This window comes from Toxorhynchites rutilus, chromosome 3, assembly GCF_029784135.1.
Source record: "Toxorhynchites rutilus septentrionalis strain SRP chromosome 3, ASM2978413v1, whole genome shotgun sequence".
Lineage (NCBI taxonomy): Eukaryota > Metazoa > Arthropoda > Insecta > Diptera > Culicidae > Toxorhynchites > Toxorhynchites rutilus.
Window position 1 is genome coordinate 73,712,923 of NC_073746.1, and position 72,089 is coordinate 73,785,011.

General features: G+C 39.0%; 1 protein-coding gene across 1 annotated transcript; it reads right to left on the minus strand.

The window, feature by feature from the left end:
- Positions 1 to 11,328: 11,328 nt before the first annotated feature.
- LOC129773231 (uncharacterized) lies at positions 11,329 to 41,015 on the minus strand. Its single transcript, XM_055776826.1, has 2 exons — positions 38,439 to 41,015; positions 11,329 to 11,448 (listed from the first exon to the last, which is right to left on the minus strand). The coding sequence occupies exons 1-2, from the start codon at positions 41,013 to 41,015 to the stop codon at positions 11,329 to 11,331; spliced, it is 2,697 nt and encodes an 898-aa protein (XP_055632801.1).
- Between the last annotated feature and the right edge of the window lie 31,074 nt (positions 41,016 to 72,089).

Here is a 72,089-nt window from a genome sequence, read left to right on the forward strand (position 1 = left end):
GAAGGTTGAGAACTTTTGCACAGGATATTTTTTCGGGGGAATCAACATTTTGCAGGAACTCTTTTTGAAAATTTGAGACGACCATTTTCATTGGCACCCTCACCTACACATCTTGCATCTTGATTTTCAGGATAGAACAAACTGACAAGATTCGCCAATTTTGGGGGACAACATTCACGACCATTCCCTTTCTTTCCTTATCAAATAATCCGTAAAGATTTTAATAACACGAGACATCGCAATTTTTGCGACTCTATTAATGGTAGCCTCAGTATTGATTGGGTTTTGATTGTAAATGTACAAAAATATTAACAAATAACCTTTACTAAACTTGTAACTTTGACTGATAACAATTTGAGAGAGCGTGAAACAAATGTTCTATCACTAATCAACCCATCTATCAATCCCCCTTTGTCAATTAAAAAAATGTTCATATTCAAACAAAGTTTCCCACAATCATTGCTAGATAGAGAACCGGGAATCATCCCGCATCATAAGGCGAAATAAATGCATTAGAGCCCACCCAACTGTCGGAAATCAATTCATTTTCAGCTCCCACGCGATCCGTGTTTTCTCGTCACAAGTGAAAAGTGCAGCGCAATATATGGTGAAATACAGTTACCAGCGTGGTAACGTTCGCCTGTGCGGAGGTTCGATGGCTTTCATTCATTCATTCATTTAGCTTTAGCTGCAAAATGTCTAACATACAGGATAGGGAAAACGGTAAAGTTCAACATTGTCTGCGCTAGCTCGTCTTGCACTTTCCATTACACCCTCAAACCGCCGCATTAATGGCCGATTATCGCTCTGGTTGTGAAGATGATGATTAAAAATCTCCTATAAAATTTAACTATTATAATAGATTTTAATCGATCGTGTATTTTGTTTTTGTTTTCGTCCACCTATGCTTGCGCGAGGATTCGCGGTCGATCTAGCGCTGCAAAGTAGTGTCTATTTTTCACCTCCAGAGTACTCTCTTTAAACACCATTACCTGAAAATCTGTTCGACAGCCTTTCGTCGCTTCCACTGACTCGAGGGGTGCATGAATCGATTTGGGCATGCAAGTTGCGCTTACGGCTGAGGCGCACGCTGAGTGATCTGACCAATTTATACCCACAATAAAGGGCCCATTCACGATCCATGAAACACGGAGCTCCCTCAGGTTCACCTCGATGAGTTTTTAACGGTTTTGAGAAGGTGGCAAATAGTAGTTGTAGTAGCAGCAGCAGTCGAGATGAGTGGGTCGGTTTGGTTGGTGCCCGCGGCTAGAAGATGAAGGTTTATCGTCCCGGCAAGATCTCTCCGCTGAATGAGGAGGAAGAGTAGCTGCCGGGTAGAAAAGTTAGCAGGCTCGTTGTGGTGGCTCTAGCAACTTGGGTGGCAGCCAAAGTTGGTGCGACTCTTGCGCCTCCGGACTGCACCGTGCAGTTCGGGCACGAAACGGTTCCCATTAGACGCGCCAAAGTTGTCGTCTTTTTGGCGGACGTTGCGGCGGGTCAGGGTCAAATCAATCTATTGGAAATAAATGCTTCGGTTTATCGAAGTTGGATTGAAACATGATTAGATTGATTGGGATCTACAACTGAACTATGAGAAAGACATACATCATCGTGTGGGGTAGCCAGTGCTTCATCTTCATCTTGTGCGAGATACCGTGTTCAGAAAATTAGTTTGAGATAGTAGAACGAGGGTTAGATTTAAACCTATGGGGTGTGGATTTTCTGAGTTTATCACACATTATAGTTTTATGTAAACGGCAAACATAATTTATTTGAAACATACACCATTGCTCCATTTTGTTCTGTTAGCCCTTTGCCGTATTATTAAATTTCAAATAGCATGTACCAAACACGAACACAACGAATCTTTCCCCTACTGCGTGATCTGCGTGTGTGCCTATGTTGTGCCGGTGAATGAGACAAGTTTTGAGCATCGCCTTGTTTTCCCACGAAAACCATGCGCCTGACGCTATGCAATCATTTCACATCGATACACCACGAGAGAGGTTCGATGTTGTACGTTCTGGCACAGTCTAATCGCCACGAGTGTCGTTCAACGTTGTACGTGAAAAGGTTAATATACAGGTTCTTCAATTTTTTCTATCAAATTTTATTTGATCACTAGCTGACCCGGCAAACTTCGACCCGCCCAAAATTTGTTTTGGCGTGGGACTACGTCTAACCGGAGTATATGGGGGGTAAAATGAAAACATAAACACAGAACATGCAAGAAAAAATGAAAGATTCATTTCTTACTATATTACTACATTTCTTACTATATCGGAAAGATGTTTGCATCAATTGATAGGGAATATTTCTATGCATCTATCGCACTTAATAAAATGTTGTTTTTCATTAGATAAACAATTGAATAACAGTAAAATGTTAAGCGTTATCTAAACGCCCTTACTACCTCGTTTTGATTGGCCCAATTTACGGTTACCCCAACACAGCCAGCACAACCAAGTAGCCTTGGGGAAATCGGCATTCCAAATACATGAAAGTATGGGGATTTTTGTTCTCACAGAAATGTGTTCCCTAACACAGACTTTAAAACCAAGAAATCGGCATTGCAAACACGGGGGTATTTTTATTCCGATTCAGTCGGAAAGTCGGGGGTATTTTTCCGACTGAAATGTGTTTCCCTAACACAGACTTTTAATCCTAGGAGCGTGGGGAAATCGGTTTTGCAAATAAATGCAAACTGCGTTGTACTCGCTCGCCTTTGTGCAGACTAGAATATGTTTCCTTAACACGGTCTTCTAAACTTAGGAACCTGGGAAAATCTAGCAGACATTAGAGGCGAATGAACTGAAAAGTTTAAAACCTTTCTAATTCATCATCAGTCAGTCTGCAGACATTAGAGGCGAATGAACGTTCAAGTTTAAAGGTTCTATAATATAAACAGTATAAGTTGAAGTTGTTGATTCATGCAAGCAGGGGCTACTTTCCTCACCCGCATGTTTTCATTGCACTCCAAAATGTGTTTTCCTAACACGAATTACAAAAACGGGTATGAATGCAACGCTTTGGCTCGGTTATTCAAGATTGCATTGAAGGATATGTCTTTATATCTTCGGTTTACTGAATTTCTGGCCTGTAGTTCATTCGCGGTTCGAGAAGTACGTGCACTTGAGAGATGCAAACTTCAGAGCGAAATGTAAAATAAAATAATCGTTTGATAATTCTTCCGTTCACATATTTTGTCCGAGGCATCATACCAAACTTGAAAAGACTGTCATTAACTTCACTTGTAACGAAGAACATAATCTATCACAATGCATTAATTGACCTTACATAGCATTTATTCAATCTCTTTACTCGCAAAGCAAATAAATTAAATTCGATTGAATTCGGAAATAGTGTAAACAAGTCACTGCATCAGTCTTTCGGATGGAGATAATTAACTGCTACGTTTGGTGTAGCTTTCTCGACTGTGCGGCCCAAGTGCCGCACGTTTGGTTTTATTCAATTGTCTTATTTCCTATGTACCTAGCTATTTTACATATAATAATTTCTAGGCGTGGTCAGACGAACTCTAAAGAAAACCATGTGCGGAACATCTCTTCCGTATGCCAGAAATAATAACAAGGAAGACCGGCACCCAGCGGGGTTCTTGCACATGTGTTTACTATTCGTGGCCTTGCCGAGGCTAGCGGCAAAGCGGAAAGAAAGCAAATGTACAATCACGCTTGGTTCGCATCGAGTTACGCAACCATAAATAATAAACAGACCCTTGGCCCAGTAAAGAGGCTTGTAGTCGAATAATACTTATGCTTGCGTTGCTCGGCGTCTTCGTGGGGGATTTATTGCCTTAGGGGCATTGAACAATTTAGAATTTTGTTTATTATCGCGCGGGTGGTCTAGTAGTCATATTACAATAGTTTAATTCAATCAAAAATTTAATCAATACAAACCAATGATTGCTAAGCTAAGCTAGTCCCACGTCAACTTTGCGGTTATATCATAGCTATAACCCACCCATTTTTTTTGTTATCAATACCTTCACACATTCACGTTTTCTCACTAAGTTCATGAGTCCAATCGCAGAATTGTTCATTGATTGATCTTCTAATCGTCCCCGTTGAATTGACCTTTTACTATAAAATTCCTAGTACTTCTACCAAAACTCATTATAATATCAGATTATTTTCGTTTCATTAGTTTGTATTAGTTCTCGAGTAATACAAACATTTGTGTTCCTATTTATCAGAATCTTTATCATTTTTGACGTAGGACTACGTCTTTCATTTCTATACTGGGGTGTAAAATCAAAGTTTCGAAAACGAAAGCGTTACGCCGCAGACCGAGATTTTGAGTGTTAATAGCTCCTAAACAACTGAACGAAATGGTATGATAAACACTTCATTCGAAAGATAAAATGTCTACGCGTTCTATACTTGTTACTTTCTGATCCAAAAACTTGTTTCTATAGTCTTAAATTTGCTTTCAAAATAGGCTATTGAAATCACCAATCGGTATATAAGCGAGCGCCGCTCGGAAATCCACTCAGTTCTAATTGAACAGCGATTGGAGCATGTTGTCGCTGTTGTGGTGAAGCTCTTCATTTATCATGAAAGCGCGGATGAACGGTGTCACCAAGAGCCTGTTTGTGCACCTTAGGCCAGAAGGGAATCCATCAGGAGGAGAGTGATGCTACAAACGGTTCCCCGGGAAGATCTCGAAGCAGCCGCTACACACACACATACACGCACGGAATTCTTTCCGTTTGGATCGAGAAAGATCCGGAAAATAATCTGCCAGTTCCTCTAGGAATTTAAAAATACATTCATGTGAAAGAGTTTATTTGAATGTTTTCTATCCATGTAACACTGTGACCAAATACATTAGGTTTTGTGATTTTTCAATCAATCGCAATCAACAGGATAGCTTCTGAAGATTATTCTTCCCCATCAGTAGGATATTTCCGTATCCAATATTGGATGCATAAAACCTTGTGCCTCCAACGTAACGCTCTCGTTTTTGAAGTTTTCCAAATATTCATTCATTCAGAATGAATTTAGATTCAACTTCATACAAATGATCTCTAAATCAACGATAGTCCTACGTCACCCTTGCGGTTATACCATAAATTTAACCCACTTCCTGTTTTTGACGTAGAACTACGTCTTTCATTAAGGGTGCCAATCAGAAAACAGGTCACGGTTTTATGAAATAAAGTTAACGTTAATAACTATTTTTGCCGCGAACGGATTTTGGCGATTTACATACAAAATGAATCGGAAGTTCCCTAAGATTTGATTGATATTCCATACATCACAATTCCCTGGTGTGTAAAGGGTTAAAATTCATGAAAACTATAAGCGTTCCCATTTTCTCATACATTTGTTCTGTCCATTTGTGTGCTTTCCCGAACAGAACTGTCAATAACGAGTAACTTATCGACGACCAACGGAGCGGAAATCGTAGGATTTAAAGTCTCCGTGAACAAAAGAATAGTCTAGAGGCGAATGAACTGCAAAGTTTAAAGCCTCTTAAAACAAAGAAGAAGAAGAAGAAAGAAAAGTAGAAGAATGAAGGGGAATACTTGCCTAGAGTATAAACAATGGATCTCGCTGAGGCAAACTTTCATTCGGCATCGGACTGTTGAGCAATCCAGTTCACTTTGCTTTCGCTGCGCTTCGACCTAAGATTGGACCCCACCAGTGGTAATCCAACTTGGATATCGTCGTTTGGTTTTTCTGTTCGTTTTTCGCGTTGTTCGTATCGTGCGTTTTTCTTTCCGCGTCATAAATTGGACGCTTCGCGTAGTGTGTGATGAGCAAGAAGAAGAGAAAGGCAAGCTCGAGCCCTGCAAAAAACGAACGCATTGTCAGGGGCAATAAAATTTCGAGCGTCATCTAATGATGCACGCGATGTTGGTGCAGTGAAAAACGCTCGCACTGAACCGAGCCTTCGCGAGTGTGACACCGCATCGAACAACAGCGAAGTAGGCGATTTCGGCGCCTCGGTCGAAAATCGCCGTTACCCAGGCAACAACCAAAATCAAGCTCCCCCCGCTGGTGGTGAAGGCGGTCGCTCTTGACAAACTCATCAGCGAATTCGCATCGATGGGTGTTACAGCAGAGTACAAGTTGTGTGGCATAATTCAGTCTTTTTCCAAGCAGTTAACATTGTTTGTTTTCCGTCATCCGTCGGACGCTTTGTTCTATTATCTTGAAATGCTTAATGCACTGATGATATAACTATCAAATTAATATCACAATTGCTTCTTCAGAGTAATCCCTTGGTTTCACTATCATTTCATATGAGAACTACATTTGAATTACAACATAATCGGAAAAAATCTATCAACACTACTCACTATCGTTTGTGTTTGACGTTTGCTTAGCGTGAGTACGTAGAATTTACCCGTTCATAAATATTTAAATTTCTCCCGTGTTTCATCAGTTCTCATCATCATTAACAGTTTACTGTGATTGCTTGGTAAGTGTTTCGCATAAAATATAATCAAGTGTAATGTAATTTTCGTTCAAAAAAATACAAAATAAAGTGTCCGAAATTTGAATTCAATCTGTCCGAAATTTGATTTAGTGTCCGAAGTTTGATTTTTATTCGCTTCATTTGCATTTTATTCGATGATGTTTTTATGTTTTCAATTACATAGGTACCGAAGTAGAAAGACCTGTTTTCTGCATCATATGCCTTATGCGTCCGAAATATGATTCAGAACGGTATGTATTTTGAGGCCGCGTATCAAATATGGAAGAAAATTGTGTTTACATTGACTTTTAATCAAAATCAGAGATTGAAATTCTCGCTCGGCTGCGCGATAAATATTTTGTCTAGTTTTTGATAAATCGTGTATACTTTCGTCTCTTCTTTTTCACCGAAAATTCTTTTTCAGAGAGAAAGAGATGTGGAAAATCTCTATCTCGGAAGTTCAACGAGAATGCTTTTTCGTGCCTCATTTAGTACTGAAAATATGGAGCGAAAAAGCAAAGCTAACTTTACCAACGTTAGTCTGTTAGGACAGCGTCCAAACGATCTGCATTTGGATAGCGTCTGAATTGTACAAATAATTAATCCATCTCATGTTCACTTCACGATGAAACCCAATATTGCCGCATGTTTTCATGCAATGTTTTCAGGTGTACTGACGAGGTGAAAAACCATTATCGGCATCAATGAATCACTGAAAACGACACCATTTTTCGGCAATCATAACTTGACGAAAAATAAAAATCGGCATTGAATTTCTCGCGAGAATCAAAGAGAGCGTATAACATTCTCTCGCCTCTTATATTCCCAGATATTTTTCGCTGTGGGTGAAAACGGATGTTTTTCATCTCAAATCGGAGAGCATTTTGGTCTCTGATCAAAACAAAAATGCACGGTGAATTGATGCTTCATAAAACAGCATTCTCCACTCACCGTGCATTGAAATTTCGAAATACATAACGACAATCTGTCTAATTTTTTATGGAATGAGCCAGAAGAAACTCCAGAAGAAGCACTATTCCGCCGATTTTATGGAAATTTTTTCAATACATTTCAGTAACTCAAATAAAGAGCGTAAAATTTTCTTTCTCCAAGAAAATTGCTCTTTGGCTCCCTAGAATAAGTAGGCGTGTTTGGTTTTGCTAGTTTGAATTTAGTCAAAGCAAAGATGGCGTCGAAACAGCACGTGCTCCGCGAACGCATTGTACGGTTCTACGAAACGCATTTCCAGCAAGGAAAAAAGTTCACGGTGGCACATTTTAAGGGAGAAAATGTACCTGTCGGTACGGTATATCGTACCCTGGGTTCCCTAAACGTAGAGCGGAAGGTCGGAAGTGGTCGTCCGGTGACGATAATGACGATGCAGAGGAAGACATCGTTAAAGAAGCTTTTTGACAACAAGGACGCAACCATCGGACCCTCAAGATGGAAGGAATTGTCTGCAGGAAGAAGACGAGGTCGCCGGAGTACACGGAGGAGCAAATTGAGACGGTTAAATCACAGTGTCGGTGGATGACCAAAAAATACCGCGGGACGTCTTTCGTTCTGGACGACGAAAGCTATTTTCCGTTGTCCAAAACGCATATTCCAGGAAATGATAATTACTACTCCAGCGACAAGTCATCCACACCGCCTGAAGTGAAATACAAGTTCAGGCACAAGTTTGAAAAAAAGGTTATGTTGTACATCGCCATTTTCGACCGGGGCATTTCAAAGCCTTGGTTTAAGCCGAGCGGTCTGACAATCAACCAACAAATCTATCGAGAAGAGTGCCTCGATAAAATCCTGCTGCCGTTCCTGAACGAGCATCACGCGGATGGGAAGTACGTCTTCTGGCCGGTCTTGCCCCAGTGCCGCCCAATAGAGGATTTCTTTGGCTCACTCTGTGCCCTAGTGTATAAAAACAATTGGAGGGCCAAGGACACGAAGCAACTGACTACAAGAATCCGGAATTATATCCGGAAAATGGACGTAAGTGCCGTACAACGTTCTTGTGAGAGCATCGCGACAAAGTTGCGTCGAACAGCAGACCACGGCCCTTACTCAAACATTTACTGACATTTTTTTGAAGAAAATACATTATGTTATTAATAAAAAATACTGAAATCGATGAAAAAAAATTTTGATTTATATATGATTGAAAAAATTCTCATTTTTTATTTAACACCCGTTAGAAGCGTTGAGTTTATTTCGCAAATATTCTCTTTTTGCTATCCACCTTCGTTGTTTCTATACTAGAGGCTGCATAAGTTGCTTGTTATTGACAACTCTGTTTGGGAAAGTACACAAATGGACAGAACAAATGTATGGGGAAATGGGAATGCTTCCAACTTTCGTCAATTGAGATTGGGATTGTAATGTTTAGCAAATTAAAAAAATTCCGATTCGATTGGTATGCAAATCGTTAAAATCCGTTCGCAGCAAAAATAGTTATTTACGTTAATTTTATTTTATAAAAACGTGACCTGTTTCCAGATTGGCACCCTTAATGTAAGACGTAGTCCTACGTCAACATTTCCCCTACTTTCTATTTGGCTCTCGAGTACATGAAATTGCATAAAACGAGATTCAGGGGAGGTGGGGGTTATATCGTTGGAAACTCATGTTTCCCAAAACTTTGATGCAGATTTCTACAATTCAATATACTGTTTTCTATCTAATTGGCCAATTATTTTACAAAAGTGTTTTTCAATTTCTTTTAAAATTTTTATCCCATCTGTTTATTAGGCTCATTTAGCAATTCAACTGAACACAGCCGAAATTATTCGTATACATTTTTATCTTAAGCTAACTATTGTTGTATAATACACTGCAGCAATTTTTAGACGTAAGATTCCTATCCATCGACAAACATTTGTTTTTTTTATCTATTACACAGTAGCTGTTTAGGCCTAAAAGTATTCAAATTCTATCGATACACAACACATGCCGTCTTATTTGGCGTTAGAATATTGCTATTGTTCGAATGTTCACAGTTGGACTGTTCACAGCGGGACTGTTGATAAGAGGCTTCCATTGTGGTGTTAGAATTAGCACCAATTACCGATGCAGCAGATCGTAATGTGAGCGGTAAGGGACTGGGATTACCGACACATGATTATTGTTGCGTGGACGTAGTAGCTAGAATAACACACAAAGATGGTTAGTTGAGAGTCCTGAGTTATGAGCTCATGATCGTTCGCTTAGTAACGGACACGCAACCAATTAGGCTACGAAGACGAAGAAGTGTTTTTCAATGTTTTTTACTAAAATTAAAACAGACCGAAAAGTACAACATTTTTTTCGAATGGACATGTAGTGGGGGTAATATGGACAGGTTTTTAATATATGAAGCGTAGAGATTTATCGATCGCGAGAGGAATAATTTTATTCAACCAAGGTCTGAACTCATCACGAATGTCCGTTGAATGATGAAAAAATCGAATGAATCCACCTAGAAGTCATATTGTGCTTTTCAGCAGTATAAACGGACAGACCCTCAACTATTTTGCTTTTGGTTCCAGTCAGCTTCTAAACAGTCCACATTTGTCGATTTGATTTCAATTTATAGACGCTCGGCATTGTTTAGGAATCGATTAAACAGACTTTTCACAGTTCATCTCACTTCCACTGGCAACTGTCCGTTTTACCCCACCAATAATTTAAATTTTCCACTCAAAAATGAATTTACTTTTCCGTACATACCTAATATCGCTCCTCGGTTAACTCACAAACCGAAATATAACCTTCAGCGAATTGAATTTAAATATATTAACCCACTCAAAATGTTTAATACCCATGCAGCTAAAATAACATCCTCACGCGGAATCATGTATGATTTCCGGTTTTTGTTTCTCTTTTCCACTTTTGATCAGTATTCATTGCCAGTGGTTGGATTAAATATGATAGAATAACATGTACAAGGTGTTCTCATTAACAGAAATCGGGAATTCAAAATGTAACTATACAAATGAACCACCTGTCCATATTACCCCCACTGTTCGTATTACCCGCGGTTCCCCTACTGTTATGTTGAAAATTTTTTTTTTCGAAAATCGAAAAAAAATAGTATCAAAATTTTTTTTTAAAACCTCTTAGAAGATTTTCTGGTTTTCAAAAAAAAAAACTCAAGCTTCATGACACTAGTAAACAAAGTCCGATTGAGCTGAAATTTTGCATAGGATATTTTTCAACATATTGCAGGAACTCCCGTTCGAGATTGCGACGGTCATTTTTTTCCCATACATCCATTGGCGCTCTAGTCCATAGTAACTAGCCACTACTTTTTGTTTTTTTTTTGGCAGTATTCCCATGTTGGAAAAACGACATGTCATTAAAGACTATCCAAAATAATAAAGGCCATATTCAGTCAGGGTCAATATCTGGTAAATATGGCGATTGGAATTGGGGGTTTCGTGTTGTAGAATAGTACATTCTTGAATGCTCGACTTAAACGCAATTATTGAAACCGATAGCGTTCTCTTTGATTTCAGCAGTATTTCTTCTGAACCTTTTAATTTTTAAATTTACGTATAACCATCATATTTTCGAAAAATGTGGTTTATTTTCAATTTAAGATCTTATCGGAAAATCAACCTTTATCTCAAGCATGGTTCGCATAACATACTACTAGAAAAATACCCCATCTGCTAGGAGAAGGAAACCAAAATGGTTTCAAATGAATATAATCAATCTTCAAGAGGTCTGTAGCCAGGTTGAATTCCGTTGGTGTCATCTGGCATCCTTTTTTCGCTGTGGCATCCAGCCATTATGGTCATAATTTTGTTTACGATTATGATGGCACAAAAGAGCACGCAGCCTCCAGGGCTGGCGGCGCTATGCAATCTACTGTGTTCCACTAAGTTCCATTAAGAGGGCGCGCGCGCCTTAATCCGATGTGATGATTGCGATCGACCGGGGCGTTGTAAATCGTACGGCCCACTCACCCACGGCGGCGGCCACTCTCGGTGGCAGCTCGTTTGAGGTGCTAATTGTTTTTCGCCTTATCTGAGCAATTTGGAAGAAATCGGAATTTGGAATCTACAAATTTATGAACCGTCCGGCCGGATTTGGGCATTGTGGCCAATCGGTCGAAAATTGCCACAGATAATGGTGCTATCTTTATCGGATCGGGTGGTTCGCTAAAATACTGTTGGGGAGTTAATTATACTAAATATCTCTACTCAGACGCGCAGCAGTGGTAAATAATCGAATTCAAATGCCAATTCGGGGGCATAACTACGTATCGAAAATTGGGATGTGGATTACGGTGACCGCAAATTAATTACGGCATTCGTAAATATCGGGCGTTTGTGCGTTGTTCGTTTTGCTTTCCCCTCACATTTTCGACTGGAAAACACGAAACCACGCACCCCTTACGAAAACAGCTCCCCGAAAAAAGGGTATTGCTGCCATTTGACCACGAGTGGGCCGTGAAAAAGCACACTCTTTCAGCTGAATAAACTGGCAAACCAATTTTCAAATTATGATAAATTGGACTCCTCGAGCACCTTTTTCTCCGTTTTTCTGCGCTGCAATTTCAGACACGGCCAGCCACACCAAACAATACCGTCGACCCGAAAAAATGAAGATAAATATTTTCTTAAATGATCACCACAACATATTCCTCTTCTTATGTGTAATTCATTCAGTGCATTTTTTTTTCGTTTCCCTCTCTCGATAAGTTCTTTTTCCGTTTTCACTGGTACAGGTGAGCGTTTTTTTCTCTGCTCACATGCGAAAAAGCAACAGCCAAAATCTTTAATTTCAGTTGAAATCATTCCATTTTGCATCACTCGATTGTGGGGTCCTCAGCTCGTGTCTTTTTGCCAGCAAACCGTTTCGAATGACCGAGAACGCAGTAGGGATAAAGGGAAGGGAATGTTGAAATTGGAAATTGCCCCTCGTAATGAGAAGTTTTACGGTGTTCAATCACACGTTGGCCCATCACGGGGGTCGGAAATTGGTGTAATTTGCGAAGTGGTTAAGATTAATATTCGTTACTGTTATTAGTTGTGAGCGTTTTAAATTGTTTGTTTGGTTAAAAGGTGATCAGCACGCTTCGTTCCATTCTTCTTCGATATATATATATATATATATATTGCGCCGCCTTTGCATGTTCATTAGATTTTTTATCCAAGAATATTATAAAATATTTAAACAACTGGTTTTTATAATAACTCGTAATTCGCATTCGCATATTCATTGTTCAAACACCAATCATCGACCATAAATTCCTACCATAGAGTCCCTCGCACAGATGTCCCAGCGACAGCGGCAGCAAAAGTCGTTGGGCTCATAAAAGCATCCAACTTCTGTATTTATGGACCCTGGATTAGGCGGGGGCAATAAATGTTTACGGCCGCGGCCAAATTAACACAACCTTCTTCGAGCCGTTCAAATGAGATGCGCAGTTCGTGTTTCGCCATGTCAGCTTTTACACTTGCAGCAAATCAATCATAACCTGACGCGAATTCGTCAAAGTTTAAAATATTTGAATATTAATTGGAAATGTGTAAAATTTGTGCAATAAAATCTGTGTTTCGCGATTTTATTTGTCAGAATGCGTCGGTGATGAGGAAGCGCGCTTTTTGTTATGCAAATTTTTCCACGTTTCTGGAATGTTGTCAGGCTGACGGAAAAATGAAGATGTGAAACGACGGCGAAAGTCCGGAGGCTGTTCTGTGCGTCAGAAAAGTAATTCTTTTGTCCATTTTCGTCAATCAAATAGAGACTACATATTTATATACATACAGATGTAACAACTCAATTATTTGGAGTAAACTATTTTTGTACAAGTAGTCTCTCAAATAGTCTTATACACTTCCTCCAACGCTGCTCTAGTTTGTTGATCCCTACCGAATAATACGATTTGCCCATTTATTTATCTATCTATCTTTCTATATAAGAATGGATTTCTGTCTGTCTGTCTGATTCTTATGGACTCGGAAACTACTGAACCGATTAACAAGAAAATTGGTATGTAGGGGTTTTTGGGGCCGGGGAAGGTTTTCGTGATAGTTTGAGACCCCTCCCCTATCTCTAAGGGAGACTGCCATACAAATGAAACACAAATTTCTGCATTACTCGAAAATTAATCAAGCAAATGATCCAAATTGGACATATTAAAGTTTTAGGATGCAATAAATGTTTCTATGGTAGTTAGACACTCCACCCCTCTCTCTAAAGGGGGGCTGCCATACAAATGAAACACAAATTTCTTCATTACTCGAGAATTAATCAAGCAAATGGAGCCTAATTTTGCATGTGAAGATTTTAGGGGACAAGAAAAGTTTCTATGATGACACCCATTCTAAGGGAAGAAGAGGTCTTCATTCTATCATATTTTCTGTATCAAACATTTATTCCATGTAACGGAGAAACACGTTATTTGCAAGTGGTTGAAAAATCTTGAACGAGAATTGTGTCTGACAATAATCTGATATTATAATGATGAGTTTTGGTAGGAGTAGGAATTTTACAGTAAAAGGTAAATTCTAGGGGGTCGAATAGAAGATCAATCAACGAAGAGTTCTGCGATTGGACTGATGAACTTGCGCTTAGTAAGAAAACGTGAATGTTTGAAGGTATTGATAACAAAAATCAAATTTTGGGCAGGACGAAGTTTGCCGGATCAGCTAGTACGTTATAATATTACACTTTTTGACATTATTATCAAGAAGACTTTTTACGCACCATTCATAGAAAGTATCAATTTTCTGTCGGAAGAGTTCGAGATCACAGCGCTTAGTTACTATCATGTACAATTTCATATCATCAGCATAAATTAGAACGTTGAGGTTGGTTAGTACTATCCACACATTATTCACGAACAATATGAATAGTAGGGGGCCTAAATGAGAACCCTGTGGAACTCCGGATGTGACATTCACTGGACAAGATGTTTTTCCTCAACAACGTTACCTCTATCCATTACCGCTAACGAATAGGATACAAACTCTAACAGATTAGTAGTCGTAAATCTTCCTTTAGAATCGAATTTTTAGAATCCATGTTGATTCAATGAAATATGATGCTTTAGCTGATTGAACATTTTCTTATTGACAATGGATTCAACTAATTTAGGGATACAATATAAAATGGCGATAGTTTGTTATGTCAGAACGGTTTCCCGATTTGAATATGGGAAGAAGAAATTAATTTTTCCAAACAGATGGAAATACTGCTGATTTTAGCGATAAGTTGAAAAGCCAGAATAAAGGCTGAACAAAAGCAGCTGCCAAATTTTTCAACAATATAGAAGGACTACCATCTGGCCCTGGACCTTTTGATGGATCTAGATCCTCCAGCGCATCAGAAAATTCGTTTTTCAGTGATTTTATCAATCGAAACCGTGTTCGCACATTCTGGTAAGAACAAAAAGTAATGGAAATCTCTAGTCACATCAGTTTTTTTTATCCCATTTATTTATTTAAGGCTCATTAGCATTTCAGCTGTAACAGAGCCGAATTTGAATCGTGTACATGTCACATGGTTATCATATCTATAATTAGCACATTACACTGTTGCCATTCGCCAGTATTTCTTCTATACCATTACATATGGTACATTCACACAGTAGCCATTTAGGCGTAATAGTATTCTTTCTGTTCTTCCATTATCCAGTTGGACCACCGGACAGCGGAGACAGTTGATTGATCATTGTTGAGTTATTTATAGAACAGCAGCCCGATGTGTCTTGCAGAGCAGAGCAGTTGTATGGATGAATCGATCTTATTTCGACCGTGGATCGATCTCCATCGTTGATGATTGTTGCGTGGACGTAGCTATTCTGTAACAACACAAAGATGGTCAATGAGGGCCCTGAGTTTTGAACTCACGATCGATCGCTTACTAAGCGAACGCGCAACCAATATGGCTACGGAGACTCTCACACATCAGTTGTTGTATTTTTTTTTTTGAAAACCCGGGCGAATAGATTACTAATATCCTTATCATTTGATCCAGCATATTCTTCAAACTGCATACTTGATGGAACCTTATTAGATTTAATTTTATCGCTAGTGAAATTGAAGAACATCTTAGGATCGGATTTGATTTTATTTTCTACACTTGTAATATAGTGATATCTCCGCATCAAGTTCTCTACAAATATCTCTGTACTTGGTGAAATTCTCTAACGTTCTGTTTGTTTTGCATCTCTTATGTGCCTTCAGTTTCTTGTTTTTTAAATTCTTAATATCACGATTGTACCATACGGGTGTTATTGACCTATTTTGAAGTTTTCTGTCTTTTCGGGACATGCTCATTTATGATTTTATAAAGATTGCTATTGAAAAAGTCAACAGCTTTGTTTATGTTATTTTCCTATTTAAGTAGATATTCCCAATTTATGTTGGTCAACTTTCAATTAATTTGTTCATAATCTGATTTTTTGTAGTCGTACACAACTTCAAAATCACTTTCATCGGGGCGTGAACTTGTGTAATCAATGAATAATGAGTATTCAATAGCGATGTGGAACTTTTCGTTTTTCCATACAAGAGATACACTGCGTTTCACATCTATAGAACCTCATTTTTTCTGAGTTTCCAGAGATATGTAAGAAGTCGGTTGAATTGAAGTATATAGTGTAGGATATAATAAGTATTTTTACTTAAAAGACTGGCCATTTGGAATTCATTGTTGTGTTCAGGCGCGAAATATTAAAAAAAAAACTAATATTCCAATGTTTCATAACTATAGAACCAGATGGAAAAACCCTTACTCTTTTACAAAACTAACGTAAATTTCACATGAATAACAATAAGTTTCTAATTCGTATGTCATCTTTAGTTCTCAATCAGTTCAAATAACCCATTCGGGGTGATTTGGACCAAGTTGCGCCATGTTGTAGTGTGTGTCTCGTTCTACGTAGAGGATGCTCCTCGTTTAAGCTCTTCAAATCACTCATACTGCTTGTAAGCTGCATCTACTATTCGCACGATCACTCCTCATAAGTTCTTGATAGGGTTTTGATCTGGTAAACAAGCTGACCAGTCCAGATTCGGATGCCCCTAGTCAAGAAACCATGCTTTGACTTTCCGAATGTTATGAATTGATGTTAAATTTTCCATTTATCACGGTGTTTTTGATGCAAAAACAGAAGTGAATGATTCTGAAGTACTTCATTGCAGTACGGACTGTGTATTCGTGTTGATGCAAATCTATCTGAACCAGGCCTTTTCGAAAATATTTTCCACAAACCATCAAACTGCCTGCAAACTTACGAGTTGAAAAATCACATGACACATTCCGTAAGTCCTTCCAGTATGAAGAAATTTTATTCAAATTGGATTTCTTTTCATCAGAGAAGTTTTCAACAAATATTGAAACCTATGGAATGAGCTTCCACAATAATTTTTCGACTCGCAGCTTTGGAGATGAGATTTTTAGGGTTTGGGGAGAATTTTCTCAAAACGGCCTGGTTTAGGTAGCTTACCTTCAACACACATGAACAGCCGGAAGTAAAACGAAGTACTTCAAAATCATTTACTGCTGTTTTTATACCAAAACCAATGTGATGATTGGATAATTTAGCATCAATTCATAAAAACCGGAAAGTCATGACATAGTATAATAAATAGGGCTTCAGATTCTGGACCGGCCAGCTTGCCACATCGAAACCCTTTCAAGAACTTATGAGGAGTGATCGTACGAACAGCCATTTTAATTAAGCTTACAATTAGTATGAGTGATTTGAAGAGCTTAAAAGAAGAGTCCAACAAACTCCGACTCCGTATGAAGTGTACCATGTACAAATCCCTAATTCGACCGGTTATTCTCTATGGGCACGAATTATGGACGATGCTCGAAATGGACTCACAAGCGCTTGGTGTTTTCGAACGCCGAGTGCTCAGTATAATGTGGTGGTGTACAGGAAAACGGAGTATGGAGAAGGAGAATGAACCACAAACTGGCGCAACTCTACGACGAGCCCAGCATCCAGAAAGTCACCAAGGCTGGACGAATGCGATGGGCAGGGCATGTTGCAAAATTGCCGGACAGCAGCCCTGCAAAGATGGTGTTCACATCGAATCCGTTAGGAACAAGAAGGAGAGGAGAGGAGATCGGGTTTATTGGAGAAGAGTAGTGAATCAGATCTAATCTCAATGGGATGTAGAGTCATAGTAAATAAATAAACGAAGAGTATCCTCTGCGTAGAACGAGATACACACCCCGGGCCTGATCACGAACGTCACTTTACGGTGGAAACGAAGTGAATTGTATACAACCTTATTACGGCTGTCACCGTGTGTGTAGAATCCAGAAGAGTTTATCCGCCGTGACAACTTTGATCAACTAGGTGTTATTATGGATACCACGATACTGTCATGTCACGGAGAAAAACAGGTATATTTGTCACTTGTGTTTTAGATGGTGAAAGCTAGTCACGCGGAATGGAGTAAGTTTAATTTCGTATTTATTTAGCTTGTTTGCTAACATTTTAGGTCTTGTCTTGTCTTGTTTAAGAAACAAAAGATAAACAAACAGCAATTTACCCGCCTGGTGGCACTTTTAGAACGAAATTCTGACGTATCCGTAACGTAATTTTGTTTATTTGGATTCGGTGAATGCGCTATGGGATGTAATTAAGGATCAACAATGTAGTTCCCGTAGGCCCATTGAAACATGGTGGAGGTCTACTTCCGATTGTCTTGAATGAACAGAATTTTTGACGTGGGACTACGTCTAACCGGAATATATGGAGGGTAAAATGAAAACCTAAACACAGAACATGCAGGAAAAAATGAAAGATTTCGAATGCTTATAGCTCGAACATTTCGTACTGGATAGGAGAGATGTTTGCATCACTTGATAGAGAATATTTCTACGCATCTATCGCAACTAACAAAATGTTGTTTTTCATTAGATAAACAATTGAATAACTGTAAAATATTAGGCGTTATCTAAACGCCCTAACTGCATCGTTTTGATTGGCCCGATTTACGGTTTCCCTAACACAGCCATCAAAACCAAGCAGCCTTGGGGAAATCGGCATTGCAAATACATGAAAGTAGGGGGACTTTTGTTCTCATCGAAAAATGTTCCCTAACACAGACTTTAAAACCAAGCAGCGAAATCGGCATTGCAAACACACGAAAGAGCCTAGAGGCGAGTAAACTGAAAAGTTTAAACCCTCTTAAAGCCAAAAAGAAGAAAAAGAACACACGAAAGTAGGGGGAGCTTTTGTTCCCACCGAAATGTGTTCCCTAATAGAGATTTCTAAACCAAGGTGCCTGGAGAAATCGGTATTTCAAATTCATGCAAGTCGGGGGTATTTTTGTTCCGACTGGAATGTGTTTCCCTAACACAGACTTCAAATCCATGAAGCGTGGGGAAATCGGCATTGCGAATTCATACAAATCGGGGGTATTTTTGTTCCGATTGAAATGTGTTTCCCTAACACAGACTTCAAAACCGAGGTTTCTGGGGAAATCGGCTCTGCAAATAAATGCAAACTGCGAGTACTTTTGTCCTCGCTTGCCTTTGTGCAGAGTGGAATATGTCTGTCCTAACATGATCTTCTAAACTTAGGAACCTGGGAAAATCGTGCAGCCACTAGAAGCGAATGACATATATTTTACACATATATTTTGTTCTAGTCATCATACCAAACGTAAAAGGTCCGTCATTAAATTTACTTGTAACGAAGAACAATCAATCACAATAAATGAATTGACTTTACACGGCATTTGTTCATTTTTTTCACTCACAGAGCAAATATATTGAACTCAATTGAATTTGGAAACTGTTTCATTCAATCAAGAATTTAATCAATACAAAAGAATGATTGCTAAGCTAAGGTAGTTCCACGTGAACCTTGCGGTTATATCATAGATATAACCCACTAATTTTTTTTGTTTCTATTTTTAGGATTAGACTAAGAGAGAGTTGCAACACCATAAAATGGCAATGGAGGCCACAGGTCCAAATACGATCATGATTGATTATGTATAATGTTGATTTGTTGATATTTTGAATATAAAATAATAACTGTAAAGTTTTTCCAGTAATTCAAACATTCACAATTGGCGGCCCAGATAGTTATAACTTTTTACGTTATAGATATTTTCAACGGTATTGTTTTGAAGACATACTTTGAATGATATTAAAAAAGTGATAATAAGTTTCAAACAAGGAAAAAATGAGTCATAGCATTCACAAGATACTGTTTTTATATTCAAAAAAAGCATTCACAAGATATTGTTTTTAAATTCTTCTCTAGTTCTTTTTCCATAATTTTGATAACCGTCTGAAGAAAATCTGAATCACTTTCCACTTTTTTCAAATTCCTTGAAACCCATCAGATGTTTTCCATAAGGATTATGCTTCTGACTGACGCTGCTGACCAGTTTCTGTTTAAATAATTGAATCAAACCTCATGTCCCGCATATCAAATTACACGAAAATGGGAAGGATAATATGAATAAACTTCAGAATCCCATATGGAAGTAGCTCAGAGTAGCTGTATCGTGAGGTGGATAAATTCGGGTTTGTTCTGAGATATAGAAGATATTATTATTCATCTTCTTCTTCTTTCTTTGTTTTTAAGAGGCTTTAAACTTTGCAGTTCATTCGCCTCTATCGTTAGAAACGGTTCATAAAAAATTATTCTAAATATTTCTCACTATTAAAACGAGTAAGACAGAGCTAAGTACAAGAGTATGCGAGATTTCGATTATTAAACATAATAGTCATGTTTTATCTCTAGCGTAGAATTACATTCCCATATGTTCAACAACTACATTATTCCCGAGCAACCAAGTATTCTTCCTCATCTTTGAGCCAGCATTTGATTCAGCAAACTAATCATCGAGGTATAATCGCAAAAAAAAATATACGATTAATTAAATGGAATATTGTCTCATACGCTGTATTAATTTTACCTGCATAACGTTCAAACGTCCGAAATTATGCAACCGACACAACGTTCAAACACCCGACATTGTGCAACCAACATGTCTCTTATAAACGGGAATGAACACTTTCACTTCACGGAGTTCATTTTCACACGCAACTGTCCGTGACAATGATGATAGACACAAAAAGATTAAGTGAAGTGTAAGTGACGTGAACGCGTACGTGGCAGTGATGTTCGTGATCAGGCCCCTCGAATGCGTTATTTGAACAGATTGAGAGCTAAAGACGACCTACGAATTAGAAACTTATTGTAATTCATGTAAATTGACGTTAATTTTGTGAAGGAGTAAAAGTTTTTACATCTGGTTCTATAGTTATGAAACACTGGGATTTTAGTTTTTGAATATTTCGCGCCTGAACACAACAATAATTTTCAAATGGCCAGTCTTTTAAGTAAAAATACTTATTATATCCTACACTATATACTTCAATTCAACCGACTTCTTACATATCTCTGGAAACTCAGAAAAAAATGAGTGGTTCTATAGATGTGAAACGCAGTGTATAGCTTTCAATACAAGAAAATCTTCCGTGCAATTTGTGAACACAAGTCTAGGTAACAATTTAGTTCATATGGAATTGAGTTGATTTGATATAGACTTAGTTGGCTTGTTTTATCGGAAATGAATTGTAATGTCTCATTTTCACCTACGATAGGAAGCAATAATAATTCATTTTCCTCGTCTGCAATGAAATCAGTTTTATTTCGGTTAAAATCACCGTAAATATGGAATTGAACACAACTAAAAAATACTTTGAAAGTCTTTTTAACACTGGAAAACAAAAGACGCACCGCAAAGTCGTATGAATTAATTTTTCAGACGACAGCACACTGATGAATCTAAATGAATTTTCCACCGCTGACATAATTATCACAACTCTAATAAAAAATTACAGGAGGTTGTATCCAAGACATGACCTCATTGTTGACGTAGAACTACGTTGTAGTTTAATTCAAGGCGCTTGTTTATAACAGCGAATATTATTTTATAATGCTACGAAATTTTAGAAATAACTATTCTACCAGTTTGGTCGCCCTGAAATATTTTGACGTAGGACTACGTCTAACCGGAAGATATAGGGGGTGAAATGGAAATCTAGGCACTGAACAAGTAGGAAAAAATGCAAGATTTGGAACGCTTATAACTCGAGCATTTCTCAATAGATCGCAAAGGTTTTTGCATCAATTGATAGGAAATATATCTACGCATCTATCATAATGAATAACATTTCATTTTTCCTGAGATAAATAATTGAATAATTGTGAAATATCAAGCATTGTCAAAATGCACTATGTGCCCATTCTTGATTGGTCCATTTTGTGCTCCTCAAATCTAACCGACCAAAACGGGCAACCAGAGCAGCAGCGAAATAGAATGAAGCACGATTGGAAAGGAAAAAGAAAAAAATGAACGAAACATTGGTCGCAGTCTCACACATGCGTAATTCTCGAGCCAGCCAGTCAGCTTAAAAATCCCCGCTCCGCTGCCGTAACGATCATTCTTTGTGTGGACACCGACTGGACAACATCGTTGCTGGACGAGCTGGACGGCGAGGGATCGAGTGCCTTTCTCAAGGCAAGAGGGCGGAGGTGGTAGCGCTGGAGTAGAATAGAGTAGAGTTTTCAAAGGGCCTTTCTCAAGGCTAGAGACGAATGAACTGCAAAAGTTTAAAGTCTCTATAATACAAGACCTTCCTTCCTTCCGTAACGATCATTCTCATTCAAACCGTACACCACATCGGTTCGCATCACAACACATCAACAAACCAACCCAAGCAGCCATGTCTGTACATGGTAAAGGAGGAAAAGTGAAGGGAAACGCAAAATTCCGCTCGAACCGTGTTGATCTGGAGTTACCCGCAAGGGTAGCTAGGCCGAGCGCGTTAGTACCAGTGCACCAGTCCACCTAGCCGGCGTTATATAGTTTCGGCCGCCGAAGTGATCGAGTTAGCTGGCAAAGCTGCTCGCGACGATAAGAAAACCCGCATTCGGAACAGAACACATTCGGTTCGGTGGACATCAAGACAACAGGCAGTTGCAGCGAGTGGCGAGTGGCAAACGCAATCGCAAAACGGCATCAGGTATCAGAAGAAAAAAGTTTGTTCTTTATACACACTGCTTTGGTGGCAAATCCAGAACAAGGCGGCATCGAGGGCGTTCGAAATGGTTTTTTTCAAAACCACGAGTACTAAGTTTTCTAAATTGGAACCATTCCATAAAACTAGGCGCTTTTCAGGGCCATTAAACCTTCCAAAAAAGAGTTTAGGAAATACAGTTCAATGCTTTCTAAAACAATATCCAAAATAATAATAAAACACAAATTGATTTTTTCATAATTTGTTTGCCAGGATATGATGAGTATGTGAATTTGGCAGTTGAAATTAGATTGCTAGCAGTTGCTAGATTGAAAGTACAGTAATTTACACTTATCTCGACATTTAGCTAATTGGACGGACCTACAGGTGCGACATATTTAGTTGGACATTTTTGTAAACATAGAGTTCGGGGTCCAAATTATGACCCCACATTGAAAGTCGACACTGTACCACTGTCATCGCAAATGTTCAATTACAGGTTAAAATTACCTCCAATCCGATACTGAGTGGTGGTAATGCGACGTGCCATTGAATGTAATTTACTGTAAAATATGTCACAAGCTGGATGGGAAGAAATTTTCCAACTGTGAAAGCTGTGGCGTGTGGCAAATGCAATCGCTAAACAGCAAGGTTTAGCCGAACAAGATGGGGATATCGAGTGATAACAAAACAATAAACTCTTTAGATTGAAGATAATTTTGTGATCCTGAAAAGGACCCTTTTTAGCCTGCATGTGAATCCAACGAGCGAACAAATCGTAATGAATGTATTTTTTTGTCATCGCTCCCTTAACGCTCATTCGTTCGTCTCGTTGGACTCGCCCCTCTGGCTGAGTCTGCCGATTTGTCTCTATCCTGTGAGTGTGTACCGCTAGAGTATAAAACACGCGGACCCCAAAAAAATATCTTATTTTCTTTCAAACCGTAAACCCGTGTGGTTGTACGGCATCGGCATCGTGGACGTAACAAAGGAGGACAAGTTAAGGGAAAGGCAAAGTCTCACTCGAACCGTACAGGTCTTCAGTTCCCTGTTGGTCGCATTCACTGATTGCTCCGCAAGGGTAACTAGGCCGAACGGATTGGTGCCGGAGCACCAGTATACCTAACAGCGATTATAGAGTTTCGGCCGTCGGAGTGCTCGAGTTGACTTGCAAAGCTGCTCACGACAATCAGAAAACCCGCATCAAGAACAGAGCAGCTTCGGTTCGGCGCTCATCAAGGCAACAATTAGTTTCAGTGAGTGGCAAAGTGTTTCTCCGGCACGTCGCATCAAATGTAATTTACTGAACAACATGTCACAAGCTGGATGGGAAGAAATTTTCCAACTGTGAAAGCTGTGGCGAGTGGCAAACGCAATAGCTAAACAGGAAGGTTTAACCGAACAAGATGGGAATATCGAGTGATAACAAAAACACAACACCAAAGGTTCTTTTCAGAACCATCAACATATTCATGAAGAGTAAACAGTAAACTAACCCTTTTTTAAGGTAGATAGTTAGGTATTCACGTAGGAGAAGAAAATAAAACAATATATTTAAAATATATATTTAACAAAAGCTGTCCCCTTTGTATAGTCCTACGTCACTCCGGTTATGTCCCCAACATTACCCACCCGTCTTTTTTTCTTGTAGAATCGTTTGAATCATTTGATGATTTATTCTTGTCCTCTCAGAACAATACATACTCGAGATAAGCGCAGTTATCATCCTTAGTGGAGAAAGATTTGCTGCTGGTAAGCGAAACCAAGTCACATACAAAATTCCAGAACGACATTTACTTTCCTGGTGACTAAATAAACGAAAACTTTTCCTGTTAATCTCAACCACCTCGAAAAGAGTAGCACTTTATCATGATCAAGATAAGCGCAAATGCAATCCTAGTTGAAGGGAGTTTTGCAACTGGCACGCGAACCCAAATAAATTTATAACTTATTATAACTTATTGTAAAACTTGGTATTCCCAAATAATTTTTTGGTGCACAACCTTAACACCTGCTTTACCATAGCGTAAGCTCAATGCATTGATACAATGTTAAAGGCATCAACGAAGCCTTTATGATGACGGAAAAAAAAGTCAACTGCTTGGAAAAAGGCTGAATATTTGCCTCAGCAGAGATTTACTAATACCCTAGCGCAAATATTTCCCTCCCGATATCTCCCCTCCAGTCTTCCATGTTTCACAAAAAACACTGCGTCCGGAATAAACATGTCCACGCTGCTGTTCACAGTTTTGTTCACATAATTTTTTCGTACCTATGTTAGAAAATGTGACATGTTTGTATTCGTGGTATGTTTGGACATACGATGTTTAATCCCAATGTTTCACATGATGTTCGAACATGGTGTACAGTTTCTCTTGCATTTTCACCCCAAGCACCGGCAGTGCGTAGAGTAGAAGAAGCGAATCGGACACCACACCACCACCACTCAACGCGTGGTGTGTTGGTATGTTGACATGGAAAAAATGCTTTCCTTTCATGACAATGGGTGCTTCATCAAAAATATTGGGCAAATCAAATAAACCTCTTTTTCTGTTCTGAACAAAATAAACATCGATGGATATGAGAGTTTTTCACATTTGATATCATTATTTAGTGCACGCATCAATTTATATATTGAATTCATGTAACATTCGCTATTATTAGTTATTTGAACAAGTACTACAATTGAATTATTCAGCAGTGACATGTTAGGCGTGACGCTAACCACTCGACCACGGGAGCAACAATTTTGGCTGAATCTTTGAATACAAATGGCCAATACTGCTTGTTCGCGACGATCGCGACCCGTGCTATAAAACGAGTGGAGGAGAGGAGAAGAAAGGATGATACAATCGCATGCACACATAGCATATGTAGTGCAGTGTAAGTGTAGCTTTTAGTTTTTTCCTTCATTCAGTTCGTGATAACATCGAGACATTAATGGTGTGTTTTAGCCGCTGAAATTTCTCTGCTGGTTCTGCTGTGTGCCGCTGAAGGTTGCATCTAAGACTAATTTTTGGGTATTTATTTTTTTGGTAAGCATTTGTACGACGTCGCCCGCTATGCAGTCGGCTCCCCAGACTTTAATTGCCAAAATGCACGCAAAAAAATAGAAAGCTTCTTTCTATTCAGAGAGTGTTTTCTTTGAACGAAACCAAGGATTATTTAATCAGACTTGCAAAATGTGCATGAACGATCTATAAACTCTTACTTAGTCACGGCAATGCATACACACACTCTTTACAGATACACGGGCCGAAGGTTGTGCAGTCCCCTGATGATTCAATAAGAGCCAAAGGTTGTACCGCTCATGACAACTCTACACGAGCTGATGATTGCGCCGGCTAGTGACCATTCTATCCTTGATTCCTCGAGTCGAGAAAGACGCACCACGCTAGATATGGGGTACAGACTAGGGGGGCGTTGCTGATTAACGGTCAGCTGCATCCCAATAGGAAGTATCCCATGTCGGGCACACGTACAGCGCACTGAAGACTGCAACATCCCAATTATGAGAACACTTGTAATACTCACCTCGAGCCAACCGCGAGTAATCGGTTACATATTACTAACATAGTTGTAAGCAAACATTGTCAAAATATTGAACTCCCGGCCCCGTTAGGCTGACGCCATTTGAGCCTTAATAAAAATATATATTTTGGTGCATGAACTCATAGCCTCTTAGTTCGTGCAATTTTTGAAATGCGAACTAAATTTCAAGTTCGTTTCTGTGAAAAAGTATTCTACGAAGAAATGTTTTGGGATGAATAATTTCTTTCCGTGTATGAAAAGAAACGGAACGAAAGCAATGAATACTGCGACATCGGGTGATATGTTTGTACATGATGTTCTTGAATTATAAACATCGTGTTTGTTTTCAAATGTTTATGTTTGTGTATCATTGTTCGTGTTTGGGATAGACATTCAACACTAGCGAAAATTATGTTCGAATTCAAACAAGAACATGGAATTTTCACATCGCGTGGACATGTGTAAGTGTGTTTCCCTCCTTGTCAACACGTTCGGATCGACATGTTCACCCGCAACAGCGCAATACGTTAAAACGCACCCACGTACACTCACAAAAACATATCCATATATCGATGGTTTGATGCAATTAAATATGCACACAGTTATCTCCATTTTGCGCTCTTCTCAACAGAAGCCCTTTTTGTTAATATTGCCGGTCTAGATCAGCTTAGCTGTCATCCTTTGTGGAGAGAGTTTTGCTACCGTCATGCGAAACCAAATCACAGACAAAATTCCAAAACATTTATTTTCTTGGTGAGCTGACGATAGCCTGGCTTGATGATTCCCCACACAATTGTGTAGCTCAGAACCTTAATGCAATGGCGTCAGTTTGATGCAATTATTGCAATGCTAGAGACATCAGCGAGTCAGTAATTCGGTCGCGTCCGAAACTAAGACATGTGAGACTTTGAACTTCTTTAGTTCATTCGTCTCTAACCTTCAAAAAGGCCCTTGGAAAACTTTACTTTTTCCTCGCATTACTCCTCCACTCCTCACCGTCCAGCTCGCCCAGCAACGATGTTGTTCAGTCGGTGTCTTCACGAAGAATGAAAGTTTGCTTCAGTGAGATCCACTGTTTATACTCAAGACAAGTAGTCCCCTTCGTTCTTCTTCTTTTCCTTTGTTCACGGAGACTTTAAGTCATACGCTTTCCCCTTCGTTGCTCGTCCATAAGTTGCTCGTTATTGACAGCTCTGTTCGGGAAAGCACACAAATGGACAGATCAAATGTATGGGAAAATGGAAACACTTAAAGTTTTCATGAATTTTAACCATTTATACACCATGGGATTGTGTGATTCCGATTCATTTGGTATGTAAATCGCCAAAATCCGTTCGCGGCAAAAATAGTTATTAACGTTAACTTTATTTCATAAAAACGTGACCTGTTTTATGATTTGGCACCCTTAATGAAAGACGTAGTTCTACGTCAAATCTAACGCATACTTACTGATTCGATCATGTAGTAAAAATGTATACAAACTCTGCTTGCACTGTCTATGCTATCGCATCTCGTAGCTATGGGGCGGCAAACTTGAACACTCTCAAATCACGAGTCACTTTCACCTGACGATGGTCCGTAAAAGATCAACTTGGCACCACACACACACACACACACACACACACACGCACGCACGCCACACCCGCACCGAACGGATGCATAGCACACGGCGGCAAACGATAATCCAAGATGCTAATTCAATAGAGAGCCTCTCGAAAGGCTATCGGGCGAGCGCACCTGATGCTATTCAATTATCCAAAACAATGGTTGATGACCGCGCCGAAGGTATCAATTTCAGCCCGCAGACGGGGCCGAAAGTTGAGCCAATCTCGCGTGGTAATGACTTGGCATTATTGATTAAGCGTAGGAAATAAACAGCAATTTTCCACCATTCACTTGCGAGAAATTCGGGAGTCTGCTGATGAGGCACTACCCAATCCCCCTCCCCGCCGTAGTCGCCGAAATGCGGCGAATAGATTGCCGCTTTTTGGGCCCGGGTAATTACGGGTCATAGGAAAATTTGTTTGAATCGAATCCGAGTTACGAGCGGATCGGTCATACGTAATGAGACGCAAGTGGAGCACTTTTTGTTTGCTGTTGTTGCTGATGCTGGCTTGGGTCGTCTCTGGGGCGGAATGGACCGGTGTACCAACCCACTTGATTCGGTGAAAGAAAACGGCTCTATCATTTGGGTTATTTTGTAAGAGCTAATTGGCGCTTTGGTTGTAACATTTTTGTGGACTGAACTTTTCAAGATGTGAGATCCGATTATGTAGTTCTATCCCGCGATTGACGACCTAGAATGTTAATTGCTTCGAAAAGTTCAAGCTTGCGGGTTGCGCTGGAATCGGATTCGAACACGATGCGATGCCACTTTGTATTCGTTGACGTTGACGGTTGTTTGTTGCAAGTATTTATTTGCTGTAGTTTGATTTATTCGATAATGTTGTTACGATATTGTTTCCACAATCTGATTGCGAGCGTAATAGTTTTTCTCGTCAATCATGAATTTGACCATGGTCTACAGTCCTTATTCCGAGATTGTATCGATAAGAATTTGATGTGTTGTTGAGACACAATTTTGCTGAAATTATAATTGGCATATCTTTTTTGTGTCGGATGTTGCCTGCAAGCAACAAACTTATCTTCGCCCGAAAAATCAAAAGGAAAGGTATCTGATAACATCTTTTTCAAGATACCAATAACGAACCTCGGGAGAAATCATAGGCTCAGTGGCCTTTTCGACCCCGATATCCGGCCGGGTCGTAAATCGTACTTATCATAAATTCAGCTAGTTTATGGGCGACGCAGCACGGGAGCTGTTTATTTTTTATGAATTTATAGTAATAATATGTAAAAAAAAAAAAAGAAAACCATCACCTTCACACATTGCCGAATGTTTTCCTGCGACTAACATTTGATCTTTTTTTTATGGATATTAGCATTATTCTGGCCGAAGGGGCCGAAATCAAAACACAATATATAACGTTATCAGCAGGAGGTGTCTGGGTAAGACATCAACCTTTCCGACAATTAAGACGTGTTATACAATCGTTTAAAAAGCGCCCCCAAAATGATGATTCACTATGCCTCGTGTTTTTGATTAATTTTGTAAACAACGGAGCGCGATAAATGTTCGTAGGTGTGAATATTTACATCCATTAACATCGCGTTTGAAATTGTTATCGATAACTTAATTGCTTTAATGGAGGGCAATATGTCAGATTTGCATAGTTTTATTTTCAGTAACTTTCGACTGTCAATTTGGATTAGTTCAGCCTGATTCTATTTTTATACCACTTTCCGAGACCCACAAAAGATGAGCCACACATACGCTGTCCACTTATCGGTCACCGAATATCTTCCTCACGCAGCTTCTGAGGAACCACCTTATTTTCCAGCCTACCGAGATGATGCCAATCGATGTTTCGGGAAGCCATAAACGGACACCGACCGAAGAACCTGTTGCTGTGTGCGGTGGTCTCCAGCAGTGCCCCGAGCTGCCCGAAAAGTGTGTCTAAGCAATGATCTTATCGAAGAAATGGTCGTTGCCAATGCCCGACGCAAAGGTTTCGGGGGCCATTTACGACGGGGCGAAAAAGGGTGAAAATTAATTTCCTCACATGCACGATCGTGTGGTGTTATTAATATTCATCAAAGCCTCGAAACTGATGACGATATCTTCGACGGCGTCGTCCGAATGGGGGAGAGAAACACTGGCCGTAATTTAGGTGAATGGTTTACGATATTCGTAGAACTGATAAGCGGTCACTTGACTCTTCTCCTCGGCTGTATCGGCAATTAATTCAAAAAGGCTCATCCCCGATTTCGGACGAACTGATTTCACGCAATCAAATCGCGTCTTCATTTCGGACCATTTGTATCAGTCCGCAAAGGGTGAAGCTGTGGGGTCGGTCGCGCAGCGATAAATGACCGTTGTGGAAAGAGTGAAAAAAAAAATCTTTAATGGCCAATCATTAGGCCATTCAGACGATCGAGTTGCACCGCGCGTTCAGAAGTGCGACACGTCGGTCGAGATCGAGGTTATTCCGGGTGAGGGGTGATGATCATTCATAACTGTTTGTTTGATTGCTATTAGGCGTGATGTTCGGAGTGTTTCGTCAGTGACGTGTGTAACACAAATTGTTTTGTAAAATTTTCTCCTTATCCGTTTGATGATATCTCAATTACTAAGATAAGCAGTGAAGCTTTTTTATAAATTTCACTACAATGATTCACAAATGAAAAATATCATTAAATAAAAATCGTTCATTTTGATTTGTTGTGCAAGTTAGATAGGTGTTCAAAAGCCCACCAAACCGTTGCTTTATATCCGCACCAGGCATGCTTGAGCGCTTGTTGATATACATTAGGATGAGTCTTAGATCGAGGCACACTTATCGTGTGCATATTAAGAATCTTCTTTAATTTGATTCTTGAATAATGCTTAGACAAAAGAATATATTTTGATTTTTTTAATCATTCTCAAAAAAGAGAACTAATAATACGATTGAAGTAGTTTTTTTTAGTTTTTTGCAAATGTACTAAATTCAGGAGCTGGTTTTTTTTATATAATATGAGTCCAAAATCTCTGAAAATTTCGTATTGATACTTTCAGCAGTTTTTCTTTTCCGATCGATCTAAGCTTTGAGAAAATTGCTCAGGATGAAATCAGGATAGCCTATATTGGGTTGTGCGGAAAGTTATTCCGATTTTGGAGAAAACAAAAGCATCGTCTCCATAGACAGCCACACTTTATTAAATATTTATTCTCCCAGAACATGTTTGCTTTCTCGTCGAAAACTGTTCAAGATATTTTTTATACTGTCGATAGACTTGGAGTTCTTTCCTTTGACAGCATTTTTCAGGGATCTGAACCTCTAATAATCTGAAGGTTAGTTTAGGTGGTGGGATATCACCTTCCAGCCAGGCTCCAATATAATTTGTCGTGTTGTTAAGCAGCCATGATGCTTGGCGTTTCCCTGATAATACACGATGCTCATCACATTGATTATTTGTGGAAGTACGTCCTGGATTTGATTTGTCATGTTGCGAGCAGTACTTGTCGGAATTTATCGGGTGGCTGCTTGGTAGAGGCTTATGATATAGAATTCATTTCCAATCCCATCAGACACAGAGTATGTCTTCTTTGGGTGAAGATCTTCTTTGAGGTTAGCTAATGGTAATTCATTTTTTATACCCCAAGGTTTGTAAATGTTTCATTTTCACCACCCGTTACGAACTGGATCAAAACGGAATTTTCGTGCATTTACGAAGCGAGTCGCAGATGGAAATGCAATCCATTAACCCATTAAAGACCAAGCGGTAAAAAGTATTTTTTGACGAAAGTTATTGGTTTGATTTTGTTGATTGCCGTTCGAGAAACCCCAACGTTTTGTTCTTCCTTCCATTGTTTCCTTTTGTAGTCTATTTCGAACTTCGTTTTATTATTTTTATTACTTTGTTTCATGCTTGAGCAAATTCCAAATTTGTCACTGATGTTTGTACTTTCCAAACATTTTCATTACTAAATTTTATTAGTATTGAGATTTGTGACACTATAGACGAAACTCGACTGACCATTGGCTGCAATATCTCAATATAATATAAATATTTTCACAAACTCAAATCTATAGTGCTATAAAATCAAATGTAAAAGTGCTTTGTTTATATTTTCATAAAACAATTTTTTTTTTCAAATTACACTGAAAAAAATATCATTTTTCTCAAAAATGTACAGCTTTCACCAACAAGTCACAATCTCCTTACAATTACAATTTCCGACAAGTCACTAACATCGGAAGATGGGCACTTTTACTTGGGAAAAGTTTTTCTAACAACAATTTTTTCCATGTTTTTCTTTGAAAAAATAACAACTAATTCTAACTATGATTAAAGTCAAAATAGTGATGAACTTTTGTCGAAGACTTCAACTTTCTATCTTTTATAGTTTCGAGAATACATGACATTTTTGTATGGAGACTACTGAAAAAATAATGTTTTATTCGTAACATTTTGTGTGTAAATTTTCGCTTTTGACATGTTTCCAAATAGAAAAAAAGTTTGCAGAACATGTGAATCGTGATAACTTATACATAAAAATGATACGAGTTAAACATGCCCATCTTCTGATGTATGGGTGACTTGTTGGAAATTGAAACTGTTCTGTATATTTTTTTTTCAGAAAAATTAATTTTTCAATATTTTTTCAAAGCGCAGCTCTTCCTATAATTTTTTTTGTCGAGTGTACTGTTATCTGTCTTATCTTGACATATGAGTTCGTGTGAGTGATTTTTACGGTCGTGAACACTACAATAGTAATTTCCGTCAATGAAAACAGAGTCGGAATCCTGACGCTCTGCTCTGTTGAATCGCATGGATCTGTTATCTTGTATTTTAACATGTAAATTCAATACTTTATTTAAATTATAGAAATTTAGATTGAGATACGAGTATTTTAAGTGTTTCTCATTTAATAGTGAAAGCTATCATAAAAAATGACACTATTAAGGGGGGACTCTGGTCTGGAAGGTCGAAAAAATGATTTTTTGAAGTAGGGTACGGCATTCATTAAGGGTGCCATATTAGAAAAAAGGTCACGTTTTTATGAAATAAAGTCAACGGTAATAACTAACTTTGCTGGTAACGGATCTCGACGATTTGCTTACCAATCGAATCGGAAATTATCTAAGATTTGTTTGATGTGATATACATTACAATCCCCTGCTGTGTAGAGTCTTTTAATTGATGAAAATTAAAAGCATTCCCATTTTCCCATACATTTCTGTTGATGTGTGTGCTTCCCTAACTGTACTATCAGTAACAGGCAACTCATGCAGCCGCGAGAATAGATATAACGAATGGGCTAACGCAAAGAAGTACGCTGTCGCTAGCGTATAAATGTTACATATCCTTTGAGGAAAACTTTCACTTCCCGTTTGGTGGTCATCGAAGCAACGTCGTTGCCGGCGAGCGTCGAGTGGGAATGAATTGTTCTCTTATTCTGCTCATTTTGGGTCATCTTCGTTTCCCCTCTAGTTGTGGACGCGAGCGAATATTTTACTCTCTCTGTGGATCTGGCATTGCAACCAACACATCGGCAAAAATGAATCGCTGCTTGTGGAATTGTTCCTTCGAAGCCAAGAGTTAATGATTTATCCTTTTCAGGCTCACCGAAACTAATCTTATGATTTATGAAATTTTATTTGCATTTATGCAATATATCCGAAATGATATATTGCATAAATTAGACTCTCCATTAGGTTAGACTCTCCATTTAGGTTAGACTCTCCACCCCCCCTTAGAGAGGGGGGTGGAGAGTCTAACCATCATAGAAACATTTATTGCACCCTAAAACCTGCACATGCAAAATTTGGTGTCATTTGCTTGATTAATTCTCGAGTAATGCAGAAATTTATGTTTCATTTGTATGGCAGCCCCTCCTCAAAGAGAAGGGTGGAAAGTCTAACTACCATAGAAACATTTATCGCATCCTGAAACCCCAATATGCTTAATTTGATTCCATTTGCTTGACTAATTCTCGAGTAATGCATAAATTTGTGTTTCATTTGTATGGCAATAAACAATAACTAATATATTATTATTATTATTATTATTATTATTCCTTTATTAATTAGTAACTTAAGATCTACATCTTTTAATCTGTTACAATGACATCAACTGTGGCAAAAACTACAACAACCTAAAGTATATTTGAAATTTGAATAACAAACATAATTACAATACAAACCTTTTGATTTCTAATTAAAGTGCTCAAAACATCTCTTCCTAAACAAACTCTCAGATCTGATCGTTGTCAGCTCATTTGGCAAAGAATTCCAAAAAGCGATACCTCTAACGAAAAACGAGTTTCCATAGTGTGCGGTTCGATGACGAGGCAACATAAACTTTTTTGATCGTGTCCCTCTCAAAGGGTTTAGCTTGGAAAACAAATATTCAGGCGTTCCACATTTCATTAGTTTGAACAAAAACAGACCACAGCGTAATTTACTGAAATTTTCAAACGGACATTCAATTAAGTGGCTTTGTAGGTGCGAAACATGTGAATATCTGTTCAAATTGAACACATATCGTACGCAAGCATTTAGTGCAACGCGTAGTCGTTCACAAGCATTCACTGATGCTTGCATCAACCATAGGTCACATGCAATGAAATGTGGGAAAAGTAGACTCTTAAACAATTTTAATTTGGTACCCCTACTCACAAGCGATGCTTTCATTTGAAGAAATCTAAGTTTTGCATATATGTTTCCACATTGGTGAAGCACCAAACTATCCCACTTGAAATTGGATGTGGCGGTTTCAACTAGTGGGGTAGTATTCAAAAGTAGGCAAGGTTTTTGAACATTTGAATTGTTTCCATTCAATAGCATAGCATACGATTTTGCGATGTTTAATCTGAGATTATTTTTTTCTGACCAATTGTACATGTGTCTGAGATCTTCATTTATTTTCCGAGTAACATCCTCCAGTTTGCAGTCAGAACAATCGAAGTAAAGTTGAACATCATCAGCGTATATATGTATACTGCAATACTGGAGAGTGGTAGGAAGATCGTTTCTATAAAGCGTAAATAAGATAGGTCCCAAAATCGATCCTTGAGGAACTCCAGACCTAATTGGCAATAGATTCGAAAAACTATTATTATTGAAAACTTTCTGATAGCGTCCAGTCACGTAGGACTCAATCAAACGAACAGAATCTGCAGAAAACCCAAAGTTATTAAGAAGCTTTGCACATAGTACTTCGTGAGATATTGTGTCAAAAGCTTTTGAAAAATCTAGTAAAATCAGGACTACTGACTTTACCTTATCCAAAATAATACCTATATCATCAAAAACTTTTAGCATAGTGGTTTTAGTGCAAAGTTTTGAACGATATCCAGACTGAAACTTAGTGAGAAGTTCATGGTTGTGAATATAACGACAAATTTGGGATTTTAAGATACGCTCAAGTACTTTTGATAGGGCACACAGGATACTTATAGGGCGAAGGTTGTCAAGCGAGTTTCCTGATGCTTTTTTCTTGATAGGTATAACTTTCGCACATTTCCACACTGAAGGAAATCTGCTTGAGCGAATAATTGTATTGAAAAGGTAACCAATTTGGTCGAGAACTAGAGGCAAAATAATTTTGATAAATTTCAATGGTATTTCATCTAGTCCTATTGCATCTGATTTCACTTCATATATCGCATTGACAACCTCAACTTCATTAATTACATTGAAGTGAAAAAAACTCCTCAGATGTCGGGCTATCACTGAAGAATCACTGACGATGTTTGTAGAAAAATTATTCGCAAATGATTGATTGATCTCATCGGGATCAAAGCAGTTGGAAACATCAGTGGATGTTTTGATAATCCCATGATTTCGAAGCCTTTTCCAAGGCTTCTTTGGGTGGCAGCAGAGGATTTATCCTTTCATTGAAGTATTGAGCTTTTGTAGCACGAATCATGGTTGTAACTCTATTACGAAGTTGTTTAAACAAATCATGATGCTCTTCTAAACGGGTAGCTTTCCATTGCTTGAATGCCAAATCACGGTCAATCATGGCTCTACTAATCGTTACATTGAACCAGGGGTTCGTTTTTTGTTTGGGAACATATGTTTTGATAGGAACGTATTTCTCGAAGAGATATTTAATTCTTTCATTGAAAAAATCCGTCAGAGCGTCACAATCAGTTATACCATAAAAACTATCCCAATCAATAGCATTACATGCTTCTCTTAAGCCATCAACATCCATGTGATTGTAGTCGCGGAATCTAACGACTCTCACATTGTTTACTGTATTGAAGTTCAACGATGCAAATCTAATGTCGTGATTAGAAAAAAACGGGGGCTTCAATCTGGTTAAATTTAAGAACGCTAGATACACTATTTGTCAGCATTAGATCTAATTGCGAACAACCGTTTCTGTAGAAAAAAGTTGGCTCGGTTCCTACATTGTGCATATCGTAAGTCAGAAGAGCGTCTTTAAGTCTTAAGCTTCTCTGTGGATCTAGCATGTTTGTGTTAAAATCTCCGAGAAAAAAAAGATAATTGTAGTAAGGGCCGAGCTCAGTAAGGAGTGAACTTATTTCGCTAGAGCAGTCAGTTTCAGGAGGGTTATAGAATGCTCCCAGTAAAATTTTGCTGTTATCAAGCTCTAATTCCATTAGTATATATTTAGTTTTAATTATATTACTCTCAACTACTGATTTTTTTAGTTCTTTGAATTTTATTCCAGTCTTCACGTACACTAATACGCCTCCTCCCAGCCGACCAACTCTATCGTTGCAGACTGCACTGTAACCATTCAAATTTATAACATCATCATCGACAGACTTAGTTCGTAAAAATACCATCGTTAACTGGCAACGCAAATGGAACGAAGACGAATTGGGACGGTGGCTCCACTCAATTATCCCTAAGGTTAGCCTCAATCCGTGGTTCAAAAGTCTGGACTTGAGTCGGGACTTTATTCGCACCTTCTCCCGACTCATGTCCAATCACTGTTCGTTAGACGCGCTGCTTTTTCGTTTTAATCTTGCCGACAGCAATCTCTGCGGTTGTGGCCATGGTTACCACGACATCGAACACGTTGTTTGGTCGTGCGAGTTGTATCTTGTCGCCAGATCGAATTTAGAAAACTCCCTTCGGGCTGGAAGAAAGCAGTCCAATGTGCCGGTGAGAGATGTGTTGGCTCGGTTAGACCTTGATTACATGTCCCAAATATATGTTTTCCTTAAAGCTATCGATCTTCGAGTGTGATTGTTCATACATCCTTTTCCCCTCCTTTTCGTCCTTCGCGAGCTATCGGTTCCCTTCTTACTAACATTAGAATAAGTTAAATTATAAATACATATTAGATGTAAGGATAGTTTTAAGAATTGAGTGTGAAGTGTCAGTGTGAATGAGAATGTGAATGTGAATGTGAGTGCGAGTGTAAACACACATCTCCTTACATCCCATCCTTTTCCTAATGAAAATGTGTCACCCTTCTAAACTCGAGTCGACCGCGAGTAATCGGTTTCCTATTTCATTAACCATAGAATTAAGGAAACAACATGTTGATATATGCTAGTTGAAATATAGTTAAGAGTTTGGCTCCTTTAAACTTATGTAACTGAGCCTGTAAAAATAAACGGATTAATAAAAAAAAATAAATCATCGACAGACTCATTCAACCAGGACTCACTTATACATATAATGTCGACACTTGAAGTGTGCACAATTTGCTTCAATTCATCGAGTTTTACCAAACGACGAGCACACACGCTTTGGCAATTGATGGAGCACACAGACAACTTCCCCGCGACTAACGCAGATTTCATGACTATCCCTGGAATACACAGGGTCGTGGAGGTATCGTTCCTTATCGTGTCATCCATGATCGCAGTTATGAACGTACAGCATTAGAAAGATATATGTTTTGAGCAATTCATTGGCAGTAACCAAGCAAACCATTTGTCATGACAATTGTCATGCGTTAATGCGAAAACATTTGGATCTGATGATAGCGGAGTTATAGGACGTGAATTTAAACAGGCCTCTATTTGGGCTAAAACGGTGGTAAATGATTCGGCTGACAAATGGTTGTTGCCCACAATTCTGCGCATATGGTGCTTGAAGGATTTGACGCACGCTTCCCAAAGACCACCAAACGTGGGAGCGTGTGGTGGGATGAAATGGAATTCAATCTTGAGAGCAGCAGCTTCCATGTACACTGCTTACTTATGTTGTTGTGATAGAAATAATCGACGTAGATCTCGGAGTTCACGCTGAGCTGCAGTGAAATTTGTTGCGTTGTCGCAATAAATGGTGCTGGGGATTCCCCTGCGGGCGACGAATCGACGTAGTGCTGCTATGAAGGCCGCTGAACTGAGGTCAGATACGAGCTCGAGATGTGCCGCCTTGACAACTAGGTATACAAATACTGCCACGTAAGCCTTCACTGGGGCTCCTTTGCGCGTGTTTGGTTTTTAATAAATCGGACCTGCATAGTCGATTCCCACAAATTTGAATGGATGTGCTTGTGATATTCTTGAAGAGATGTAGAGTAATTTTACGTGCTTCTAGAATTTTATCTGTTTGAGGATACGACAGTATTATGTTTTCCGGCCAACGTTGATTGGTATTCGATAGCCAGATAGGTCCATTCCACCAAAGGGTATTTTCCACGATGCCATATGCTTGAACTCCTCTAGAAATTAAATCGGCAGGGTTTTCTGCGCTAGGAACGTGTCTCCATATTGCGCACGAGGTGAGTCGCTGGATTTCCGCGACCCTGTTTGCCACGAACGTCTGCCAAGTCGAAGGTGTGGCGGCTAGCCAGTGCAGGAAAATGGTTGAATCTGTCCATAAAATAATGTTGTTATGCTGACCGATGCTTTCCATCACCATTTGTAAGAGGTGTGAAAGAAGAAGAGCTGCGCAGAGTTCCAGACGAGCTATTGATTTTACTTCAAGAGGAGCGATACGAGATTTGGCCGCAATCAAATGAACCACACAAGAACCGTTTTCAGCGATGGATCGCATGTATATACAAGCTCCATATGCTCTTTCGGAGGCGTCGCTGAAACCATGCAGCTCGATGTTGTCGAAACTATTCAGCGATGAGATGAAACGAGGAATACGGAGATCCTTGAGGAAGGCAATATGCTGCTGATAATCTAGCCACATTTGCTGGACAGTAGGCGGTAAACAATAGTCCCATGGATAATCTTGCTTCCATAATGTTTGAACAATCATCTTTGCCAGTGGTCGATGCTTTGGTGGGTCGAACAGACTTGACATTGGTGACACGATAATTCTTTTGGTGTATCTACTAACTGGAGACCAAGTTGATATTTTATAACTGAGAACATCTGTATAAGGTTCCCACAACAGACCCAGCGTTTTAACTGTTTGGTCAGCGTCGAGATCGAGAAGGGTTCTTGTTTCCCTTAGTTGCTCAGGGAATATTTCGAGAACATTTTGCGAGTTAGATGAAAATTTGCGTAGCGTGAACCCTGCCGAATGCAGCATAGCGACGATTTGTGTGCATGTACTCTTCAGCGTATCAATGTTGTTGCAGCCGAATAACAAGTCATCCATATAGAAACTCGTTCGAACTACAGGAGCAGCTAAAGGATAGTTTTCAGCTTCATCTTCGGCGAGCTGCTGTAGCACCCGAGTTGCGAGAAACGGAGCACTGTTTGTTCCATATGTTACTGTTTGAAGCTGGAACATTTTCAACGGAGATTCTTTGTCATCCCGCCAATAAATCCTCTGCAGAGGCTGATCTGTGTAGTGTACCCAAATTTGGCGGTACATTTTTTCTATGTCCGCGCTTATGACATAGGCGTGCATACGAAAGCGCATGACAAGCGCAATCAGTGTATTCTGGATAGTAGGTCCCGCAAGAAGAACGTCGTTTAGTGAAACACCTGACTGAGATTTGCAGGACGCATCGAATACCGTCCGCAATTTTGTCGTAGAGCTTTCCGGGCGTAATATTGCATGGTGCGGCAAGAAATATTGAGGTGAATCATCGATTTCTTCGGGGGAAATTTCCCTCATATGCCCAAGGTTGACATATTCATGAATAAATTCACGATATAGTTGTTTCATTTCAGAATTTGAATCAAATTTCCGCTCTAGTGCTAGAAAGCGACGCCGAGCATTGAATTTGTTATCAGTCAGTTGTGGTAATAAATCGTTTCTTTTTGGAAGTTTCACAACATATTTTCCTTTAGAGTCACGCGAGAAATTATTTTTGAAATGTGTTTCACATTGCTGCTCTGATGGCGACCAAGCGTTTTCCGTTGAGCAAGATTCAATTTCCCAGAATTTTTTCACTAAATTGTCGATATTATCGAGACGACTGATATGATATGTATGATGAGGAACGGAGTCAATATTCTCTTCGCATTTCCCCGACACAACCCATCCAAATACAGTTTTTTGTAAAGTTGGGTATGCGTTTCCGACTACTATTCTACCGTATCGTAGTATTTCGGAGAAGATTTCATTGCCGAGGATAGCATCAATAGGACCTGGCATGTTAAATGTAGGATCCGCTAGTGTTGCGTGGGTGGGAAGATTCCACTGAGAACAATCGACGACACGAGATGGCATTACACTAGAGATCGACGGCAGAACGAAGAACGACATTTTCTTCCGATACGAAGCACAGGTTCGTGATGAGATGACAGTAACTACAGAATGTTCAACCTTAGTGATACTGGAACCAATTCCAGCTACATTCATCGGCGAGATGGTAGTATCGAGTTTCAGTTGACGACGTAACGATTCGCTCATAAAACTGCACTGTGAGCCACAATCCAGCAGGATACGAGCGGGAAATGGATTTCCATTTTTATCTTCGAAGATGACCAGCGCTGTCCATAGGAACACAATATCCATGTTGGTACAATATTGAGTTGCGAGTGTCTCAGGTGGGTTGTTTGTTAGTTCGTCACTGGACGCAGGGTTTGCAAAGTGCGCAGATCGAAACGAGTTGGGATCAGTTAACGATGATCTCATCGGAGGAGAAAGTGATGACGTTCGAGGATCAGGAATGGCAAGGTGGTTTGGAGATAGTTCTTGAGATGACGACGCTGATTGTTGATGCTGTTGACTGACGTAAGTCGACGACTGAGACAACGGATGTGGTCGCTCGAGAGGTGGCAAATGTAGAAGTGTGTGGTGCTTGCGATTACATTCACGACAATTTGATGACGGACACACCTTGCAACTATGGGATGCCGTTTTTAGACAGTTTAGACACAATCGAATTGACTTTGCAAATTCTAAACGTCCACGTGGAGTTAGTTTGCGAAATTGTCCGCAATTTCCGCGGAAGTGATCTTGACTACAATGCTGACACTTGCGAGAGGCGAAGAGGTTAGACTCAACTACATGATAGGTGATTGGTTTCGATTTATTCTTCGATTCAACAGGGCGGGATGTATCACGTGGCTCAATTTGCGGTGCGAGTGATTGGAGCACCCGAGCATGATTCTGCAAGAAGTTTATCATTTCAACATACGATGGCATTCCGTCGTTGACAACTCCATCTTCACGGACAGTATTTTGCGAGGAAAAGTTCTCCCATTCTCGGAGAGTTCGATTATCCAAACGAAGGCTAAGCTGGTACACAAGAATGGAACTCCAGCGATCTGCTGGTTCACCAAGCCGTTTCAACACGGATATATTTCACTCGAAACTATCAACCAGAACGAGAAGTGACTCTGAAGACTCTCGACGCATCGCAGGGGTGTCAAAAATTCCTTTGATGTGACATTTAATTAACAATTTTTTATTGTTGTACCGATTGATCAATGTCTTCCAGGCCAATGCATAGTTTTCGGAAGTAACAGTTATCGAATCGATTACTCGAGACGCATCACCTTTCAGGCAACCCTTCAGATATTGAAACTTTTGAATAGGGTTCAACTGCCCACACGAATGAACAGCTGCGTCGAATGAATCGCGAAACGACGGCCATTCTTCTAACCTTCCACTGAAATCAGGTAATTTCAACTCTGGATACTTAATGTGATTAATTTGAGTCGTAGGTTGATTTATTCGTTGTACACTTGCAGCTTGTGTCGGCAGGTTTGCATTCAAAAACGTTTTGCAATTATAATAAATTTCCTCAATTTCATCGAGAGATTTCTCATATTCTTTCCTAGCATTCGGCACTAATTGTAGAAGCTCCAAAATCGTATTGCGATATTCCACGAATAATTCCTCTAATCGAGCCAACCTTACCATAACCTGTCCCGCATCATTTTCCGATTCAAAATTTTCTACAAACTCGCTAATTCTATAAATCGATCGTCTTATCATGGCTGCCCGACTCTGGACAATGGAGGTCCTTTCATCTGACCTTTTTTCTATGGCGGATTTTCCGCCCGACTTGCTATCTATCTCTGATTTTTCCATTGCAATTGTCCTGTTAAGCTAACACAGAACGAACCCACCTGGTTTTTGAGTGCGATGATCTCTCGACAACGACAATCCAACGAGGCGGTCCGCTACTTATCTTTTGCGTGTGCAACACGTGCACCGTATACCGGAAGTAAAATTCACCAATTTTTCTTTTACACTTTTTCTTTTATACGATTCCACTTCTATAATTAATTTTCACACCCGAATCGTCTTCGACTTTCGCTAATCCAATCAATTCCAGTTAATTTCTAACCGCGTGGTCATAACCACCGTTCATAAGTTCACAGCGTTTCGAGAATTTTACACTATAAAATCTGTACGTGTTCGAGAACTTCGCGTTATTAGCCTTTCGAAAACACTTTTACGCCAAAGCACTGTTCGGCTCTTCAACCGCTCAGCCGGATAAATTCGCGCAAATTTCCTCAATCGTATCACCACGCCGTGTATGGCTCGACAACTTTCGACATTTATTTCCACTATGATCGGAACTTCGCGACGATATTTGATCCGGTTCGAAGGACCATGTTCGAGACGAGATTACGGTGAGCCTAATCGCGACAACGTTTGCGTAAAAGCGCCTAAAAAATTTGCGGCTAACTTCGACACCGCGAACGACAACTATTTCAGTATTTCTTTCAGGAGAACGAGAAGCGAAAAGAACGTGTTATAGGTTCAACTGGTTTGTTCAAAGTGAACGTATATTTCGTATACTTCTTTTGTGGCTGGTGGTCAAGCGCGGCAAAGAACTAAAGGTCGATAGTGCTGGACAAAGGCTATTGATTTGGTATCGATTATCCTACTATCTGTTCAATTTGAGGCAATAATCTTTTAGGGTCGTGCGCGAAATATTGGATTCCAATTATTTTTTAACTATGGTTTGAACAACTACAGTCGATCTAATTCGCTTTCCGATGATATCCTCATCTCACGATCACCTAACTTCTGCCGAATGTAAACAGTTCCATCTCTTGTATACAACGTCTGCAGTTCTCCATCCTTTTTCAGTTGAAGCGCATTCTTCCGAATATTCCTGGATGCCTGAGTGAGATTTTCATTCACATAGACTCGTTTGTTGACTGAGAACCCAATGTCCGATAACGATAATGAGCGAGACTGAAGATACCGAGAGAAGAATTCGTTTCGTTGCGTGTTGAAGGCGAATTGCAGCAGAATAACGTATATGGAACCATCGCTCAATCTCCCTTTGGAAAGGCGGCGGATATCTAGTAGAGGAAAACCTTCCTCTGTATATCCGAGCTTGCGACACCATCCATGCACATATTGCAGCAGATTCTCCCCTTTGACGTAAGGCACACCACTGATGATGAGATCGTTTCTTCTGGTCGTTCTCTCCAAAGCTTGTGATGCCTCAACTTTGTTGTTCTGCACAGATTCGGTCAACTCACCCACGATGTGTTTGGTTTCATCTCTCAGTTTCTCGATATCAGCTGTGAGATCCGATTTTAAATTCTGCATCTGAGTGGTGAGTTTATCTCCTAATTTTTTAATGTCATCTTTCGTGCTACGCTGGTATGCGTAGAACTGGGATTTCATCAAGTTCGCGAGCTCAGAAACCGTCATATCTTTGCTTTCACTTGATATTGGAAGAAAGTTACTACAAAGGCGTTCGGCTCCCACTTCTTCGTCAGACATTTCTTCGATTGTATACTAACGGGCGGCGATCAACCTCCTCTTGTTTCTCCGATCTGCTCGAAATATGGCTATTCTTCCACAGGTGTATTGTAGAAAATCCACTCAAACAAATGTTGATCTTCAGCGAAAACACCGACCTGATCACCGAGATCAATCCACAGCAATAACGATGCCACAACCACAGTCCAACGGCGACGTTTTGACGATTTTTAGTGGTAAATTACAACGGAAATTTGCAACTTGCGCGACGACTGAATTACACTTGTGTCATATTTGTCTTGTACGTTGTTGTGATATTGTGCGTATGTTTGAATGGTTTTACGTTTTTGATCCATTCGTTGATGAAGATCAAACGAATATGTGGCGATAAGAGCTATGCCATATATAGAGGAATTGAGCGCTTTGGACGATGACCGCCAACAATAAAAAAAAAATCAAATCATTCAAACCATCTTATTTCAATGTATTTCATTTACGTAAATGATGTGATTGATGTAAAATATGCAAATAAGTAAAAAAAGAATAATGTTAATATATAAAATGTGAAGTGAAAAAAAGTAATATACTTTTATCTAAAAGTTTAAAATGAAATAAAGAAAATCAATATTCAAATCAATAATCAATCATGGTTTCGTTAGTGAAAAATAGGTTTTCTGAATGGATAGCCAAAATCATGACTGGTCCCGTTCATGAATTGTGAAACCAAAGATATGATAACTTCATTGGTGTTGATATACTGGCCAATTTTTTGGCGCATTATTTCGTCGTTGTCATTCTATCGAGAAGTAGTCACATCGATATTCTGAATTTGAAACACAGCCATATTGCTTGCCTTATTCACGGACTTTTATACTGCTTTTCGCTGAACAGTGAAACTCAACACTAATATAAACATTGAACGTTTAGCTCAGCTGAGGCGAATGTGGTAATACCCAACGATTTTCAGTCCGTCAAAGTCTGCGTTACTGATATTTTTCAATGGTTGTCCCTTTCTTCGTTTTTACATTGGATATTCATCTACCCTTGTGATCGTGTTTTCCATCTGCAACGCAAGGCGGTAAAAGCTTCAGATCACCACATAGGCCATGAACCATGTTTGGGGGGAACAATATCAAACACTAACCCATATTCCGGAATCCGATTGGTCTGAAGGCCGATCGGATTCCACGATTTGAACGAAATCGGCTTTTGCATTCCGAAATCTGTTCGACTCAAATTTAATCGATCCATGGAAATGCGGCAACCTTGCCTTAATCAAAAACAGAAATTGTGGAGCGATCTACTCTCTATCCGATTAGCAAACCAAAAATTATTTTACATTGGTAACATTTGAATACAGATTATTTTTTCATGTTACTTGAATACTTAGATGACATAGTCCTGAGCCAACTTTTTTTTAATATTTTTTAACTACATTTCCGCTAAAACTTTATCCATAATATAAAAAACATTATCAGACAGAATTTTTGTACACTACCCACTTGTAGAAAATGTGTCACTTTGTTACATACAAAACATATTTGAAAGGGTATAGCAAATTTCCATCAATATTTTTCGTTTAAAAAGTGTGTTTATTCCAACCAAAATTCTGTTTCTATTTTACAGAAGTAGAACACGAAGCTCAATGTTGTTAAGTTTTGTATTTGGATATTGTGTTTATCGCATTTCGTTTAAGATCGCGAAATAAAACATAAAGAAAATGGGACGGGGTTAAAAGGATGAAGATTTGGGTTTTTATGTTTTTTCTGAAACCAAATTAAAATAGATACAAAAAAATTATAGGAGGTTGTGTCCAAGATACGACCGCATTGTTGACGTAGAACATCGCTGTTATTTTATATAAATCGCTCATTTATACCTTCGGATATTATTCTATAATGCTGTGAAATTTTAGAAACAACTGTTGCGTTGTCGTTGAAAGTTGCATTACTTTCTCATGCTCGAGAGAAGCGCAGCTGTCACCCTTAGTGGAGAAAGTTTTGCTACTGGCAAGCGAAACCTAATGACATACAAAATTCCAGAACGACATTTACTTTCTTGGTGACTAAACAAGCGAAATGAATAACTTATAACATTCCAGTAAGACATTCAAGATGCTTGGTATTCCCCAAATATTTTTTGGGCACACAAACTTAACGCCTGCTTCGCCATAACTTTATTTTAATGCATTGATGCATTCTCAAAGGCACCAATGAAGCCCTTATGATGACGGAAAACAAACAATGTTAACTTCTTGGAAAAAGACTGAATTATGCCACACAGCTTGTACTCTGCCCATCGATGCTAATTCGCTGATGAGTTTGTCAAGAGCGACCGCCTTCACCACCAGCGGGGCGAGCTTGATTTTGGTTGCTGCAAGGGTAACGGCGTTTACATTTTCGACCGACGCGCCGTAATCGCCAGCTTCGCTGTTGTTCGATGCGGTGTCACATTCCCGAAAGCTCGGTTCAGTGCGAGCGCTTTTCACTGCACCAACATCGCGTGCATTATCAGATGACGCATGCCTCGAAATTTTATTGCCCCTGGCAATGCGTTCGTTTTTTGCAGGGCTCGAGCCTGCCTTCCTCTTCTTCTTACTCATCATACACTAAGCGAAGCGTCCAATTTATGACGCGGGAAGTAAAACACACGATACGAATAACGCGTAAAACGAATAGAAAAATCAAACGACGATATCCTAGTTGGATTACCACTGGTGGGGTCCAATCTTAGATCGAAGCGCAGCGAAAGCAAAGTGAACTGGATTGCTCAACAGTCCGATGCCGAATGAAAGTTTGCCGAAGCGAGATCCACTGTTTATACTCTAGGCAAGTACTCCCCTTCATTCTTCTACCTTTTCCTTTGCTCACGGAGACTTTAAATCCTACGATTACCCCTCCGTTGGTCGTCGATAAGTTGCTCGTTATTGACTGCTCTGTTCGGGAAAGCACATAAATGGACAGAACAAATGTATGGGAAAATGGAAACGCTTAAAGTTTTCATGAATTTTAACCATTTACAAACCAAGGGATTCTAATGTATAGCATAATAAACAAATCTTACGGAATTTTCGATTCGTTTAGTGTGTAAATCGTCAAAATCCGTTCGCGGCAAAAATAGTTATTAACGTTAACTTTATTTCATAAAAACATGACCTGTTTTCTGATTTGGCACTCTTCCTGAAAGACGTAGTTCTACGTCAAAAAAAATAAATTTCAATTTATGCAGAAAAAATGATTTTTTCGCATAGTGTCGCCCTAATTGGTATATATACGGTAAATATACAGTAATCGGTATCATAGCGGTATCTAATATAGTTTACGACCTATTCTCATGGCTAACAAACGTTTTGTACATAATTTCATTAGAATCGGTTTAGCCGTTTCGGAGGAGTTTGACCACGAACATCGTGACACGAGAATTTTATATATAAGGTTTATAGATGGCCGTTATTTTGGCAATTTTTTGAATTTTTAAAAAACTCCTATGTACATAAAAAACAAGAAAATTCATTATTTTTCGACCTTTCGATTATTCGACAGGGATCCCCCCCTTAATTTAAATATGAACAAATGAAGAAAAAAATTTCGATCAGTGTTTGCGACGCTAAAAAGTATATTAATGACACTGATAACTAAGTAATGCTGGAAAATGTCCAATATTGTATTTGATTTTTTCGGTATATGTTAGCTTTTTTCATGGAAAAATACAAACGTTTTCACCAGCTTTAATATGTCTTCGGAATGTCGTAACATTTTTCGAAATCTGCTTAAAATATTTTCACAAAATCAAATGCCTTCAAAATAAAGACATGTTTTGGCATCGCTTTTATAGATATCGACGCTGCACCTTCGTCATCATGAATTTTTCCATAGCATTTGCTGCGCACACTGAGTGCGGTATCTTAAAAAATGGGTTTCAGTCATAAGTCATTCTATTAATTATCTGTATAAAACAGAAAATTTTCAAAAAATAATGGTTGAACTTGAAAAACGTCCGAATCTCAGGTTTTATTGTATACTGCATTGGAGCTAAATAACAGGAAAATGAATTGTTTACTTAAATTCAATCCAGATTAATGACGTTTAATTGTGATTATTGATATTCTCAATTCAAATCTGTATTTGTAAAACCTTGATTTATGAATATTCATCAGCTGCTTCACAAAAGCCGTCAAAGAAGACACCAGCATAGATATTATTCATTTCCAAAATTTGAATTGTATCAATATGGTTGCACAATGTAACAACAGAACAAAATTCTCCATGAATAACATTCCCAAAAAAAAGTGATCGCAGTTACTACTTCAATTCCAAAAAAATTCAGGAGATGATGGAGGTATTGACTGATAAAAGATATTGATTGAAAAAAGAAACATTTTGCGCATGTGATCAAATCTCAGCTATGACAGAGCTATTGAACTTTTCGTATTTTGGGCTCTGTTTGTCTTGAAATGGCTCTGATTAAAAAAAGACACTGCTTAGAACGTTTCTGTTGCTTTATTTGGAAGATAAGATGGTTCTGGATATAGTTGTAAAACATTTAAATTGTAGGAATTTAAAAACAGCTTAGGAGTAGAAAACTTGAAAGTTAATGTTCTTGGGCGTTTTAAATAATTTAAATTTTAACTTTTTTTTAATAACCATTTTAACATGTGTCCGTTGTATACTCACTTTCGCATCATGCTATTCAAAATAACTCTGAATTCCCTCTCAGTATCAAGCAGATTCTTCTCTAAAATTTGACCACATTCGACTGGGAACTACCTGATGAATAGATAGACAACAATCGAACGCATTCCACTAATTACGAGCTGACTGAGTTTCAACAAAAGCAAAAACATCTTTTCAACACATTCGAAATTTCTCTACGCGCGTGCATTTGGGTCTTCCATTGGGTCGCCTCGCAATATTTTCCTACACGATGGTAACGGAGGTATACGAAGAGCCGCGCTCCTTTGATACGCGTGACGGAAGAAATGGATTTTGAATAATTGCCCCCGTAATTACACAGATTTCTCGGCAGTTACATGTCATCAATTGTGGTTTCCCGGCCGCCGATTGACCTGTCAGTCAACCGAGCTGACCGCTGTGCATGCGGAACCAGCCAGCGTAGACCCAAACTCTGATCTACTTAATTGTTCGATTTGCGTATTGTTGCGCGGCTAACTGTCAGCATTTAAGATCGGGAGACTACGTCAGCCAGTCAGTCACTCATGGACGCGGTTTCTGGTTCGCCGAGCTGAGCTCGCATTCTGCATAGGTTGCCGCTTTGGAGACCTGCGACTAGACTTCGGGGGTTGGAATTCCACAGCGAATGAGTCATGGGTCGAACGCGCTGTGGCCGCTGCGGTCTCTCGCGCGTGAAATGGAGGAATGACAGAAATATTCTAAAATCAACCTGTTGAACTTGGCGGTGGGATTTGTGAGTCCGATTGGTGCGCCGGGCGGATTATATTACCGTTGACGTGAATTGAATGGGTGCTATTTATTACCAATCGAATGACAGCAAGGTATTTGACCATTCTAACGCCACGGCGTATTTCAACAGCTTGCAATACGAGCAAACATTGGCTAATAACCTCCTTCCAAATGTTGATATGTTTGATTAAAGCTTTAATTCTGCTATATTAGGTATCATTTTGTTCCAATTAATTTCTTAAATGTTGGTCCCCCCTTTGACGGACAAGTGAAACTTGTTTGGGGTATTGAAATAAGCTTTGTTTGACCGATCCTCTCGAACGCTTCAAAATATTGACTGCACAACCTTCGAAGCTAATTGTTCCAGTCAGCTTTCAATCAATTGAAGCCATATTTTGATAACTTTCCATAAAACCCCGCATCGGCATCGATGTGATCCGTTCATTGTCCAAACTCGCTTTCATTGAGCCTTGCTGCGGCGTGATCGCCTAATCGTAACGTTCGCTTTCCCAAGAGGGTCATGCACCTTGTTCACTTCTCGATGATGAATAATGTCAGGTATGGTGGGGCACTTGAGCACTCGGGTGAACGAGAGAGAGAGCGCGCGATATGATAATTTGTCCGCCCCAAAACGTCATTCCCACGTGTTGTGGCATACCGGCTCAATTAATCGCTACGTTTCGATCGCTCGAAGTGCTCCGATCTCGTCTTTTGTGATTCTCATTGATGATCGGGTATCGCGTCTGGCGCTCGCGAACACGAACAGCTATCGATTGCATGATTATGACTGATCGGACGCGGTTAGTTTTTACAATCTGAATGATGAAAAAATAAATAATCTATTTTCAATATTTGTGCGATTACAAACGTTGTCATGTTGGATAGAGTTTAACGGTGACTCTTGCCGCAAGTTTTCAATTTTCCATCGGTATTTCCCGCACTGGTTCATATTGATTCGCAAAAAAAAAACAACGAATGGTTAACTAATGCAGAACTAAAGTCAATGTGATGTTTGCAAACCTTCTCGTATGACACGAACGTTCCCAGAGGAATTTTTGTCACCTCAACGTAGACATGCGTTATTTTTACATCCAAACTAACGTTGGCAGAAAACGTATCATCTTCGGCAGAATAAAATGCTTTTTAGTGTGCTGTAGGGTGAAATGAACAAATAAAAGAACCCTGTTCAAAAGTTTTAAAATGTTTCTATGTATGGGAGCACACATCTCTTTCTCTCAGACTGAACGTCAGCTTAGGATTGTACCAAAAAAATAGTCCAAACGATTTCAAGCGGGGATCGAACCAAGGACGGCTTAAACGCAAGTCAGTACCAGTATGAGAGAGTAGCACTTTTTCTGTTGTTTTTAAGCTCATTTAATGTGATAAATAAGGGTGCCAAAACAAGTGCGAAAAACAGTTTTGGGTGTAGTTGTGAATTATTATGTAATTAAATAACACGCCTAGAATGTATCCTGAGCGGCAGGCGAGCTCTATAATACGCGTGACCACAGTACAAGTCGGAAGAAATTTCTTTGACGAAAGAAGCCCTGATCATAATGTGTGATGCTTACCACTTGGCCACAGAAGCAAGTTATCACTAGTTGTTATTGTTTGTCTTTTAAGTAATGATTTGAAATATTGTAGATAAAGGGCCTGGCCGGGTAAGGGAGTAAAAAGTGACCCCAAACCAAATCACTGTATGGAAAATATTGTATAGGGTACTAAATAAAACATTTTGACAGTAGTACCATATATTTGAGTCTTTATATGGTACATCATAGGGTCTACGGTGAAAAATGCTCCTCCCCTTTTTTTCGCGCCATTCTCAATAGCTTTGAGACAAAAATATGAAAAAAAATACTGAAAGTACATCTTGCTAAGATGTGTCGATAAATATCTTCAAACAATTTATCATCAAAAAATGTAATCATAAAAAAAACAAATTTGCGGTATAACAAATTTTTATATATTTTCTGGCATTTCGATATTTTGAAAAAAATATAACTTTAAGACCCACTTCTGCTCTAATTTTTATTTAAATGCGTTCCTATGTGTCTTTTTTTCTACATGTGGTGCAATTTTTTCCTTAATTTTTAAGAGCATTGCGAGACACAAACATAATTTTCTTCATCGCCTGCATTATTATTTTTATTTTCTTGAAATCGATCATTGTATTGCATTCGTGGTTTTCAATTGTGAGATTAAAATTAAAAATAATAATAATAATTTGGATTTTTTAAAGTGTTCTTCTGATTAATCAGTATTATCTTTCCGCAAGAACTTTTTTTTTTCTCACTGAGCTCTATCTTACTGCTGACTCCTGTGAATTTGGTAAACCATCTAAATCAAATGTATAGATAATCTCATATATTTTAAGATATGAGAAAAAAAAACTGGGTATCTAAATTCAAAATAAATTAAAAATGCCAAAAAAATATTTTTTTTCGCGCAATTCTTTTGACACTTAAAAAAATTAGAGCAAAAGTGGGTCTCAAAGTAATATTTTTTTTTCAAAATTTCGAAATGCCTGAAAATATATATAATTTTTTTTCTACCGCGAAAAACACTCTAAAAATTCTAAAAAAATCATGTATACCTAAAATGGACGTAGGAAGAAATTTGAATACTAACTAGAGTAGTACTGAATCTCGGAATAAAAAAAAAATTACTTTGAAATTAAAATAAAAATTAATTTAATTTTTTTTAATATTTGATTTTTTGAGGAAGAAATTGCTTGAAAGTATTGATCGATACACCTTAGTAAGATGTACTTTCAGTTTTTCTTTCCATATTTTTGTCTCAAAGCTATTCAGTATGGCGTGAAAAAAACGGGAAAGAGCATTTTTCACCGTAGATCCTGTGATGTACCATATAAAGACTCAAATATTTGGTACTACTGTCAAAATGTTTTATTTAGTATCCTATACAATATTTTCCATACAGCTGGTGATTTGGTTTGGGGGCACTTTTTACTCCCTTACCCGGCCAGGCCCTTTCCATTGAAAGTGCTATCCATATTTGTTTTTTATTTTATTTTCAATTTCAAGGTAGTTGTAGTAAAAATAACATTAATTTTGTGTCGAGTATAAACGTATGCAATTTAGTGTGAAGTTTTTTTTAAAACTTCTAACTGTATGTGAAGCAATTTTCAATTCTGTATCTTTTCATGACATGGTAATAATTTGTACGCCCTTCTCGTTACCTTGCAACGATTTTTGGGACAGTTATTACATTTCTGTTTGTGAACTGGTCTTAAGAATAATTTGGGTTTCGTGACACTCATCGTTTAGTAACAGGAGCTTGAGAAAAACCTGGAACCAAAAACCTGAAAAACGGTTTTTGTGGTTCAACAACGATTCATAACACGTGTTTCTCAAAAGTGAGTTATGTTAGTTCACAATTCAATGGTTTAATGGTACAACTAAAGTTAATTTTTAGCACATGTTATGGCATCCCGATTTCTTACAGCTGAAAAATAACAAAAATGTTCTACTCCCCAATACATGTATCATTTGAGGGGTCTGGTTCCAAACGTTGTGTCATCCACATGTGACAAAACCAAACAAACCATGTGCTTAACTTGCCAAAAATAGCTAAAATGAGATTTTTGTACCATCGTATAGAGAAAAAAATTCTTCACAACTTTTGTTCTTAAAAAAATTCGATTGAGGGTCGGTTCGTCCTGAAATCGCCCTTCAAAGTCATGAGTTGGAAACAAAACTCACACTTGCCGATGGCAAATGTGAGTTTCGGGGCGAACCTAAGGTGGCTATGTTATCTGTGCAGATAAAGGTGGGACCAGAATGCCGCGTTATGCGTCGCGTTGCGACAATTGTGCTTTGACACTTCATTTTAAATATGTGTGTTTCCATTTAGTCGAACACAATAATGCGTTGCGTCATTAACATCGTTGTACCAAACGCTAACATTTGTTCTAAACTGCTTGCGCCGAATTCGCGATGAAAGTGGCTTGGTGTCGACGTCTGGTGGCAACTTCAAATTAGGGCCATAATTTGGGTCCCAAACTCGTTAGTGTAATCTCTATCAGATTAGAGGACACGAAGCCGGTTTTTAAATTCTAAAATTTGAATGAAAATTTTCATCATGTTATTTGATTACTAGAAACACGTATTTCTGACTTTCATTCAACCATATGGCTAAACAATTTCAACATTGTTGCTGATTTTTTCATCATAATATAGAGTTGTCTTCATAAACAATTTTCCTATGAGACTTTTTCACCACCTGCAAACAAAAATGTTTTTCATTTAAATAGAATACCGGTTTGATAAGGAAAAGCTAATTTTCATTCATAATTTTAATTTTGAAAATGTATTCAGCTAAAAATCAGCTATTCTTTCCCGCTCCCCTAAACTAGTAAACGAAGCTCAATGCCGCCAGCGCGGATATGTCAATGTGTTGTTTTTAAAAACATTCAACTGATTCGTGGACACAACAAGAACAAGATTTTCATATGAATTTTATTTTGTTTTTGTTTACATGTAAAGTGGTGACGCGAATGCTAGATTGTGACTGCAAATCAATAGACTGCGTCGGGCAAATGTTTAAGTACAAAACGCAAGCAATGACAACTGATGAGAAGCAACGCACAACGCGGCATTCTGTTTCCACCTTAACACTAACGACGCTAATGTAGATTGTGAAAAATATGCAATGTGCTTTTACTTTATTGTTTCTATTGAATTCTAATGTATTTCTATTATACGTCTCGTGACGTTTGTGAATAATTTACAACAGTAATAATAAATATGACACCTCGCACTCGAAAACGACAAAAACATCCCAAAACATGGGAGAAAAATAAAAAGAAAGTTTCGTGCTCCGTTATTATTTCATGAGTCTACTGGTACTAGAGTGCGTGCGATTTGGCACAGGGGCCGTGCCGTGCCAAACAAAAATGGCACAGAAATGGCGTGCCATGGCACAGTAGACATCCATACTTTAAGGGGGGAATCCGGTCTGGAAGGTTGAAAAAATCGATTTTTTTTGCGTTTTTGGAAAATTTATGTCCTCAGAAATGTTGTCCTAAAACAATTGTTCGATATTTGATTTCGTTTGAAAGTTACTCAAAAAAAAAAAAAAAACAAAGTTACAGCCAAAAGTATGAGGTTCACCTCAAGGGATATATGAAGTATTACTGTACGAATTTTTAAACGTGGTTTATTCGAAACCATGTTTTTTTCAGCTGGTGGTATCGATATCTCAGGATCTACTCGACCGATTTGGCTAAGGTTTTTTTTTATTAGCATGTAAAAATGAATTATCTAAATCCTTACATAGCCGCTTTGATATCTCATTTTTTCGATTTTTATGAGCTTCTAAACTACGATTTGTCATGAAAAATAACTCATTTTTAGCAAAAATGGTCGCCACTTCGGCAATTTTCGGAATTTTCAGAAACCCCTACGTAATGCTTTAGGTATTGTCTTAAAGTTTCAAAATATTCATCGTTCTGCGGCACCCCGTTGCTTCAGAACCGAAATCACTAGTAAGGTATCCAGCTGTCAACACTTGACACCGAACACTTGACTTTATTCCTAACATCTGGAAAAAAAATCACGACAATTCATTATTTTTCGACCTATCAGACAGGTTCTTAATACATTTAGTATAATATTTTCCCTTCAAGACCATTGTATTTTTTAATTTTTTTTTCTTCTTTGTTTGTTTTTTTAGATACTTCAAGTTCTAAGGTTAATTATCCTTCACTAGAAATCGCCAGGATTTGTTTGGAAACATATTATAGCGAAATTTTCAAAAGATAGGAGCTAGTGTCTAAGAACAAATTGTAGAGCGGTTAAATAGCGTTAATTTGGTTGATATAAGTAATCATGTTTATTTTGCCTTGTTTCTGCGTTTGTGGCCGTTGTTTATTCGTGCGAGCTGTATCTTCTCGCTAGATCGAATTTAGAAAACTCCCTTCGCGACCGAGGAAGACAGCTCAATGTGCCGGTGAGAGATGTGTTGGCTTGGTTAGACCTTGATTACATTTCCCAAATACAGGGAAACTTCGATATAACGTACCCTCGCTATAACGTGCAATCGATATAACGTCACTCGATATAACGTACACATTTTCAAAGTGTTAAGGAACAATTTTTTGAATATTTTTTTCTGAAAGAACAATAAATTATCTGTATTTTGATACCAGAATATTTTTTGTACCTTTAACCAATCCCGAAATACAATACAATCAATCTTTAATCAACAGTATGAAGAAACACATCATGAGAATAGCTAGCTTCGTTTTCTAGTTGAATTTATTCATCAACCTTACCCAAACAACAAGACAATAAAGCAATATAAGCTACGTTTCTGGGTTCTTTATTATGCTTCGATATGACAGACAATTTGATACAACGTGCAATTTTGAAAGTGAAATGTACGTTATATCAAAGTTACCCTGTATTTGTTTTCCTTAAAGCTATCGATCTTTGTGTGTAACACTCCCTATATCCTTATACCCTCGTTCTATTCCATTGCGAGCAATTGGCCCCTTCGCTATAAACAGTAAAATAATTTGAAATGTAAATATACAATAGATATACGAATAGATTTAAGAATTGAGTGTGTTCATCAACATTGTCACAATTCCTTTTTCTCAAAAAATTTGTCACCTTCCTAAACTCGAGTCCACCGCGAGCAATCGTTTTTCCACCTTACTAACCATACAGTTAGGTAAATTGTTTATATATAGTTTTAAAAATATATTTAAGAATCCGGCTCCTTTAAACTTATGTAACTGAGCCTATAAAAATAAACGAATTAAAAAAAATTGTTGGGATCAAATTAACAATAACTTCAATAGCTCTGTCATTGTTGAAATTCGACCATATGCGCAGGATTTTTTTTCAATAACATACGGATGTAGGCTGATAATGCACATATACGCTTATAGAAAACGTACAAAAAAAGCATGTAAAAACAAATCTTAACATTCAAAACATGTATTATTTTTCGACATAGTCACCGTTAAGCATTACACATTTCTCACAACGTGTAACAAGGTTTTTCATACCATCACCGATAAATTCATCGGACTTTTCTCGATCCAGGACACGATAGCTGCTATCACCTCATTGTCAGAGCTTTGATGATTATCCTCAAGGTCTCTCTCTCTCTAGTAGAGGAAAAAAATCGCAAGACACAAGAACGGGGAATTGGTGGAATCAGTTCAAACGCGAAGTGTGTGAACGAGCGTTATCGTGTTGCAATATTATTGGCGCCAGGTTACTTCTAACAAGACAATCTTGACATCGGAGGTGTTCCAGTGTATGTATATACTCCCCTATATTCCGCGCGGCGAATGACGTGAGATGGCAAATTTTCTCTATTTATTGTGGAAGCCACCTTACTTTTCAGCTCCTATTTCATACCCGAGTCGATAACATATGAGGACACGACTTCAAATCTCAATTAAGTGACAATCTATAGTCACGCAATTCGCCCGCAGGGATACCGTGACATGAGTCATCTCATGTCACTCGCCGCGCGGAATCAAGGGGACTGTATATTCGATGACTTTGCGACTATTATCCTCTGAGGCAGTGATTGAACGTTTGCTGCGTGTTTTGTTAATAATTAAGGATTTTCCAGGTTGTCAATCACGAAATTTTATTCCCCATCGATTCACAGTAGACCTGTCAACAGCATCTTCACAATGAACAGCATATACACGACAATGAATCACACTAGGATTCACTTTCTCAGCAGTTAAACATTCGATAACAACGCGTTGTTGACTCGCGTTGACATAGCACCAGAAAACGACCCCATACTTCCACTACTTAAAAACAACTTAATGAAAGCAATTCTTTCAAACTGCACAGGACTGTATAGGAGAATAATACTTCCACATGAACACCAGTCGTGCTGAAGTTTATTTGGTGTGTCTTCTACAAACATGTGCATTACTTATCATCATACCCTCGTAAGATCCTCTATCACCTCCTGAAAGATTCCGGATATATGCATTTTGTGAGAAAGTTGTTTTCAGATATTAAGGGAATATATCAAGAAAAAAACCTCCTTTTATACTTGAAAAACAAAAACAAATATATTGATGTAAACAATGAGAAACAATGACCCTCCCGATCGCGGTCCTCCCTTAATAAGTGGTCCAAATAATTTGATTCCGCAATTTCACTTTATTTAACATCACGCTATAAGTAAATTTATGAGCACTTTTATGAAAATCAAAATGAAATGTATTCAAGAAAACTTAGATGGACAAATTTTTATATGGAAATCACAAAAGATTTTTATCCAAATAAAATAAATGGATAATTTTTTAAGATTAAACGGTTTCATTGTGATTAAACATAACAACACTAAAGATAATGTGCTAAAAGCTAAAAAATAATTAGACAAGTAGCAGCTTACAGTACTCACACCTCTTCTTTCATTAATCTAAGTGCCCCCGCAGACTGCATACAGTTTGATAGAATTGGCCTGTTAGTGCAGAAACCGACCCAACTGAATCGGTGTAATGTGTGCATATGCATATCTCTCCATACTGATTAAGTCGACCGATCAAACTAACGACCGCAAAATAGTCTGCATTTTGCGGGGGCTCTAAGGCATTGATGAGACTGAACTAAAATCGTAACTGTCGATAATGGATATCTGACGTAATAAAATCGTTTAAAAATGAGGGGCTTAGAATGAAAGGGGTGTAAGTGATTTGATCGATTTCTCTACATCGACTCTCTCTTTGGGTCATAACTTAGCTGCAAATACATTCCCAGCTGTATTTACCAATGTGGAAAATAGGTCGGAACCTCATCTATCGGATTCTATAACAAACTTAAATTGGAAAGTTTTTGCAGTTGAGTTATTAACTAAATAAAAAGTTGATGAAGAGAAATCGATCAAGTCACTTACACCCCTTGCATTCTGAGCCCCTCAAATGTAATTGGTTATTTTGCTACTTCGGCTGTCTTGGATTTGGATTTTTCATGATCTACTGTGTTCGACTAGTCAAGTCATTTCATTCGATACCCATATTGATGGGGTTTTAAAAAAATATATTTATGGTGCCATTTTGTGGTGGCGGCCATTTTGGATTTGCATTTTTCATAAATAACTGTGCTAGTCAAGCCTTTCCATTTGATACTCATATTGATGTGGTGTTGAAAAAATATATATGGCGCCATTTTGTGGTGGCGGCCATTTCGGATTTGCATTTTTCATAAATAACTATGTTTTACTGGTCAAGCCCTTTCATTTGATACCCATATTGATGGTATTTTGAGAAAATATGCAGTCCGCCATTTTTTGGGTTCTCAAGATAATGGAATACACACTTTTATAATGATAGCAGAGATAAGATGTGTCGACAAGAAGGGGGTAAATGTTCTATTACTAAGTTCGTTGCCCAGCGCGATTCGAATGTTTTACTTGCGGGGCTCGCTTGTGCTTGCGTGTGCTCCCTTGGCCGAGTGGTTAGCGTCACAACTAACATGCCGGGTGTTCGGGTTCGATTCCCGTTCTGGTCGGGGGAATTTTTCGTCAAAGAAATTTCCTCCGACTTGCACTGTGATCACGCGTATTCTAGAGCTTGCCACTCAGAATGCATTCAAGGCGTGTTACTTGGCATAGAAATCTCAACTAAGTACTAATAAAAATGACGCAAGTAATACTACGTTGAGACGGCGAAGTTCCTCTAGGAACGTTAGTGCCATTGAAGAAGAAGAAGAACTTGCGGGGCTCAAATAGTCTGTCGGTATTAGCTGTCGGACAGTAATCAGAGAAATAAATAGGAAACAATTATTATTTTTACTTTTGAAAAAACAGCACTGAATCTTTCCCCTGCAGACAAACATACAAACAGGGTAAGCAACAGAATCGTTCAATAGAAATGACGATTTGAATCTGTGCACTGAAACATACTTGCTAGCTTGCTTCTTTGTTTTTAAGAGGCTGAAACACACCATTCGTACTAAATGTACCAAATGTGCCATTTGTGCCATTTGTGCCAAAATGTGCCAACAGTGCCAAATGTGCCATTTGTGCCATTTGTGCCATTTGTGCCATTTGTGCCATTTGTGCCATTTGTGCCATTTGTGTCATTTGTGCCAATATGTGCCAACAGTGCCAAATGTGCCATTTGTGCCATTTGTGCCATTTGTGCCATTTGTGCCATTTGTGTCATTTGTGCCAATATGTGCCAACAGTGCCAAATGTGCCATTTGTACCATTTGTGCCATTTGTGCCATTTGTGTCATTTGTGTCATTTGTGCCAATGTATGGCAACCGTGCCAAGTGTACCATGGCACAGCTCTGTGCCGTACCAAATGGTACAAAATTTTGTCGTGCCATGGTACGCGCCGTGCCAATGGCACACGCATATTAACTGGCACACGTTTACAACAAAATTTTGATTCTTCTCATCTTTTTACAGGTCCTGGTTTACTAGCTTTGCCCACTTGTGATCACAACGCTAAACATTTCAAATGTGCAACCATAACGAGGAGCGAAGTGGTCGCTTTTCATAACCGCATTTACAGCAATCAGTCTAAAGTACACCAAGAAGAATTCCTCTTACGTTATATGAAAACAACCAGTTTTACTCGTCACCGACAAACATCAGATGATTATAGCGAAGTTCAATGCACCACGAAATACTTGATGACTAAAGCCGCTAAAACTCTGATTCCAGATACTTTTTTGAAAGTAACTCAAACATCTCGGTTCTGTTTGAATCGTATAGCCAAGTTAGGTTACAATGAACAGCCTATCAAGGAAAAATGAGGAGGGGTACGAGAACAATCAAAACTGGAATTTTATAAGAAACGGAATTCCATCTGTGATTTTTTGAATCAGCTCGAATATTCAGAAGCTCATTACTGCCGGGAAAGCTCCCAGCGAAAATACTTACTCGCCGAGCTAAACATTAATAAATTCTATGAAATGTTTATAGACTCTGTAAAAGATACATAGTTCCATGATGTGAAGAGTAGTTATTTCCGCTTCATTTTTATGAATCACTTTAATTTTGGATTCGGATCGCCACAAACCGATGTATGTTGTACCTGCGCGTTGTTCAGAGAACAAATTAAACAAGCGACAGGTAATATTCATTGTTATGTATTCAAAAATAATATCACAGAGCAACGTTCCTAATAAAAAATATGTTTTTTCAACAGATAATAAAGGAAAAGCGAATTCGACTGCACAGTATCTTGTAATTAAAAGATTTGCTGTAGTAAAACGTTTGACCAGTGATAATATTGAAATTTACAATATCAAAGATGCGTTGAATAAAGTAGTGAAGACGACACAGAGTTGGAAGTTTTCCATATCGCAATTGAAGAGAATTTACATCGCAAAGACTCTCAAAACTGTGATGGTACGAGGAGAATTATGCTACTTGTTTGATCAGAGCCTCAACAACACCTTTAGTATTTGGAGTAGGGGACATTCAGTCTCGGATTTTACTTGGAGTGTTGTGCCTCGAGGAAAAAATATCAATCCTAAAAAAGTTGAAGATCTACGAGGTTTGCTTGAGAAACACTATGGTGAACACTGGATGAGTATTCCGTTCCTTTCGTTCTTTGTGGAGCTACTATGTATAGGAATAGAAGATTATGAACCAGGGATGGAACCGACAGGAGTTGAAAACGAAGAGGCCGTTGATGAGCCGGAGGAAGTAGCAGTTGTTCCATTTCCGGAGTGTATGGAGATCATGGAGTGTCCTGAATTAATCGTGTAACCATCTTCAAGGGAAACTATGATGATTTAAGATTTTCAGTTTTCTTTCAGCCAAAAATTACACCTTTAAAAACTCTTCCACGATCAAATAATCAATTTTTAGAACAGAAAAAATAAAATTTGATGTTTACATGACATGAAAATCAAATTTGGTAGTGCTGACAAAAAAACTGCCAAGAGACAAAAAGTGTTTAATTTTTCAAGCTCTACAAATCTTGTTCTATAAAATTTTCTGTAACTGCAAAAAAAGGGCCTTGGAGACGAAACTCGCACTTGCCATTTTAGATCCTTAATTCTATCTATGTGTAGGTGGTCAATGTCTCGGAAATAGACTGAAACATTTGCTACACCTTACCAACAACAGCATTTGTGAAGGAATTATATAATTTTAATGAGTTATTTTTAATATAGCTAAAAATTAGTCCTCAAACATAGGAACGATCAAAAGTGATCTGTTGCTATAGTCATTTCGAAGAAGGCGTGAGTCATGTTAGTCTATTCGAACATTCATGGATCAGTGCTAAGCATATAATTATTTATTCCACTCAATCAACAATGCGGAATGCATTCCTTCGCAGTGGTCACGTTTACTAAAATAATTATTGATTGAAACTAGCATTCACAATGCTTTCCACAGTTAGTATTCCGCAACATGACATTCCGGGCCCAAAATCAACCCGACACAGATCTGTCAGCGTAGACAATACAGGTACACCAATTCCAGTCGCAGACGCCCTCATGATCTCATTGTATAACATAATTATTGTTTTCACCTACTGGCCCAAACCATTCGCCAGATCTGTCACTGGCCCAAATGATTTCAAAGACGCACAATAGCTGAAATATGTAACAAATCGAGCCCGCTTCCATGACCTTTCGAGTGCGCGGTACAGACTGAGAGATTAGTGCGCATTTCAAAAAACGTCCAAGCAAAAGTAAGTTCCGAAATAACATAGCTGACCGTCGTCGTATTAGCTGCTGATTAATTGTTAGTTATTTTTCATATCATACCTGTCCGTTAACAGGGTGTAAGACTGTTGAATGTCGGCGTAGAGAAGACCATTTTTATGCCATAGTAGGATGACTTCGTATGACCATACGTCAGAGAATCACTGATTGAACAAGTTTATCGTTCATTCTGCATTGTGAAATTATCTTTATATGTAATATTTTGAACCCAACTAAGTTAAACGAAAGTTGACCTCATCACCAGGTCCCGAGATTTATTTATTTTAATTTTCAACGCCCGCAAGAAGCTGCCATTTCGCTCGGTCGGGGGGCTGCCCACTGCGCATTCGGCAAATCATCTACCAAGCTTACCTTCGCCGTGAGCTTTGGCACCTCGCATGAATAAGTAGCATTTTACCCTACTTCGTTCCACCCAAACAAAGCTTAACAATGCCGTGCCCAAAAATCAGTCATTTCAAGCGTCGGAGCAAGGTCCACGAAATCGTTTCTCGCCACGAGATCTCACCGGTGGTTAATGATGATTAAAAGGGAGCACGAATCCGAAGGTCATCGCTTGAGCTAATCAAAAATTTCGTTTTACCACCCATCACAACACAACAGGCGAATCTCTCCACATGTGTGTCACTGGAGGTCCCGTGCGGTCTGAGAATGACAAGTGTCCCGCTGAGGTCACGGACAGAACAAGTGTCCACTCGGGGGGTGCTTCAACACTCCCGTGTCTTCCATTTCGCCTGGCCGATGTTGGGTGTGGTTTTGACTTGCTTTCGTAACATAAACAGCTCAGGTTTCGTAAGGCTGGCTGCCTTTCCCCCGTTCGGATGGACGACATTGCACAGGTTAACATGAATTCGGAGTCATGAAAGTTACAAGTGGAAGATTGCGTAAAATTTGTGTGCCCGATCAATACCTTCCCATCTTGTGTTGGGGTTTGAGATGAAGCATTTACGCCATCATTGATATGTGAATTTGATAAATAGTGATTCGTTAAAGTCATAGAAGCAAACATTCCGATAGTTGCTGAACAAACTCTTTTGCGCTGTCAGCACTCGCAGTAAACGGTAAGTTTTCTATCTCTCTGGTCCTTTGTGGATTATGAAAAAAATCAAAGTGATATTGTTCGACTGTACCACTTATAATGAACGAGGTGATAGCTGCCTGTGGTTCCTATTATTAACGGCGGAAAATAGACATTAGTGCGCGTCCGTACGCGGTAGAAACGATCGATTCACCGCCAGTCTAACCTTTGGCCGGGAGTGAACGGCCAACTAATCAGATAAAACGCTCGCTCTAATTATAAAAATCTGTTCGAGTCAACCTTGCCCCGCATTTCGGAGGCTCTATCGGGGCCTTTCGATCAATCCCGAACAGCAGCAGCCGCAGCGGCAGTGGTAACAAACCGATAGAGCACCATAATCCAGCAGCAATCTCCAATCTCCGGTCGGGGTGAGAGAAAAGCCACACACAAAGGATCAGCGCCCACAAGTGACCCGTCGGGTTGTCGTCGATGGTTGGCAGGCAGTTGTTACAACTTTGTAGTTCGATGTTTGTCAGCCGTATTGGAAAGGAATTTTTTAATTTAATTTTTGGTTAACACCACCGGTCGTAGGCCATGTTGACCGGGGAGAGACCAAAGCGCCCGGTGCCGGGCCCCCGGTGTTTACTTAACTCGATAAATTATTTCACCTCGCGTCCACAGCGTAACAGCAACAGCAACATTGCGGGTTAACTTTCGGTGTTAAGGCCGACGCTGTGGTGATCGACTTTAATTTTGTGCACGACCGAAAATAATAACAGTAGTAATGCATATGACCCAATTCGATCTCTGGCCTTTTTGGACTACCTCCCCCCTTGCCACTAACAGTAGTACAAGAGTCGCGGGTTGCGCTTCAGTCGTTCGCAATAGTAGCAGTGGTTGATTGTGGTGCCAAGAGGAAATCGGTAACCGATGGTTTAGCGCTGTATTAATTCTGTGCCGGTTCGAATTCTGCACCGGAGAGGAAAATTAGAATACCAATCAGCATGTCTGCTGACGGCTACCTGAGATCGGATGGTGTAATTTCGCATTTCGTAACAGCGACAACCGGTGCTGATGGTCGTTTGCTGGGAGTGAGATATAACTTTCATCCCATTCATCGGTGAGGCAGTTCATATCTCACGATGAAACGGATTTTAGATACAAAATGCTTAAATTTCGGACAACTACGAGCGGCGATGAAGGAGGATGGAGACAATTGTACTGGTTAATCTCAATATAAACGTTTACCTCCGACAAACGTCAAAAGTCCAACTACCCGAAATTAATCTTTGTTTTTTTTAATTTATCGTAATATTATTTTCATGTCCTCTTTTTGTCAAAAAATCCATAGATATTGGAATGGAAAAAATAATTGAAATAATTTTCACATTTGTTGTTCTACTGTTCTCAAAATTCCTATTCATTTCAAGTTGTGTTTAATCTCTGACCATCTCGAAATTCACAGGTCTGAGATCAAAAAGATATGAGAAGCCTGGATTTTCCATTCGAGATTGGTAACTTATCAACTGTAGATTCAGCTGTCCTAACTACCGTCTGAAAACGTGTACAAATCAGCTAGTTGATTAAAAGTTTGTGTCTATGAAAAACTCGAACAGTTGGTACAATTACATCTTCTACGTCTTGAACGTAAGAGGGACAGATGTTATAAAAAATTTTGTAGAGCGAATAGTAATATTCATTGAAACAGGTACATGATCGCGCGCAATAAACATTCACAATCAATAAATAGAACTCGTTGTGAATATTTTCAGCGGAAAATCAATCAGCATCAAAATAACAGCAGAGAGTTATGGAAAAAAATTTAAAATCTTTATTGAAATCTAGTAATGACAAACTACAGGGTGGGCCATTTAAAGTGGAAGCATCTGGCAACCCCATAACTTTTGACAGAGATGTCAGATTAACAAATGTCATACCGCGTTGGAAGCGTCATTTCAGTACAATTTTAACCATGGAACAATACACACCTAAACAACGCGCTGAAATTGTTCAGCTGTACATTCAAAATAACTTCTCAATTGTGTTAACTAAACGTGCGTGGAAAAATAAAAATAAAGTTAAAACATCGCCTGGAGACAACACTATACGTCGATTATATGCCAAATTTATACCGTCTGGTAGTGTTGGTAATGCCAGTCATCTGTCCAGACAACGACCAAGACGTTTCGACGAGAATATTGATGCCGTTCGAGCCAGTGTTGCAGAGACTCCATCGACATCAGGTCGCCATCGTTCGCAAGAGTTAGGCATCTTTTTATTGCCATTTGTTCGTGAATATGAATTGGACAGTTACTGGTTCCAACAGGACGGCGCTACATGCCATACAGCGGCTGCCACGACCAAATTATTGCGCGAAATGTTCCCCGGAAGATTAATATCGAAAAACGGCGATTATGACTGGCCACCGAGATCACCTGATTTGACGCCTCCTGACTTTTTTTTAATGGGGATATTTAAAATCCAAGGTATATACACTGGTCAACCAAGGACCCTGGCTGCGCTGAAAGACAATATCCGACAAGAAATTGCTGCAATATCGGCCGAAACATTGGGCAAAGTGATGGAAAATGCCGAAAAAAGGGCACATTTTGCGGTCAAGGCCAGAGGCGGTTATTTACGAGATATCATAATCAAAAAGTAGTTAGAACAAATCTCCTTGGACCAAAATAAATGAATTTCAAAATAAAAATTTTTAAATTCCACTTCTTTACTTTGCTATTGCAAAAACAAATCCTTCCACTTTAAATGGCCCACCCTGTAGAACGATATGAGCAAGTAATAGCACCTAAGTTTAACGATTATTTTGTCGATAGTGTTTCAATGATCAATCAATCTATCGAATTGGTCGATGAACCTGATGAAATAAAACAGCCGGTTAATAGTAATTGTAGATTAGAAGATTTCTACCCAATCACATCAGATCAGTTCAGATCAGTATCGATCGCCAATGAATCAGGTTTTCGTGAGTCAGTCGATATTGCGTATGACCTCACGAATTATATTGACTGGAGAAAATTTGCAGAAATAATATCGTGGAGAATGCGTGGCTGGAACCATACAAATGAAAGTGAGGAATACTCTGACCGTTGGATTTTAAAATTTGCATGAAAGGTTTGTCTCGATTCCGTTCCTGCACAAAGCGTCGTACGCGACATTCCGCTCCAATGCGACTATGAGGATTTTTCGATGGTAGAATTCTCAATTGCCCTCCTCTCATGCAACAAATCAGCTCCGGGGTCGGACAAGATTAGATTCATTTTGTTGAAGAATCTTCTCGACTTGGCGAAACAGCGTTTGCTGAACTTGTTCAACAAGTTTCTGGAGCTGAATATTGTTCCGCATGACTGGAGACAAGTGAAAGTGATAGCCATACTAAAACCCAACAAGCCGGCTTGCGATCACAATTCGTATAGGCCGATTGCAATGTTATCCTTTATTCCTAAATTGTTAGAGAAAATGATTCTACTTCGTTTGGACAAGTGGGTCGAAGCGAACAATTTGCTGTCAAATGCGCAGTTTGGCTTCCGCCGAGGTAAAGGGACGAACGATTGTCTCGCGCTGCTATCTTTTGAAATCCAAATCGCATTTGCTCGCAAAGAACAAATGGCATCCGTTTTCCTCGATATCAAAGGGGCGGCATTTGATTCAGTTTCCATGGAAATTTTCTCAAAGAAACTTCATAATCGTGGACTTTCGCCAGTTAATAATAATTTCCTGTACAATTTACTGTCAGAAAAGCACATGTTTTTCAATCATGGCAGCTTGAAATCTTCTCGATACAGTTTTATGGGCCTACCACAAGGCTCCTGCCTAAGCCCCCTCTTGTACAGTTTTTACGTCAATGATATAGATGATTGTCTAACTAGAGATTGCACTTCGAGACAACTTGCAGACGATGGAGTTATTTCCATCACGGGTACTAATCCCGCCGTTCTGCAAAAATCCTTACAAGATACTCTGAACAACCTGTTCACGTGGGCTCTCAAGCTGGGTATCGAATTCTCTACGGAGAAAACCGAAATGGTCGTTTTTTCTAGGAGGCACGAACCCGCCCAATTCCAGCTTCACCTATCCGGCAAAACTATCAGGCACTCTATGTTTTTCAAATACCTTGGAATATATTTTGACTCTAAATATACTTAGGGAATACACATTGCGTATTTGATACAGAAATGCCAGTAAAGAATCAATTTTCTCCAAACAATAACCGGAACATGGTGGGGCGCTCATTCAGGAGACCTCATTCAGTTGTACAAAACAACGACATTATCAGTGTTAGAATATGGCAGTTTTTGCTTCCGATCAGCTGCCAGGATTCATATTCTCAAGATGGAGAGGATACAATATCGTTACCTGCGTATAGCCATGGGGTGTTTGCATTCGACACATACGATGAGTCTCGAAGCCTTGGCAGGAGTACCTCCGCTTACTCTTCGGTTCACAGAATTATCCTACAGACTTCTCATCCGTTGCAAGATTATGAATCCATTGGTGATTGATAACTTCGAAAATCTACTCCAACTGACTCAGTCAAGTTTTATGTCTTTATACCATGAGTACTTTACCCATGAAGTGCACCCTTCACCAGGCATCTCCAACCAAGTTTGCTTCCCATACTTTTGCAATTCCTCTGTCATTTTTTATCTGTCCATGCGACAAAAAATCCATGGAACCCCAGATTATCTACGCTCCAATGTTATTCCGTCGATATTTTCGGAAAAATATGTTAAGTTTGATCTGATAAAATATTCTTTACATTCATTCATTCATAAACGGGTCCACTGGCTTCGGCATCTTCAATGAAAATTCCAGTGCCACTCAAAGATCCTTGTTCCGTGTATGTCGCTGAACTGGGTGCGATATACCACGCACTGGGGATCATTGAAACAATGTCCATCGACCACTATTTCATTTTTTCAGACAGTCTCAGCTCAATAGAGGTAATCCGCTCAATGACAGTTGATAAACTCTCATCCTATTTCCTAACAAGAATAGGAAAACTATTGAGTGTTTTGGTCGAAAAATTATTCAAGATTACCTTAGCATGGGTTCCCTCTCATTGCTCGATTCCGGGGAATGAAAAAGCGGACTCACTAGCTAAGGCGGGCGCTTCAGAAGGCACACTTCTTGAAAGGCAAATTGATTATAATGAATTTTTCCACATTCCTCGTCAGCACACGCTCGTAAGTTGGCAGCGCATGTGGAGTGAAGATGAGTTCGGTCGTCGGTTACACACGATTATCCCTAAGGTCTCGACGAGTGCATGGTTCAAGGGATTGAATGTAGGTCGTGATTTCATTCGCGTGATATCTCGGCTTATGTTCAATCACTACAACCTAAGCGCGCATCTCTATCGCCTTGGGCTCGCAGCAAACAATCTTTGTGATTGTGGCGATGGCTACCACGACATCGAGCATATTGTCTGGTCGTGTATCCGGTTCCATGCTGCTCGCTCTCAGCTCTCTAGAGCACTAAGAGCACAAGGCAGACAATCGGAGATCCCCGTCCGGGATATCTTAGGTAGCCGTGATCCTGATCTTCTGCTTCATCTATACCTGTTCCTCAGGAACGCCGATGTCAACGTTTAATGATGTTTCCTTCGTTGTGCCGCTGTTTCATATTCCTCCTATCCGATCTAAAAAACTTTTACTTTGTAGCGGCAATACATACACACACTCTTTACAGATGCACGGGCCGAAGGTTGTGCAGTCCATTGATCATTCAACAAGAGCTAAAGGTTGTACCGCTCATGACAACTCTACACGAGCTGATGTTTGCGCCGGCTAGTGACCATTCTATCCTGGATTCCTCGAGTCGAGAAGACGCACCACGCTAGATATGGGGTACAGACTAGGGGGGCGTTGCTGATTAATGGTCAGCTGCATCCCAATAGGAAGTATCCCGTGTCGGGCACACGTACAGAGCATTGGAGACAGCAACATCACAATTACGAAAACACTTGTAATACTAACATCGAGCCAACCGCGAGTAATCGGTTACATCTTCTTCTTCTTGAATGACGTTAACGTTCCCTTGTGGAACTTTTTCCGTCTCAACGTATGCATTAACTAGCGTCATTTATTAATACATGGTTGCGATTTCTTAAGCCAAATAACACGCCTTGAATGTATTTCGAGGGGCAAGCTCTTGAATACGCGTGACCACAGTGCAAGTCGAAAGAAATTTCTTTGACGAAAAATCCCCCGGCCAGAACGGGAATCGAACCCGAACACCCGGCATGATAATGTGAGACGCTAACCACTCGGCCACGGGTGCACATCAAGTTACATATTACATATTACTAACATAGTTGTGAGACAAACATTGTTGAAATATTGAAGTCCCGGCCCTGCCAGGTTGACTCCATATGAGCCTTAGTAAAAATATATATTTTAGATTAAAAAAAATGCTGGAGTTGTTCAAGATTACTTCCATATCGTTTCTCACATTTTGCTGAACTTTAGAAATACATCATTGCAAACTGGGCATGTGCCTCAAGTGTGAAAAGAGTCTTTAGTTCTTCCAATTCAGAAGATTGCTGGAACAATTAAAGACGAAGAGTTTCGTCCCATCAACATGTTGCACACCTTAGAGAAAATATTGGAACTTGTTGTTAACGGTCAGTTGTTGGAATATTTAGATTGTAACTCTTTGCTAATACTAGAACAATCGGTATTTCGGGAAGGTCATTCATGTAAAACCGCATTGAACTGAGTGTTAGCAAAATGGAATGAAAAATTATAAGATAAAAAAAACGATCACATTGCTGTTTTCTTGGATCTGAAACGCACTTTCGAAACAATTTCTAGGTCCATGTTGAATACGATTAAGCACTTTGGAATTATGAGTACTGCATAAATGTATGATAATCTCGCGAAATCAGTAAAGAACGTCTCTAATGTTATTGATGATGAGACGATTGATCGTCTTCGGGAGATTAAATACCTTGACATATTGATGACAAACTACAGTTCAACACTCACATTGACAATGTCATCGAGAAAATTGTCAAGAAGTATGAAATATTATGCTGATTGAAAAACGATTTAACTATTTGCAGCATTTTGCTATACAAATCAATCATCTCTCCTCATTCCAACTATTGTTCTTCAATTCTATTTCTGGCGAATGAAACACAAATATCTAGATTACAGCGCTTGCAAAGTAAAACAATGTGATTAATACTAACATGCAATGGAACGCTCTGCTATGGATATCAGTGAAGCAAAGAATAGTCCATTTAACTATTTAACATTGTGTAATCGAGTTGAAAGAAGAAGTGACTTTCGAAGTTGTAACATCAGAAACGCTAATGAATTTAGAGCACTCCATTTCTTAACATGTGCTTCACAAAACTCATATTAAACGTGCAACAACAACACTAGCAGAACTTAAGAGAAGCCGTATTTCACACGCGAGAGCTGTTTGTCCTAAGAGCCGATTAATTTATTTTTAATTTTATGAGGGAAAGTTTAACTGACGAATTGTATACGAACGGATAATTTATGTGAAAAGTTTTTTGCTATATTCTTTTTTTTCAATGAATATTTACCTTGCATATACGTAACGAAGTTTTTTTTGAACGGATTATATTGTGCAGACAAATGAAGTTGTTTACATTATGTTTTGTTCTAATTTGTATTTATCTCTATTATGCCTGCCATGATCTTGGTGATGATGGACTATTTTTATTTTTATTTGGTTTTTTTTATATTGAATTAGTCAAAACAAAGTAGTCTACAAAAGTTTAAGCATCGCGCGCGTTATGTAAGTTTGGTAAGGGCCGGTTTAAAAATTTTCCGTGAAGTAAAACTTCTCGATTTCTCTGGATGGGGATATTTATAGTCAATCCAAAACAAAGTGATGGATTTGTGTCTTGGTGAACTATTTGGCTGCAAAGGCCTTGTCGGGGCCGTATCGACATCGGACATCGTTATTTTGACGTAGGACTACGTCTAACCGGAAGATATAGGAGGTGACATGAAAATCTAGGCACTGAACAAGTAGGAAAAAATGCAAGATTTGGAACGCTTATAACTCGAGCATTTCTCAATAGATCGCAAAGGTTTTTGCATCAATTGATAGGAAATATATCTACGCATCTATAATAAATAACATTTAATTTTTCTTGAGATAAATAGTTGCATAATTGTGAAATATCAAGCATTGTCCAAATGTACTATGTACCCATTTATGATTGGTCCATTTTGTGCGCCTCAAATCGTACCGACCAAAACGGGCAACCAGAGCAGCAGCGAAATACAATGAAGCACGATTGGAAAGGAAAAAGAAAAAACACAACATTGGTCGCAGTCTCACACATGCATAATTCTCGAGCCAGCCAGTCAGCTTCAAAATCCCCGCTCCGCTGCCGTAACGATCATTCTTTGTGTGGACACCGACTGGACAACATCGTTGCTGGACGAGCTGGGCGGCGAGGAATCGAGTGCCTTCCTCAAGGCAAGAGGGTGGAGGTGGTAGTGCTGGAGTAGAGTGGAGTAGAGTTTTCAAAGGGCCTTTCTCAAGGCTAGAGACGAATGAACTGAAAAAGTTTAAAGTCTCTATAATACAATACCCTCCTTCCTTCCGTAACGATCATTCTCATCGAAACCGTACCCCACATCGTTTCGCATCACATCACATCAACAAACCAACACAAGCAGCCATGTCTGGACATGACATAGGAGGAAAAGTGAAGAGAAAGGCAAAATCCCGCTCGAACCGTGTTGGTCTGCAATTCCCAGTAGGTGTATTCGCCAATTGCTCCGCAAGGGTAGCTAGGCCGAGCGCGTTAGTACCAGTGCACCAGTCCACCTAGTCGTCGTTATATAGTTTCGGCCGCCGAAGTGATCGAGTTAGCTGGCAAAGCTGCTCGCGACGATAAGAAAACCCGCATTCAGAACAGACCACATTCGGTTCGGTGGACATCATGACAACAGGCAGTTGCAGCGAGTGGCGAGTGGCAAACGCAATCGCAAAACGGCAGCAGTTAGCATAAGAAAAACGTTTGTTCTTTATACAAACTGCTTTGGTGGCAAATCCAGAACAAGGCGGTATCGAGGGCGTTCGAAATGGTTTTTTTCAAAACCACGAGTACTAAGTTTTCTAAATTGGAACCATTCCATAAAACACGGCGCTTTTCAGGGCCACTAAACCTTCCAAAAAAGAGTTTAGGAAATACAGTTCAATGCTTTCTAAAACAATATCCCAAATAATAATAAAACACAAATAGATTTTTTCATAATTTGTTTGCCAGGATATGATGAGTATGTGAATTCGGCAGTTGTTCTGAGCTTATTGATGGTTGGGGACTTTCTCGATTATTCAATTTTCACCAATTCTTAAATTGCTTCCAGATTGAAAGTACAGTAATTTACATTGAGTTCG

Coding starts and splice junctions, on each gene's coding strand:
- LOC129773231 (XM_055776826.1), bottom strand. CDS start 41,015: ATGCCATCGTATGTTGAAATGATAAACTTCTTGCAGAATCATGCTCGG. Junction 11,449..38,438: donor CTCGTATCGCTCCTCTTGAA/GTAAAATCAATA, acceptor CAAATTGCTCAG/ATAAGGCGAAAAACAATTAG.